The 71,794-nt window shown below is 45.4% G+C and overlaps 2 protein-coding genes across 2 annotated transcripts; one reads left to right on the top strand and one right to left on the bottom strand.

Moving 5' to 3' along the window:
* The first annotated feature begins 33,667 nt into the window (after nucleotides 1-33,667).
* On the top strand, nucleotides 33,668-42,305 carry Cst7 (cystatin F). Its single transcript, XM_048453428.3, has 5 exons — nucleotides 33,668-33,805; nucleotides 34,084-34,332; nucleotides 39,369-39,541; nucleotides 40,989-41,105; nucleotides 41,782-42,305. The coding sequence occupies exons 2-5, from the start codon at nucleotides 34,242-34,244 to the stop codon at nucleotides 41,857-41,859; spliced, it is 459 nt and encodes a 152-aa protein (XP_048309385.3). The 5' UTR covers nucleotides 33,668-33,805; nucleotides 34,084-34,241; the 3' UTR covers nucleotides 41,860-42,305.
* A 3,060-nt stretch (nucleotides 42,306-45,365) lies between these two features.
* Nucleotides 45,366-66,228, bottom strand: Apmap (adipocyte plasma membrane associated protein). The gene is made up of 9 exons (XM_048453412.3): nucleotides 66,069-66,228; nucleotides 60,491-60,607; nucleotides 56,050-56,165; nucleotides 52,172-52,264; nucleotides 50,907-51,023; nucleotides 49,663-49,837; nucleotides 49,038-49,172; nucleotides 48,445-48,637; nucleotides 45,366-46,432 (listed from the first exon to the last, which is right to left on the bottom strand). Exons 1-9 carry the CDS (start codon nucleotides 66,158-66,160, stop codon nucleotides 46,223-46,225), a joined length of 1,248 nt encoding a protein of 415 aa, XP_048309369.2. The 5' UTR covers nucleotides 66,161-66,228; the 3' UTR covers nucleotides 45,366-46,222.
* Between the last annotated feature and the right edge of the window lie 5,566 nt (nucleotides 66,229-71,794).

Raw genomic sequence — 71,794 nt, 5'->3', positions numbered from 1 at the left:
GTTAGTGTTGTGTAGATTGTTCCTCTTCTGGGAACAATCCCAACAGTGGGATCAGGGGCTGTCTCTAACTCTTTTACTGGCTTTTGGAATCTATTTTACTGGATCGCCCTGCCCAGCCTTAATACATGAAGAGGTGCTTAGTCTTACTGCAACTTGATATGCCATGTTCCATTGCTACTCATGGGAGACCTGCCCTTTCCTGAAAAGAAATGGAGAAGGAATGGTTGTGGGGGGCAACGGGGAAGAGGGGAGGGACTGGGTGGAGAAGAGCAAGGGAAATCTACTGCCAGGATGTAAAATAAATTTATTTAATTTTAAAAATAAAAAAAATAAATACATTATATTTAAAATCAGATGTGAGCTGAGCATAAAAGGAGGCAGGAAGTTTGCAGGCAGGTGTGTGGGCAAAGACCAAAGGTCACCTGAGGTGTTTTTCAGAAGCCGTTCACCTTGTTATTGTCCACCCTGTCTTTTGTGGCAGTCTCTCACTGGCACCTGGGGATCACCAACTCAGCTAGACTGGATAGCCAGCTAGCTCCAGAGAAGACTGTCTCCCTCCTCCCAGGGCAAGGACAACCAGCACAAACTACCATACCCAGGCTTTACATAGTTTCTGGGGATCACATTCACAGCTTCATTCTCAAAACCAAGAACATTTTACCAACTACCACAGCTCCTCAGGTCCAAGGTATTCTTCATAAGAAAAGCTATTAAGATGGTGTGTTTTTGTAGGGTAAGTTGCATGCTCCTGAAACTGTGTCAAACTCTAACTCCAGAACCTGCTAATGCAACCTTATTTGGAATTAAGGTTGTATTAGTTATTCAGCATAACTGGGATAAATTCCTGATGAAAGTAACAAGGGAGATGAGTTAATTATTTCAGCTTTCTAAACCAGTGTTTGCACTTACTTGGCCATGTGAACTGAGCGCAGGGCACGGTGGCGGCAGAGAGCAGAGCGTAGCAGACACCGCTGTGCACACACTTTGCAGTGGCCAAGAGCAGAGGCCGTCTATGAGATATGTCCATGGGTTAGAGCCATTAAGAGCCACTGTCCCTTGTCCGGAAGTTTCCAGAATCTCCCAAAAACCAAGGCTGGAGAGAAGAGCAAACAAGAATTCAAAACATTGAATCTATGTGGGACATAGATTCAAACCATAATACAGATTTTTGCAGATGTAACCAAGATGAGTTCATGAGATTAGAGTGGGCTCTAATCTGGTGACTTTCCTATGCAAAGTGAAAAAAGACACACAGCAGGGTTTGATGGGAAGACCGGCAGATGACGTAGCGATGATGGTGAGTCTACAAACCAAGGGACACCTGGGATTGCCAACCAGCATCGGACGCTATGAGGGAGGTGCATACTCTCTAAGAGTTCATTTTACCCAACCATGACAGGACCTTGATTTTAGACTCTTAAAACCCCAGTCTGTGAGACAGTACATTTGTTTTACTCCAAGTTTGTTCCAGCAGCCCTAGAAAACTCAAGTCTCTCCCTTCCTCCCCCGACCCACTCCACCCACTTCCGCCATGGAAATGACTCCTGGGAAAGCGACATGACAGCTAGAGATTAAATTGCCCAATATCCTTCAGTAATAAAGAAGAGAAAAACACGAGTTGACCTGCTTCAGATGTGCACAAATCTAACAGACAGGCAAGGCTGTCAGCTGCTTTACAAAACAAGTAAGTGAAGGAGACAGAACTACACTGTCTCCCACACCTAGCTTAAGAAACTAAGGAGTGACCCTAGGTCCAAATGAGAAGCAGACGGAGGGAGAGCGTGAGCAAGGAAGGCAGGATCGGAGGGAACCTTCATCCGAGGATGGATGGAGATGGAGACGGAGACCCACATTGGAGCACTGGACTGAGCCCCCAAGGTCCAAATGAGGAGCGGAAGGAGGGAGAACATGAAAAAGAAGTCAGGACCGCGAGGGGTGCGTTCACCCACTGATACAAGAGGACTGATCTAATGAGAGCACACCAGGGCCAGCTGGACTGGGACTGAACGTGTGATCGGTCTGGATTCTCTGAATGTGGCAGACACGGGGGCTGACTGGGAGGCCATTGACAATGGCGCTGGGTCTTGTTTCATCTGCATGTGTTGGCTTTCTGGGATCCTGGTCTGTTTGGATGCTCACCTTCCTGGACCTGGAGGGAGGGGGAAGGAACTTGGACTTCCAGCGGGGCAAAAGGCCCTGACTGCTCTTGGGACTGGAGAGGGAGGAGGGGAGGGAGTGGGGGGAGTGGGAGGGTATTGGGAGGAGGGGAGGAAGTGAAAATTTTTTTATAAATAAATGAATAAATTTTTAAAAAAAAGAAACTAAGGAGTGAATACAGGAAGTTCACAAAAAAAGGGGGGGGGTTCCCTGACGTGAATACTTGTGTTAGGTAGAAAACAAAGATTTCAGACATTCACTGCATTACTCCCTTTTCACCTAAAATAACAACGTCGCAGTGCCCACGACCTTGAATTTCACGAAAGTCCTCCACGCCAAGCAGGAGCACTGCCCACCAACTGCTTCATCCAGAGACCTTTGTGCCAAAGCAGCAGCTTCTCAACGGCTTCATCCAGAAGTCTTTGCGCTCGAATGTACGGTCCACCAACGGCTTTACCCAGAGACTGACTGTTGCTGCCTTGTGCAATGCCTGCCCACTTCTTTACCCAGAGGCCTTTGGGGCCCAGTCAGCAGCAGGAACAGAACCATGTAGTGCCTATTTCTCCCAGATGCCATTTCGGCGAAAGACTAACGTAATCACTTCCGCCAGAAATGCACTCCAACTTGAGGAGGCAGCGAGCACAGAGCGAGCCTCAGTTTCCCAGGGGAGCAAGAGGAATTGCAGTGATGGCTTCCTGAAAACCTTCAGTGACTTGGAATAAAGTTCATGCCCCATCAAGAGTTGTGTATTTCAATGTTCTTCAGAATTCCAGATGTGCCAACTGCACAGCTGTTTAGGTTCTAGGAAAGAGAATTCGCTCATTTGTGGTAGAAAATGAAATGTCGGCCATCTAGCACAGAAAATGAAGTCTAAAGTTCCAACAGCGTCGCTGTATAAGTGCTGAGCACAGATAAACAGTTGAACACGTACACTGTGCCCACTCAGCACTTTCTTCAGAAGAAAACCTAGTTTATCGAAAGCAGCGTTCCCAAACTGTTCAGTATAGTCTTTATTCTCAGAAAGGTTTGGAAGATCCAGACACCATTGTTATCAATTATCACCATATATAAATCATGGTTTGGAATACAAACACTTGGAGATAAAGACAGGTATCACAGCATATTCTCCGACATCCGTGGGACCTGAATCCTGGGCTGACATTCTGGGTTGTTCACTAAGCAGCTATATGGGCGCAGACAAGGTAACTGCCCTGTATTGTCTGGTTCTTCTTTATAATGTCTAAATGTAACCTACCTCCAGTGATGTTACCATATGCACAGTGGTTAGAATAATGCCTCACGCCTGTATGGTAGGCCCTGGGAATGCTAATCCACCTTTTTCTTTTTCTTTTTAAATAAATAAAGCTTTATTAAATAGATTTTTTTATTGATTTTTTTTTGAACTCTACATTTTTCTCTGCTCCTCTCACTGCCTCTCCTTCCCCCCTTCAACCCTCCCTCAAGGTCCACATGCTCCCAATTTACTCGGAAGATCTTGTCTTTTTCTACTTCCCATGTAGATTAGATCTATGTAAGTCTCTCTTAGTGTCCTCATTGTTGTCTAAGTTCTCTGAGATTGTGATTTGTAGGCCGGTTTTCTTTGCTTTATGTTTAAAAACCACCTATGAGTGAGTATATGTGAAAATTGTCTTTCTGTGTCTGGGTTACCTCACTCAAAATAACGTTTTCTAGCTCCATCCATTTTTCTGCAAAATTCAAGATGTCCTGATTGGGTGTATCTGGAGCCCTCACTGCTCCTGGCCTTACATAGGTCTGAAGGGCATTGCATGGCACAAGGAAGGGCAACTATGCAGTTTCTGGAAAAGCTATTGTGAAGGAAGAGAGTTAGAGTGGTTGGGAGATACATTCCCTGGTCCACATGGTGAAGGTAGGAGTTGCTTCCTGTATGAGTTCCCTGGGCCCTCTCCTCTTCTGAGTCTCTCCTGCTGGCACAAATTGACTCTGATGGTCAGAAAATCCTTTGTGGCCTTGGAGATGAATCCAGAAAATCTTAGAAGAGGGAAGTTTGTAGAAGAACAAGGCCAGTGGACCAGACATTTTGGGTGATCTGCCCTCATGGCAGTGACTTACACTCCCCCAGCACTATGGGGAGTATGAAGGTGCTGTCATAATTTTTCTGGAGCTTAATCTCTGTCCGTTACTCTGCCCAGCTCTTCCAGGTTAGGTGAGTGGGTCGGAGGACTCCACCTTCTACCTTCTAATCATTGAGTCTTTGTGCTAACTAGCCTTCCCTGAAGCTACCCAGGTGTGTTCAACACACAGCTATAAATTTAGATGTGATCCAAGTGGGATCATTACAGGTAAGAAAACATTCCTATCACTCAGGGGACTCCAAGGGATTAAGGGGACTCTGTAACTGAGACAAGGACAAATACATCATACAAGCAGTTGCCCAGTTCATTGTGGGTAGGGCCACCCCTGGGCTGGTGGTCCTGGGTTCTATAAGAAAGCAGGCTGAACAAGCCATGTGGAGCAAGTTAGTAAGCAGTACTCCTCCATGGCCTCTGTATCAGTTCCTGCCTCCAGGTTCCTGTCCTGTTTGAGTTCCTGTCCTGACTACCTCCGATGATGAAACACAATGTGGGAGTATAAGTCAAATAAACCCTTTCCTCCCCAATTTTCTTTTAAGTCATGGTGTTTCATCACAGCAGTAGAAACCATGACTAAGATAAACAGCATTATATCACTAAAAATCTTTGATCACTTCCATCCCAAAGGACGCCTTAAACATGACAAGTGTTACCCCGTGTGATGTTTCACCATGGTACAGGTAGTTCTCGTCATTCTGAAACAGGCTCCACTGTACAGCTGGAGATGTCATCAAATCTGGACTCCTCTCATCTCAGCATCTGAGGGCTGGGATTGCAGCCATGTGCCGCCATGCCCAGCTCTTATTTCCAATTCTGAAAGGAAATCTGTGTGCCTAAGAACAATATTATTGAATGAAACGACTTAAAGAGTATAATCAACCCATAATTATAAAGATATCTTCTTAAATTTTTAAGCAGCAAGCTTTCTTAGACCCCTTCCAAGTCCCATCTCGCATCACTGATATAATTCTGGCAGGTCAGAGAGCTTAGACACCCTTCTCTGTACCAAACTTTTCCTTTTGGGTCAACCAGCTCCCAAATCATGACACAGAGACCTAGTATGTTTTGAATCCTCAGCCTAGCTTAGACTCATTTCTGGCTAGCTATTTGAACTTAAATTAACCTGTTTCTATTTATCTATCTCTGGTCTCAGGACTTTTTAACTTTTCTTTCCTTCTATATATCTTACTTTCACTGCTTCTTGTGTCTGGCTGGCTGGCAGCTGGCTAATTTCTTGCCCTGGGCATCTCCCTTGCTCTCTTCTTCTCTCTCTCTCTCTCTAGCCTAGATTCCTTCTCCTGTTCATTCTTTCTGCCCACCAGCCCTACTGATCCTTTCTCCTGCATAGCTATTGGCCGTCCAGCTCTTTATTAGACCAATCAGATGCCTTAGGCGAAAGGTGAAATAAATGCACTACGTCGTTACACAATTGAACACATCCTTATTTCATTTAACAAATGTAGCATAAACAACTGTAACCTTTACCCAATTAAAGTAATATTCCACAGCATAAACAAATGTAACACAGCTTTTTTTTTTTTTTTGGTTTTTCGAGACAGGGTTTCTCTGTAGCTTTGGTGCCTGTCCTGGAGCTAGCTCTTGTAGACCAGGCTGGCCTCAAAGTCACAAAGATCCGCCCGTCTCTGCCTCCCGAGTGCTGGGATTAAAGGCGTGCGCCACCACCGCCCGGCTGTAACACATCTTTACATAATTAAAATAATATTCCACAACACTCCTCTGCCTTTGTATATTCTTAATATTTTTTTCATTAGGTCTAGCCACTGTTCTATTGCTGTGGAGAGACACCATGACCAAGAAAACTATTATAATGCATTTAATTGGGGACTTGGCTACAGTTTCAGAGGTTTAGTTCATTATCATGATGTTGGGGATCATGGTAGCATCAGGCAGACACTGGAGCAGTAGCTGAGACCCTTACATCTTGATCTGCAGGCCCGAGAAAGCGACACCGGACCTGGCACTAACCCGGTGACACAATCTTTAAAATAGTAAGTAGTTATTTATTTATTTATTCTTTTCTTCCTTCCTTCTTTCCTTCCTTCCTTCCTTTCTTTCTTTCTTTTTTTTCTAAGCTGTCTATTCAAGTCATTATCCCACTTGTTGATTAGCAGTTTTCTTGTCTTGGTATTTAATTGCTATGTTTTTCATGACACACACACAAGCAAACATATAAATGGGTAGAGTATAACATGTTGAAAGGATAACAAGAAAGGACAAATGTTAGATGGTAAGGAAGATCTGAATGCAGATAACAGACTCTTAAACCATAAAAGATGTTATAAAGCTAACCATGTTTGTTGTTTTAACTGTGCCATGTTTTTTGTGGTAGATGTCTTAGTTTGGGTTTTTATTGCTGGGAAGAGACATCATGACCACAGCAACTCTTATAATGAAAACATTTAATTAAAGGGGTTCTCTTACAGTTTCAGAGGGCAGTCCATTATCATCATGGTGGAGATCATAGAGGCATACAAGGCAGATGTGATGCTGGATCTGAGAACCCTTACATCTTGACTCAGAGGAAACAGAAAGTTCACTGACAGTCACACTGAGGGAAGCTTGAGCAAAAGATACCTCAAAACCCTCTCCCACAGTGACATACCTCCTCCGACAAGGTCTCACCTACTTCAACAAGCCGCTTTCTTATAGAGTCACTGCCTTTGGGGTCCATTTTCTTTCAGACCACCACAGTAGGTAAATGCCTAGAAGTATATTTAATAACAAAAGTATAAAATATAAAGTGAAGCTCCACAGCTTGGGATTGGCTGTTCTCGTGGTATCTCTAGAAGCTTGTTGAGATGAATAGACTTTTAGTATGTAGCTAATTTCCCTATGATATGTTTTTGATTTGCAAGTTCTTTACTGCTGTGGGATAATAGTCTTGTATTGTTTTAATAAAATGTTGATTGGGCACTAGCCAGGCAAGAAGTATAGGCAGGGAGACCAGGCAGGAAGTAGAGGCAGGACCATGAGAACAGGAGAATTCTGGGAAGAGGAAAGATGCAGTCTGCCATTATAACCCAGACACAGAAGAAGCAAGATGAGAATGCCTCGTTGATAAAAGGTACCAAGCCACGTAGTTAACACAGACAAGAATTATGGGTTAAGATGTAAGATTAAGAGTTAATAAGAAGTCTGAGCTAATAGGCCAACCAGTTTATAATTAATGTGGACCTCTGTGTGCTTCTTTGGGACTGACATGGTGAGATAGAAACTTCTGTCAACTATGATAAAATGTAATTAATAGCAGTGCTTGTGAATGAGCACAGCAAAAGATTTTTTTAAAAAAAGAATTATCTCAAAGAAACATGTAACCATAGATTTCAAGGTCAGAGATAGCCAAGAAGAAATGAGACACAGAGAAGTAGATAGAAAAATAATGATCAGAGACGGAAAAAAAAAAGATATGGAAACTCAAAGAACACAAAGGACCTAAGAAACAAAGTGTCCTTTATTACAAATTGCAAAAATGATACATTTTTAGCTAAACTTAAAAAGCATAAACAAGAGACAGAAATAGATTTTTAACAAAAGTTGATGCTGAAATGATATTACAACAGGAGTCACTGAAGTCAAAAGACCCGTTAGGGAGTAGGTTGAAATTTTATATTCCATTAAACTAGAAAAACTCAGAAAAATGAACAAAGTTCTACACATATGTGACCTACTAAAACTGAACTAAGAATGTGGGAAATATAAATGAAATGGGCATCTTTTCCATCAAAGGGTTAAAGGAGACCAAGAAAGTCTCATCTTCAAAGCAATTAGTCAGAATAAATGCATACCCTAACCAACATTTTCATAAGCTAAAAGTGTGAGCTTCAGGGCTGGCGAGATGGCTCACTGGTTAAGAGCACTGCCTGCTCTTCCGAAGGTCCTGAGTTCAATTCCCAGCAACCACATGGTGGCTCACAACCATCTGTAATGAGATCTGGTGCCCTCTTCTGGCCTGCAAGCATACACGGAGACAGAATATTGTATACATGATAGATAAATAAATAAATATTTTTTAAAAAAAAGTGTGAGCTTCAGGTTGCATCCTGCTCTCAAAAGGTGTTCTTGTTTATCATCTGTGCCATTTGAACTAACCTACCATGTAAGAGTGGGAAGCCCACCTCTGACCACAGAACCCCTTTGCATCAGGAATGGTAACTCCATGGGTCCCTTCTGGAAGTGCTTACTTGTTAGACTTAGAGGGGCTCCGTACCCTTCTGCAGAAGTAAAACTTTTTGGCTTGACAAAAACCTTTGGATCCTGGGTTGTTCTCTTACATCTCCAGGCTCATTTCTTGCATCCTGGTGTCCAAGCGGGACTCTCTCGTCACAACTTGGAGTCGTTGGAAATTATTCTCATCCTGGGAGGTGAATCCTTGTTGCCCTGGGTGAGGAGACATTACCTAGATCAGGAACTAAGGGACACCTAAAACCTTGAGTAGGTTAATAAAGCTGAGTGGCCAAATGCTCACCCTACACAGGAAGCAAGGTAAGAATACTAGCATATAAAGAACTTCATTGGCAGCTGGGCACCTGTAGAGGCTGAGAATGTGACTAAGACAGCAAGTATCAGTTACTAAAAAATGTAAAACAAAGGTCCAAGCAGAATACAAGAGGTACCCAGTGCAGGAGTGCTGAGTAACTCCAGGAAAGGGAGACATGAGTAAGGAGCCTCCAGCTAACCTTCTTGGGGTGAATGGATATTCAGGTTCTGGGAAGACTACTCTTGATCCAAGAGATAGAAAAAGTGATTTTAGGTCTTAGTATTACTCTGGTGGTTTGGATATTCCAGAGGTCATGGGAATGTGACTGACAAAGATAATCAAAAGTGACATTAGTGTGACTTCCCAGTCCGCCATTCCAGTGTCCTGTTGGGGACCCAGTTGGAGACATAGGAAGTGAGTGCAAGATAGCTCTTTCTGTGACGTAACGGGGCTGGTCGCCAGGATATGCTCTTATGGCATAAGGTGACAGGGATGGACTCCTGTCCAAGGTTTCTACCAATGCACTAGCATCTAAGAAGGGCCATATTGATGCTTTCTGGGTGTTTAAGCCATGGGAAAGGGAGCTAACATAACAGACGTGGGCTCAGAATGGGAAACACGTCTTCCCTTGGGTAAAGAGATGGCCAGAAAAATCTGAACCAATATGAATAACCCTAGTGGTCTTCTAGCACCTGTGCCCCAGGATTAGGAAGACAATCCCTGAACAAAAGGGGAACAACAGGTAAAACGGGTGTGTCAACTTTTCCTAGAATCTCTTAATGATAAAAGCCCCATGAGTCAGGCAGAAATGGGTTGTGCTTTTTGCTGGAAAAAAATTACCTGTGAGACTCTTTTCTTCTTAAACAACAAAGACAGCAAAGTGACTAAGAAGACAACACCTTCTACATGGGATCCCTTTGGTCACGCCCCCCTGTGTTCTTGTCCCAGGAGCTACAGTGTCTGAATCACCTGCTCCAGCTACAACCTCTGCTCCGTTTCACCCCTCACTCCTCAGATTAGGAAAGAAATAAGTAGCATCAGAAGAGCACCCTAAATCCTCCCTTCTCAATAAGGAACCCCGTCAATTGATGTCCCCACCAAGGGAGTTTCCACTGGGCGGTGGAAGAATGGCATTTCTCAGTGTCTCCCTTCCCAGTTCAGAAGACTGAAATTTCAGTAGGGAACTAAAGTCTCTGGTAGAAGTCCACATGGAGTGAAAGTTCAATTGGATCAGTTCCCCTCCCCCAATTCTATTCCTGGCTTTGGTTGATGTCAATATTGAGTATTTGCTCTCCTGGTATAAAGAAGGGAATGATCAAAAGGGCCAGCATGCCTTTAGTAAGTAAATGCCCATCCAAATAGGGTAGTGATGACAGATGAACAATTCCAAACTAGCAATCTGTGTCGGGCAATGAGGTCCACGGAGGCTGCATGAGGGATCTTCTGCCCTTTGTTAGAAGAAAAATCAGAGCAGCAGCAACCTGGTGACAGGATGTGGAAGAAAAAAATGTGTAGTAGGGGACATTAAAAGAGCCTACAGCATTGCCAGGAAGGCTAAAGCACAGAAGACAAGGTGCCCAGGGTTAGACAGAGCCCCGGAAATAATCCATGCTCCAGCTGCACTTTGTAATAAACCTGGCCAGACATAGTGAGGAAGTTACAAAAGATTGAGGGTTGGTAGGGGAGAAAGGGATGAGAGGGGAGAGGAGAGAGAGATACAGGGAAACTGAATGAACAGATGTAGAGAGAAGAGACATTTCAAGAGGAAGTGCACTATTTTAAAAAGGGAAAGGATGCCCTCCATGACTTCTGAGGAGGATTGAAATACGTTAGTAATTATCTTTTTCACCTGAAACTGCAGTGACAGATTCAGCGTAGAAATTCTCGACTACGGAAGTGCCTTCTCTTGTGCTATGATGTTTGCATAGAGTGTTTCCTCATTCTGACAATGTGCCAGGGGTAGGGAAAACGAACTCCTTTCTTCTCTCAGGGCTGTGAGACCACTGAGGAGAAGATGGGCAGGAACTTGGGAGCTTGAGATGTTCCTCTGTGTGCCGGGAAAGGGGCTTGGCCACCACAGACAATCCACAGTGTTGAGAGCTTGGGTACCTGAACCTCCACATCTACACCCTAAAGGGTACTGATCCCATGCTCCTTCCGGTGCGGTAATAAGGCACTGTGAGTCAAGACCTCTCCATGAGCTGTCTCCACAGCCGATAACTGCTCGCATCTGCACTTACAACCTGGTTGGATGATTTCTCAGAGAAGCGCTTCTCTCACAGATGCTACTTGGAGAGCTTTAGCAGCTGGAGGTTAGAGAAAGTGTGCGCTTTCAGGAAGCCTGATATAGCTACTGCCTTTAATTTTTAGTTTCCTCAGTGTAAGCAACTCAAGTGCCTGAGCTGTCCTCTTTCATGTGTTCCCAAGTGTCGGGACTTTAGAGCAACAAACAGTAAGGTCTCTCCATCTGCTCTGAAATGGTTCCGTTTCGTTTCAAATAGCTAGATAGGATAGCTGAAGGCCAGCTGCCCATGTTTTATGCAGCGGTCCCCGTGGTTTGGAGATAGTTTGAAATTAAAGCTTGCCAAGGTCCGAGGGCTGGAAACCTAGACCCCAGCATGGCAATGCAGAGAGAGATGGAACCCACTGGGGCAGGACGAAGCCAATCAGTGCCACCTTTAGCAAGGATTGATGTAGGTCCCTTGTTACCATGAAGTCTTTACCTGAAAGGCGGCTGTGGCTCTGGCTTTATAAGATGGCATCCTTATGGGCTGTGAGACTAAGTTCTCTGGAAAGGTCACATCTGCTTTGAAGATTCGGCACACAGACTAACTGATTAAATTTGATGATTCTTTTTTTTTGAAAGTAATTTTATTAAATTATAAAAGTTTCCATTTCCGCCCCTCTTCCCAACACCCTCCCACTCCCCCCACTCCCCCCACTCCCTCTCCTCCTCCCTCTTCCTCCCTTAGGGCAATCAGGGTTTCCTGCCCTGTGGGAAGTTCAAGTTCCTCCCCCCTCCCTCCAGGTCCAGGAAGGTGAGTATCCAAACAGACTGGATCCCCAAAATCCAGTATATGCAGAGGAAACAAATCCCAGTGTCATAGTCAATGGCTTTTCAGAAAGACTTCGGGCCAGCCACATTCAGAGAATCCGGCCAGATTCCGAGAATCTGGTTAGATCACGTCCTCGAGGGTTGTTGGAAGGGGAGAGGGTTAGAGAGAAGGGAGTAGGGGAGGAATGGGGAAAGCTTGGTGGACCGGGATGGGGGGGAGGGAGGAAGGATGAATATGGGATCAGGGAAGAATATATTTCAACTAAGGGAGTCATTTTAGGGTTTACAGAAGACTTGATTATATACGGGATCCCAGGTCCAAGGAGAGATTCCCAGATTGTTCTCTGGACAGAGGAGAGGGTGCCTGAACCGGCCTTGGCCCATAACCATACTGATGAATATTTTGCTTATCACCATAGATCCTTCATCTGGCGAAGGATGGCGATACAGACGGAGACCCACATTGGAGCACCGGACTGAGCCCCCCAAGGTCCAAATGAGGAGCAGAAGGACGAAGAAAATGAAAAAGGAAATAAGGACTGTGAGGGATGCTATCACCCACTGATACAAGGGGACGGATCTAATGAGAGTTTACCAAATTTGATGATTCTTGAGAAGTGGAATGTTACGGTTGAAAGCCCAAAGTGCCTTTGGCCATCATCAGTCCTTTTTATGGACATCGATGACCCTCCTCTGTGCATGCTCAGGCATCTTTGCAACAATTAGGCCAAATATTTGCAGTGGACGGAGAAGCCACTAGCTGCCACCAACCCTAAGCTCGACTTGCTGTTAAGATAGCGTGTGAAACCTCTAGCAGTCGTCCCCGCTCTGCTATATGCCATTTGCCTGATGTATCTGATAACTGCATTGACTTTGGGCTCTTTTTTTTCCTGTAATCATAAATGTTATATAGCCACAGGGGAGTCTTGATCACTTGGGGCAACCTGAACCCATATTCCCTAGGATAATCACTCACGTTTGCCTTCAAATAAAAGGCTGTTCCTTGTGGAGTAAGACCCGTGTTTTGCTGTGACAACCACAGCCACTAGATGTCAGAGCTGGCCTGAAAATGGCCACTCAGCTCTTGCAGAGAAGCAGAAGGCCAGACAGAGATCCTCACTGTGCTGTCTTTCTCTTTCCTTCTCTATTCCTCAGGCCCCTCTAGAGGAACAGAATTTAAACAATGAATATATGTGGGATTTATTAGAATGACTTACAAGCTGGATATTATGCCAGGATCCAAAAGAAGTAGATTCTAATGACATGAAGAAATGAACTCGCCAGGAAGAGCAAGCCAGCAAAGAGGGAGCAAGTTTCCTTCTTCCTGTCCTTTAAGTAGGCTGCCAGCAAAAGGTGTGGCCCAGATTAAAGGTTGATCTTCTGAAGCCCGATTAATAAAAGCTCAGAGACTGATACTGAGGTTCAACCTGAAGACCAGAAAAGCAAAACAGTTAGTAGGTGGCTCTCACCCCAACCTCAATCCGAAAATGGTGCTCTTGCCTCCAGGAATCTCAGAATGAGACTGTGTCTGAGAGCTGTCTCCTCCCACTTTAAAATCCTCTCTAGGGCTGGGATTAAAGGCATGCACCACCTGGTTTCTATGGCAACTAGTGTGGCTACTGGGATTAAAGATGTGTGTTACCACTGCCTGGTCTGTAAGGCTGACAAGTGAGGCTGTTTAACTCTCTGATCTTCAGGCAAGCTTTATTTATTAAAATACAAATAAAATGCCACTACAATCTTCCCACGTCCAAAGATCTGGACTAAAAGTAGATCTTTCCACTTCAAATGATTTAATTAAGAAATAAACTCATCACAGGTGCCCACAGTGACTTGGGTTTTAGTCAACTCTAGATATAGTCAGGTTGAGTGCCAAGAATAGCCATCGCCCCTTCTTTTCCCCTCTCCAGCAGCGCCAGCCTTGTTTGAGTTTCTTTGAGGCCACAAATCGCTCTTTTGAATCCCGTGTCATATTTATATGACTCTAAAGGTGAGCATATCAGCCTAGACAAAAACTAAGGAGTTGTAACTAGGGTTTTAACCATGGAGACACTGATTTAAGCATCTTTGAACTGTGTTTTGGGGCTGAAAGAAAATGACAGCTCTCTATAAACTCTAAAACAGGAGTTTGTTCTTGGTATTAGACAAATTAAAGTTAGCATGGGAATCTGATTTTCACCCACCACATGAACCGTTTTCTGAGATTTTATTTATTTTTGTTAATACATGTACATGCATGTACTTGTGTGTGTGAGAGAGTATGTGTGTGTTACGTTTTCTATGTGCTCTACAGAACAGTTAGATAACTAAAAAATTATATTTATTATACCTCATATGGTAAAATAAAACCTTTGTTTCATAAATTCTTCTCATTATGAAACAAACAACCAAATTTTGGACCTGTGAGAAGGCTTAGCTGGTAAAATGATGTTATTGGGCCATGTGACCTGAGTTCGATCCCCAGAACCCATGCTGTAGAAGTAAAGAACAGAATTGCACAGTGTTCTCCAGCTTCTATATGTGTTCATTGGTCTGGTTGCACATATATTAGTAAATACACACACAAAAAAAATGATAAATGTAGGCTGGAGAGATGACTCAGTGATTGGGAGTACACACTGCTCTTGCAAAGGACATGGGCTTAGTTCCCAACACTCACATTAGACAGTTCATACTGACTGTAACTGACAGTCCCCAGGGAAGTGACACCCTTCTCTGGCCTCCAAGGACACCTGCATGGACAGGCACACAAGAATACACACATACATTCAGAGACACATGAAATAAAAAGACATATTTTAAAAACGCACACTTTAGGAAAAACATTGTGGTTTCCTGTAGCCAAAATAGCGCATCTAGCGCATCCCATCTGAAGAACATTGCCGGAGACACCGACGCGTGCCGCACAGACTCAGAGATGAGCAAACTACCACTGCGGAGCTTTGTGGAGAGCAACGGGTGACACAATGGGAGTTCACAGGAAGTTTCTTACATCATCTTGACAACATGCCCCCACCCCCCACAAAGACATGGCTGTTAGCGATCCAGATCACACAAGTTGCAAAAGCAAAGCTGGCAGTCGGGTTATGGGTAAGCACTGGAAGCACCGCCGACTGTGTGCCCACTGAAAGTGCCTTTTCTAATCCTCTCGCCTCAGGTGGAAGGATCCTGGAGGACCCTTCCTGCCTCCCTCAGTTGTCTCTGGCGATCATTCAGACTGGCAGTCTCACAGTTTGCTACGCTTTGGTTATTTTGTTTCACTTGATGTTTAGGTCTCCGAAGCTGAGATTCCATCTGTTTCTTTCACAAGTTCTACGTAAGTAGAGCAGTGGCATTTCTGAGCAAGGCCTCATCTGTGCAGGTTCAGGTTATGACCAGGACGTCTTTCCTACCTGGAAGCTTATAACCAAGGTCACCATGACTGCCATGAGAGTGGTTTCAGAATCTGGGATGTCAGCTAGTGAGCCCCCTGGTGTCCCCAGGGATGGTGCCTGGAACAGGCCACCACGTTCTTCTCAACACACCCCAAAGCAGGAGAGGAGAGAACAAGGTGCGGGGGGGGGGGGGGGGGGGGGGGGCACTCCCAGCGTATTTGACAGCCAAAAGCATGCAATCAGAAGACACCTTGCAGACTGGATGGGTACTTGGGATTTGGACCCTGCTCTGTCTCCCACCAAACTATGGGGCTGAAAGCCAGACTCCCTCCTCCTGAGGGAAGTCACTGCTCAGATAGCTGACCCTCTGAACAGTCTCTCTGAGGTGTGTGGGCCCATTTGACGTCACTAGCTTCATTCTTTGTGAGTTCATGTGCCTGCAATCTGCAGAGTCACTTTGTTATTTGTAGAATGGGTCCCTTTACTTGAGCCAATAGTCAAGAACTGTCCCCACCGATAGGTAACAACGAACCTGGCCTTGGCGTGTGCCCTTTTGGATTTTTTGTTGTTGCTATTGTTTTATTTGTCCTTGTCACACGCTGGAGTCATTTGGGAAGTGAGACTCTCAATTGAGAAAATAACTCCAAAAGACGGGGCTGTAGGCTAACCTATAAGGCACCTTCCTAGTCAGTAAAGGAGGGCCCAGAGCATGTGGCTGGTGACAACCCTAGACTGGTGGTCCTGGGTTCTATAACAAAGTCGGTTGAGCGATCCATAAGGAGCAAGTCAGTACGCAGCCCCCCTCCAAGGCCTGTGACAGGGTCTCTCCCTGCTGAGTTCCTGCCCTGACTTTCTTTAATGATGAACAGCCTGGAGCCCCCTTGTCCTTTTCACACTTCACTTCTCTTTGGGAGAAGAGATAAGTAGCGACAGCAAAGAAAGACAGCAAAGAAAAGAAAGTAGAATCCCCTCTGGGAACGTGGATAGCTAAAACCCTAACATTAAAAAACAGAGGTGTCTGAGAAATAGGATACGCTTCAAGGGCACAGAAAAACAAGAACAAATCGGGTACAAAGAATGAAGGATCCAAGCAGAAAAGAAAGGAAGGGAACGGAAAGGCAAAAAGTTGGGAAAGGAAGATCTTTATGTCAAAGGACAAAACACTGACACAGCTTCCTAAGGAGCCCATCAACAAGGGTGGACTCTAAGTTCAATCAAATCAGAAGAAAGGGTGATGTTCCACCAGACGTCACTCTGACCCAGAGGCTCCTTAAGTGTAGGCCCATATATCTTTATGGTATGGCAGCCAGGCTCTAAGGCCATAGTTCGTATCTGAAGTAGTCACGTAACCTTCCAGACAGGCTGTCGCTACCTAACAAAGGGCCAAGATATTGCTTTGCTCCTTTTTTTGTAGTTTGGAGGATGCCTGAAAAGAGGTGTTAATTCAGCCTACGTGACAGCTGGCATACAGACCAGGAAGACGTGACAGCAAGCACAGGTAGATGAGGACGTGACTAAAAGTCATTCACCTGGTTACCTAGGAAACAAATTGCTACTGATTTTATCCCTCGGTTTATGTTTTGATATATAAGGCTGTTTTGAGAATAAAGCGAAGGAATTCCTCAGCATGTGAACTCAGGATTTCATGAGGGATCACGGAGAATCTCCCTCCTGATAAAGCCATGTGAGTTGTGTCTTCATTCCCGCATCTCCACGTCAGTCCAGAGAGAGATAGTTTATGTTGGAGTCTGGTCCAAATAAAATAGTTTATTTAGGGTCTGGGCTGACACCAGACCCAACACTTAAGCAATGTTTTTATAACTGATAGTCCTCTCAGGTGGAAAATCTTAGTAAACTTCTAGATGCATAGGACCTACAGAACCTGAATCAAGATGATAGAAAACACCTAAGCAGATAAGCCACAACCAACAAACATCAAGCAGTAAAATAAAACCGATATTTCCAGAAAGAAAGCCCAATACGTTGTGTAAGCACCATGAATTCTCCCCAAGGTTTAAAGAACTGTGACCCGTGCTCCCCAGGCTGCTCCTTGAAGTAAAAGGGGAGGGATGGCATCCTCACTCACTCCATGCAGCCATTTTATCCCGACTCCAAACCTGGATAAAGATGCAATAAAAACAAAAAGTGTAAAATATATATATATATATGTGTGTGTGTGTGTGTGTGTGTGTGTGTGTGTGTGTGTGTATGTATATATATATATATATATATGGAAATATATTATATGGGAAAGCCTAATCCTCAACACTAGGCTAGAGAAATGGGTCGGTCACCAAACTGTATTCCAGGGAAGCATGAGGTGCTGAGTTCAGATCCGCCAGCACCTGTATAAGAAGCCATACATAGACATAAAGCAAAGAAAAAACAGCCTACAATTCACAATCCCAGAGAACCTAGATAACAAAAAGGACCCTGAGAGAGACATGCAGGGATCTAATCTACATGGAAAGTAGAAAAGACAAGATCTCCTGAGTAAAATGGGATCTTGGGGATCATGGGAGAGGGTAGAAGGAGAGCGGGGAAGAAGGGAGGGAAGCGGAGAAAAATATATAGCTCAATAAAAACAATTTTCAAAAATGAAGCTGGAGGCTGGAGAGGTGGCTCAGAGGTTAAGAGCACTGGCAGCTCTTCCAGAGGTCCTGAGTTCAATTTCCAGCACCCACATGGTGGCTCACAGCCATCTATAATGAGATCTGGTGCCCTCTTCTGGTGTGTAGGGATGCAGGCAGAACACTGTATAGGCAATAAATAAATCAGAAGAAGAGGAGGAGGAAGAGGAGGAGGAGGAGGAGGAGGAGGAGGAGAAGAAGAAGAAGAAGAAGAAGAAGAAGAAGAAGAAGAAGAAGAAGAAGAAGAAGAAGAAGAAGAAGAAGAAGAAGAAGAAGAAGAAGAAGCAGCCATAGGTGGTGGTGCACAGCTGTGACTAACACTGAGGGGTAGGGCACAGACTGAGAGATGCCCAGGGATCAGCAGCCAATCAGTGTATCCCTTGGCTCAGTAAAAGACCCTGTCTCAAATGGGAATGTGGAGTGTGGGAGAAAAGACAGTGGACATTCACCTTTGAACTCCATACACACTTACATGGTCCCATGCACACCCTCATATCTACACGCACATGCGGAGCGCGTGCTCACACGAGGTAGACTCGTGCTCACCCAGACACCAAAGAGAGTACTTACTGAATAGTTCACTTGCAATCCAACAGATCATAGAAGGCCACAGCTCAGCATCAGGATGAGTTTACCCAGGATTTCATGGAAGGCAACCTAAACAAATTGACACGCAACATATACGCAGGAGCGAGGGCAAGAAGCACACAGCAGTTATGAAAAAGAATGAAAATTTGTCATTTTTCTAGAGGTGACTATAAACTGAGATCACTGTGTTTGATTAATAACAACAAAGACAAATATCATGTTATCCCATATATTAGGAATCTGGGTGGCTTAGGGTGGGTTGAGTTAAAGGATAAGGGCCTTGGAAGATCAGTGAAGAGATGGAACAGACAGGACCAGAGTAGACCAGGCTTACATGATCAAAGCACACTGTGTAAGCATCAGTGTGATTCCTTACTTTGTACAATTAATTTATACCAATGGAAATTTACAATAAAAAAGCGCAGTCTTAAAATGATAAAAATAAAAAACACAATCATAAAAATTAGAAACAGATAATTAACTTGGCAATGTGACATAGCAAGGGACAAACCTGAATTCAAAATCCCCAAATGCACAGTCACAAAGTCAGAAAGCTGACTCCAAGTGCCACCAAAATGGCAGGGGGAAAAACCCAGTACGTCAAAATGTGGCAGATGGTCGATGCCAAAGTTCAAACAATCATCAACGTCCAAATTCAATCCAACCACCAACCTCCAAGTCCAACCACCCACCCACCCACCCACCTCCAAGCCCCACAGATCACTACCAAACAGCTCCCCTCACAGAAGGACAGAAACCAGCTCCAGGCAGTACATTATACGGACAGCTGTCTGTCATTGCTCATAGTGACATGGCTCCTTCCTTCCTTGTGTAATGAGAGCATCAGTGAACCAATCGAAGCTGGCACAACCCACTGTGTCTTCTCCTCATTTCTTGTCCCCATGGGCTGTCTCTATCATTGATTTTCATTTTGCTGGGACCACCAACATGACATTGGCTTATGTTTTGAAAAGGGGGCAGGGAAGGCTTGGTGTGGGGCGGGGGGGGGGGGGAGGCAGCTGGCAGCCAGGCAGGAGTCCATGAGGTGACATACATAGTTGGCACTCAAACCCTCCCCAACAGTCTCCCTGTTCTGATGGCTGGGCCCCTCCTCCGCAGATTTCCACACCTTTCCTACACTGTTCTACCTGGTGGGAAAAAAGCCTGTGCTGGACATTTCACATCACATAAACCATCTCCTTTGTTTTCTATAACAATGAGCTAACACGCTTCACTGGGCTATGGACACTGATATTTACTAGCTAGACAGTGAATCTTTATGATGCTACAATGGCTTTTACAAACTGTACCTAATATTCTTTCATTAATTTTACAAACCCTCCTATCTACACTCAAGGTATTCCTTTTTAATTTTTTTTACTTTTTGATATTATAATTGCATTATTTTCTCCCTTCCCTTTCCTACCTTCACACCCTCTTTCAAACTCAGAATATATACATATTATATATATATATATATAATGTGGTAAAATATATAAATATAAAAATCTCATATTATACACATATGTATATATATATATATATATACTGGTTGCTGGTTAGAGGGCTCCCAAAGAGCAAAGAATAAAAAAGGAACAAGCTAGTCCTAAAGGAAGAGGTATTCAGGTCAGTTCTAGCTTAGGGTTTTCTGGGCCCTAAGTCTAAAGTATATGGTTTCTTCAACAACAAGAATGTACCTTCTATCTCCAGGGGTGGGGCACTAGTCTGTAATATTTTGGAAGTCACTTAAACAACCCTGACCAATAACTCAAAAGGGAGCTTCTCATGCCCAGTGTTGGGATTTTTGTTACATGGTCTATTATTCTTGTGGGGAGCATTGTTAGCCCAAATGGAAATTTTCCATTTAAAGTATGTATGTGTATTTATACAATGACTTGTGTGTATTGCAGAAAATTTTAGGTAGATAGTTAATGGTATATTCCCTATGACTTTTTCAGTCACTGTTTTTTACAGTCTTCTCTCCTTCTGTAGCAATCTCTCTTCGGAGCCTCATCCTCGTTTTTCCCATTTCATTTCTTTTTAAAAAATACAGATTGCTATCAAAAGGATGGCAGCCCTTCACCAGCATTGTGAGGCTGTAACCACACATTTTATTTTCCAAGACAGTTACCAACAGGCACACGACTATTAGAAAGAGAGCGTCACTTCAGCCCTTCGCAAAGGCCTTATTAGCTTTCTCATCAGAAACCTGGGGCATTAGAAATCTGTCAGTCTTGGCCGGGTGGTGGTGCAGGTGGGGTGGTAGTGGTGCACGTCTTTAATCCTAGCACTGGGGAGGCAGATGTAGGCGGATCTCAGTGAGTTCAAGGCTAGCCTGATCTACACAATGAGGTCCAGGACAGACTCCAAAGCCAAGCAGAGAAAACCCTGTCTCGAAAAACCACATACACAAAAAAAGTCTGTGGGTCTTACATTCAAACTGATCCAAAAGAAACAAAAAAAAACAAACAAACAAACAAACAAAACAAAACAAAAAAACCAATCTGTCATCCCAGAATCCTACAGATAGCAAAAGCATCCTTTCCATGAATGTAAGAGATGGAATATTTGAAGATGCCCTAGCCCTTCCTTTTCTGAGGCCCAATGTCTGACTCTGGGATAATGTATCGATGTATAAACAATAGAAATTGTTGTATTGTGCTGGGAAGTCAAGATCCGAGGTACAGGAAAAGCCAAAGTGGAGCGGGGCTGCTTTCTAGACCTATCACGGCACTGGGTTGTGAGCTGCAACATGGAATTGAGAAGAACTGAACCTTGTCTCTCAGGCTGTGACGGGGGCAGGGTAAGATATTTGCCATACCTGATTAAAAGAAAAAAATCATCTGAGTAAATAATAGGCACAACTGCCAGAAAGAAGCTGGCAGATTCTGTGGGAGAATCATACCCGAGAAGGAATGGAGGACTTCCATAGGTGGATAAGATAGAGTGTATGCATATATGACATTTTCAAAGAATAACTTTAAAAAGTGTAAGAGATGCTATCTGACCTTGTCTCTTGTGCCACTTTTGGAGGGTCATGTTTGAGCAGAGCTGAGGAGCCCACCACATCGAAGTAATAATTTCCTACCACCATGATCCTCTCTGTATCTGTTTGGGATGAGACCTCAAGCAGCACTAGGACTTAGGGTCCAACTCTTCATGAAGGCATCACTAGGGTCTGATGGTTATAGAGGGGGAGCTTTGTTCTGTTTCTTTTCTTTGTGACTTTTTTCTCTCTATGAAGGTGAGTACTGGGACGGGAGGACACCCACAGGCCTGCCTGGTCTGCTTGGGCCTGGCAGGTAGAAGACAATCAATCACCAGCCCTTTATTGTGAGTGAATATATGGTGGGGAAATAGGAGAGAGAGAGGCGGAATGGTTCGTCCGCGGTGGAGAATGGGGGGTCTGAAGAGAAGACGGTGCCGCGTGGGCTGATGTGGATGGCCTGCTTGCCTTTCAGGACCATAGTGATGGGCAGGTCCAGTTGCTTCCAAGGTCCACATATGAGTCTGCGGCCCTGCTCCAGCCAGCGTCTGTATTGATGTCCATGGATCCCACTACCACTGAAGGCTGCATGGATGCTCAGGATCTGGGCCACCACCGGTGACCATGTTGGTGTCCAAGGACCGTTGCCAGGGCCTTGCAACTCTGAGTGACCTGTGCCGCCGCTGGAAATCTGGGCGCCAGCTGCTGCCAAGGGCCATGTCTAGGTTCACGGCCCTGCTTCAGCCAGGGTCTGTGTCCATGTCCGTAACTCCTGCTACCACTGAAAGCTGTGTAGATGCCCGGGTCGTGGGTGGTCACCTGGGGCCGTGTTGTAGTCCAGGGACCAAGCTGCCTCCAGGCCCATAAAGATCTGAGTGACCTGTATTGCTACCTAAGGTCATGGCGACATCTGGGCCCAAGCTGCTGCTAGGGCCACATCTGGGTCCATGGTCCTACTGAATCTGAGGGCTCTGTTGATCTCCGTTGCCCACGTTAACAAAGTGGCCCATGCAAACCGTGCTTGTTGAAGTCTGCGGCTCATGCTGAGCCAGTCAGCCTGCCTCCTCACTGACCCTGGGAGGGCTGGCCCCACCCCTCACCACAGGCACGTGAGACTGGCTCCGCCCCTCACCTGATGGGCGGTCCCAACAGCCCAGACTGACCAACTCAGCTGTCACCCAGGCACATATCCAGGACTCTGACTTGGCCCACTCCAACATCTACCCCAACTATGACCTGCTGGAGCACGTGCAGGGACCAGTCCTGCAGAACCATAGCCTCAGGATCTCTGACTTGGGGCCATAGCTGGATATCCGAGAGGAATTTTGGTGAGCGTCCTGTATTGATGGTGGTGTACCAGAGGCCAGAGGCCTTGAACCTAACCAACAACTCATTACACAACGAATGTTTACAAGTAAAGCTGTTTGGACAAAATCATCTACTGCACTGCAGTTCCCAATGTCACTAAGACAAAGGAAGAGGAGATGGAGAGGCGGGAAAGATGGGGGAACAAAGTGTTGTTTGTTTGCTTGCTTTTGTTTTGCTTTTTGTTTTGTTGTTGTTGTTGCTGCTGCTGCTGCATTCTGTTGTTTGTAATGGACATTTTTATCTTATTTCTTTTTAATTTTTCTTTGGGAGTAGGGGGGAGACACAAGGTCAAAATGTAGACACGGAAAGACTGGGAAATGAGTGAAATTAGGATGCATGGTGTGAAATTCCCAAATAATCAATAAAAAATTATGTTAAAAAAAAAGAAAATATACCCAAGATCTTTTATTAGGAAAACTATAAAACTTTGATAAAAGAAATCAAATTGGTAAATAAAAGGAGAAATAGTCCATGTTATAAACCTAGGGAGACTCAATAGTGTCAAGAAGTCAGTTGTTTTGTTTGTTTTATGATCAAACTCAGGAATTAAACATTCCACATAAGCATTCTAAAAACAGTGAGTACTATTGTTTTTCACATGACTTATGACTCTAAGACTCTAAGGTATCCAAAAGTATTAGTCATCCCTAGTTGGATAAGATATATACAACTGCCCAATAACTGTGACTTCAACAGGTTGCAGAGGGACGTTGGAACAAGGCCCTTCCTTTCTTCGTGGTGGTTAATGGAGGGAGAACCATCAGGGGGTTCCCTTATGATGAAAAAAACAAAGGAGAAAGCAGGAATTCTACTGACTTCTGTTGACCACACAGATCTATGGCTCATTTGACCCACACCTTAGGAAACGTCTGATATATTTTTCTGCACTCGAGCCTGGTCTGCATTTATAAAGAGGCTGGAAAGCATGGCAGGAAAAAGCAAGCCTTGTGTTATCCTGCAGTTCACCTCTTTTTACGGAGAAGGACGCTCATTTCTTTCATTCTTTAGGTTGTCTGCATCCATTGGCATGCACATACTAGCTAATTGTGGGTATAGGCTTTCAAACAGTTGGCAACTCCCAAATCCAGCCAAGGAGGATCTCAGGCTGGCACAGGAAAAGGCAGATGCCTTCTGTCAGTTTGATACTCCTAGGTCATGTACTTTCAAGATTCTTTAGCTAGGTCCATTGAGGGGTATCCCAACTGTCATACCCAACTGCTGGTGGCCTTGTCAGAGGAGCAGCAGGGGGCAATTAAACTTCAGATCGGCCCACTAGGAAGAAAAGCACGGGTGGGTGAATCTCAGATAGGCAAGGCTGAAAGGCTTTGGCTCCAGAATGTCTCTTGCTACTGCTGTGACTTTACTACTGCTTTTTCTCTGGTGTCTGGCATGGTGTGAATGGGTGTGGGGGATCCCCATTACCTTTAATGTAGTGTAATTTTCTCATGGAAATATCCCCTTCTACTGGGCATTTTTACCTGTGGGTTATTATGAAGATGATTTCCTCCTAAGTTGTACTATTTAAGTGAAGTAATGATTTTATACATTATAATAGTGCTAGTTTAAATAGAATTTTGATGTTTAAGGGTTTTTAACAAATGCAGTAAGGGATTATGATAGAGGCTAGTTTAGTCAGAAAATTAATATAGGTAAATCCTATATAGGATATATATAGTATTGCCCCCACCCCTAATAAAGCAAGGGCTACAGAGGGTAGACAATAAGAAAACAGAAGTAGAAGTGCCATGAAGCTAGAAATTATGAGTTTCTCTTGAAGAGCCATCTGTGTAGGCAGAGTTTTTGTCAGGACCACCAGCTCCAAAATAAAGACACAGAGACTTAATATTAATTACAAATGTTTGGCCAATAGTCCAGATGCGTTACTAGCTAATTCTTATAACGTAATCTACATTCATCACGTGGAATTACCTCTCTTTTATCTTGTACCTCTTGTTTCCTCTGTGTCTCATTGGTCACTCCTCTGCCTCCTCCCTTCTTCTTCCCAGTGTCCTTAGTCTGGTTCTCCCGACTAATCTTACCCTGTACAGCTACTAACCAGTCAGCTTCTTTAGTAACCCAATCACAGTGACATAAATTCACAGAGTGTGAAGGAATATTCCACAATATAGATTATGGCTTAGGTTAATGGTTAAGGAAAACAATTGAGCCCCAGAATCTAGGCTAGCTCAAGTTCTTTTAATCTTAATGTTGGGAGATGTGTTCATGGGTTTCAGTGTGTATCATAGCTAAAACAACGTTTTAAATATGATTTAAGTTTAGGTTAAGATGTTTTTGTTAATGGATTTGAGATAGAAAACCTTGGGGAATAATTTAAAGTTTAAAAAGATACACTTTCAATAGTTGAGAGAGGGACTTGTTAAGGTCAGGGAACAAAAACAATAGCAGCCTGGCTATTGCTGACTGATACACCTTTCTTGCTAGGATAGGTTGATGATCAAAAATGATGACAAATTCCTTGTACCCATTTCTGCCCTCAGGCTCCTGATATGATTTAATTAAAAAAACATGTTAATAAATGGATACGTGCCCTTGGGACTTCAAATAGAGCTGACTGTTTTTCATATATAAAAGTTAAGATTTGTGACTCTTTTAAGATTTCTTATAAGATTACCTTTTGAGATAAATAATAAAATGATTGTTCCTTTCTTTGTAACTGCAAAATGCAGCCTCCCAGTAAAAGAACTGGCTGAGGAGAATATCTTGCTTGCTTAAACTTTGTTAATCAATAACAAGTTGCTTGGACATGAATGGATGTGGGTTCTTGAGGATAATTTGCTTTTCACCTGTCATACATAAACTATTTAATCGTGTAAGAGATATGGAAAACATGCTGCTTGTTACTTGTATTCATTGTAATCATTCAACTGAAAAATAGAATGGAGCCACATTGTAATTCTTATATTGCTCGAAAGATTCTGCTGGGAGAAAATAAAGCTAGAAGGAAGACATCAGACAATGGTGGAGAAGGAAGACATTGGGAAATAGAAGAAGGGAAGTGTCAGGGTAGAAGAACAGAACAGAAAAAGTGAGTGGATCAAACCCCCCAAAAAATAATCAAATCAATAGCTAAGCTTGGGCCCTCAGAAAAGTCCTCGTGTATCTGTCTGTCTGTCTGTCTGTCTGTCTGTCTGTCTGGTCATCCACCTACTCTGCACCTCCTCTTCAGTTTCTCTGGCCTGCTGAAGACTTGCATTCATCAGCACCCCCAGAGAATTAAGCTTTACTCCCTCAGATAAAAAAGTCAATTGTGTGATTAATCCCCTGACTCCACGGTTCCCCTTCAATTCCTGAGCTGCTGAAGGACGGTCCTCACAGCTACATTCCAATTCTCTGGGATCGGCAAAAAAAAAAAAAGGGGGGGAAACACACACACACACACACACACACACACACACACACACACCCCTCCAACGCTCAAGTCTGTATGGCTCATCAAGAAAAACCTCATAAGTCCCAGCTGCATGATACTTCCTTATTCCTATTTTTTGCCCTCTGCAGCCCTTGCTTTATCAGGGGTGGGAGCAATACTATACCCTACCTTTACTTGTATTAATTTTCTGACTAAATAACCTCTATCATAATCCTTTACTGCATTTGTTAAAAACCCTTACTTATCAACCAGGCAGTGATGGCACACGCACACCTTTAATCCCAGCACTCGGGAGACAGAGGTAGGTGAATCTCTGTGAGTTTGAGGCCAGCCTGGTCTATAAGAGCTAGTTCTACGACAGGCTCCCAGGCTACAGAGAAATCCTGTCTCTAAAAAAGAATTAATTAAAAATAAAAATATTTAAAAACTTTAATCATCAAATTTTTATTTAAACTCTATTACTGTATAAAATCATTACTTCAGTTAAACAGTACATCTTTTTTTTACAACCAATTAGGTCAATTTATTAAAATAGTTTGACTTAGGCATCTGTAATGGTGACTTCAACCTCCACGCCCGGCTCAATAAAAACAGTACATCTTAAGAGGAAATCATCTTCATAATAGCTCACAGGCAAAAATGCCCAGTAGGATGGGATATTTCCGTGAGATAATCACACTAGATTAAAGGCAGTGGGGATCCTCCACACTCATTCACATCTTGCCAGACACCAGAGAAAACTGGCAGCTGCAAGCATGTAAAGTCACAGCGGTAGCAAGAGACATTCTGGGGACGAGGCTCTCAGGGCCTTGCCTATCCGAGATTCACCCATAGGAGCCTTGTTTCCTGGTAGCCCACTCTCACAAAGCTCATTAGCCACCTGCTGCTCCTCTGACATGGCCACCACCACCCAGCAATTGCTTCTAAGCAGGAAACAGTAAGGACAGCCATCATCCAAATTCTTCTTCAGAAGGCTGATCTGAAAGAAGATGAGAACATGACATAGAAACTGGCAAGGCCCTAAAAACAGCAGTTCCAAGAAGGCCTATGAGCTCATTAGCCCTTCTGTTCTTGCCAGTAATGTCAGAAGGAAGTCTGGATTTCCTGCCCCCTCCACTATTCTCAGTGTGACCAGGCATTTTACAGGTGTGTCAGCTATGTGAATTCCCCCTGCCTCATCCCAGTTCCTTCTATTGGTGCTATAAAAAGCAGACACTTGACGGAACTACTTCTTGGAACCTGGTCCTGCATCCAGGAGCTCTGCCTTCTTTCTCCTATGCACCCAGTAACAAACCTACTTCCTTAAACCCACCCTCTTGTCCATGAATTTATTCCTCAGATTCACACAAGAACTTGGAGTTGTCTATGGAAGCTTTATGGGACCATGAGCTTGCAGCACTCCTGAGTTAAAGTCCACCTGAATGGAGAGAGAAAGCCTCTGTCAAACTCAAAGAAACCACCACCACTTCTAACCACTTTAGGACCATGCGACAAGTCAAAACTAAAAGGAAACAACAGTTGAAACCAAGCAATACAACCTGAAAAGCCCAGTGACCCATCCCAGAAGGTCCACAGTGCAGTGGAGGAGAACCTGGGTATCTAGACTACCACAGAGGAACCTGAGTGTGCTGGATGGGGGTCTAGGCTCCTAACCCACCATAGAGACATCTCTCAGATTGCTGGACAGGGTCAGAGTCATACCCATGTGGCATCTCTCTTGCTGTCCTAAATACAGGAACAGTACCAAAGCAGCTTCCTACAATGATACCTCAAGTGTAGGTGGATTTTTCTGTCTTGCCAGCCAGCTCCAAAATAATATCACACAGAGATTTTTTTTATTAATTGTAAAAGCTCAGCCAATAGCTTAGGCTTGTCCCCAACTAGATCTTAAAACTTAAATAAACCTATATTTTTATTACTCTACGTTCTACCACATAGCGTTTACCTCTATCCCATTTTGTGTGTCTGACTCGTTCTGCATCAGTCTGCCTTCTCCGCCCTTCTTCCCAGCATTATGTCTGCCACAAAAATCCTGCCTAGCTATTGGCTGCTTAGCTTTTTATTAAACCAGTCACAGTGATAAATCTTCACAGAGTTTAAAGGAATATTCCAAAACATTCCCCCTTTGTGTCTAAAGAAAAAGGAAAGATTTTAACTCTAACATAATAAAACTATAAACAACAAAAACAATTATCAGGTAAGAATTGCATTTACAATGCCCAGCCCTTTGTATTTGGCATATCTGGAGAAAATACTCCATGATTTATTCTATCTTGATGAGTCCAAAGCTCTGTACCTAATTTACATTTTCTTACAACCAAGCAAAGGCATAACTATATAGTATTTAACTTCATCAAGGACCCCAGAAGTATATAATACTACTTGAGTAAACAGGAAGTAAAGTACAAGTCATTCCAAAACTACAGAAATGACAGAGACATCTAGCTGCCTGGACAGTCACCCAAAGTTCCTCTGTAATTTGGGGCCATCCAATCTTTGGCCTACAGGCCTAGAATATCTGACAGACTTTTCTATAAAGCAGGAATTTTGAAGGACTGTCTTGCATTATCTTGGCAAAGTTTGACAGTCATTTTTCTTTCCGTCTTGCTTGTCCAGTTTGTACAGCAAACTGTCAGCATTCAAGACAGGAGCAATTTCTTGTTCAAATGACAGTTTTGCCTCATTGAAAGTAAACTCCATATGGAGTTTCTTCAGTGCTCATCATTCTTTTATGAAGTAAATCGGTGATGGCAGGAGCAAGCAATCTCATTGCTGTGAAAAGCCCTGTGTTAACAAAACATTTTAAATGTCATATTTTGTAGGTCTTCCAAGTGTTTGACGACCATTGATCTAAAATATATCTTTGTATGGTCGAGAAGATATACCTAACATGACTATAAATTTGACTGTTATAGATGATATTTCTTTATTATCCTGAATATTTTTCAAGGACTAAAACTTTACTTTTTTTTGGTTTTTTGAGACAGGGTTTCTTTGTAGCTTTGGAGCCTCTCCTAGAACTAGCTTTTGTAATGAGGCTGGCCTCAAACTCATAGAAATCCACCTGCCTCTGCCTCCTGAGTGCTGGGATTAAAGGCATGCACCACCACTGCCCGGCTTAATACTTTACATTTTTAAATGAGCTGCATAGGTAGAATATCTTAAACAAAAATAGAAACATATATACAATATAACAAAAAAATCTTAAATTTGTATCAATATATAAAAATTTACAGCGTAAAATATCTGAGATTACAGGTTGTTCAAAAGTAGACTCAACAATCCACCCTTTTATCCCATCATTTTTATACTATATCTCCCCTTTTTCTCTTCATAAAGAGATCCCTGAATCTAATATCTTTTGTTCAGTTATTTTTTCTGACCACGACCAATAACAATTTGTAACCAATCCCCCTAAATGATGACGAACATCTATAACCCATTGAATAACCAAAACCACACATTCTACCTCTTTGGAATGTGGGTATTGTGTTCTCTTCCTGTTGTCTGAGGGTGCTAGGATCTTTAGCAGATCCTGAGAAAATTCAGATAATGGTCAAATCCTGGCTACAATCATCCATGAGGCTAGATCATCTCAACCAGCAGCCTTGAGGCTGTTCTGGAGGTAGAACTCTGAGGAAACTGCATAGAGGCACTCTGAGAGGCTGGATGTTTTTATTGGTGTCTGGTCCCCTTGTTTTGAAAACGCATAAAGTTTAAAAGGCAGCATACATATCTGCAGTAACACAACTATGGAATGTGTAGTGTACACAAGTCAGTTAAAGATGACTCTTGTTTTATGTTTGAGCAGGTAAAATATATGCCACTTGTCTTGTGGTTTTTTAAGTTTATTTCTTTATGTCTGTAGCCAGGGTGTCTCCCTCCATCAAACCTGATCATTTTTATCCTTGAATGAATCCACTTCTCCGATGCAGTATATATTTTGACTTTCACTTTGAAGTTAAGACATTTTTAAGTGTATAGGTTGGCTTAATTTAGCAGTTTCTATAAATACAATGTCTCTCAGCAGCTATTGTTTGCTCAATATTGTTTAGCAATCAAAAATTCAAAGACAACACAATAACATACAGGATCCAGACTCCTGTGTATTTACCATCTCTATGTGGCTTGTTCTTTTTATTACTTTACTCTTTCCTTTAAAACTCTATTATTTTTTATGACTGTCTGTACCTGTTTTCTTTTCTTTTTCTTAAGCCTATGAACATTGTTAAACAAATTGTAACTTGTTTAGAGTTTTTTTTTCCATCCGAACCTGTTTTACTTAGTATCTGTAACCTTTTCTGCATGAGAAAAAACCTATAACCTGCCACATGGCTTAGCTCATAGCACACTGTCAACTTGAGCACACAGGCAGCTCCCAGAAGATATGTCTCTGTACTACGGCTGGCATGAGAGACATGAGACTAAGAAGCCATGTTTGGCTCTGTTTTTGTGTGTTTAGAACCTTTTTAAAAGCTTTCTCAGGCCTTATGTGAATATATGTGGCTGGATGTTGGATGTCATTTATAGGCAAATTTTTCTGTCCTACCAGCCAGCTCCCAAATGACCACATGGAGACATATTAATCTTGAAAGCTCATCCGATAGCTTAGACTTGCACCTTACTGGCTCTTGTAACTTAAATTAACCCGTATTTTTATTAATCTACATTCTACAGCATGACTTTTACCTTTATCTCATTTTATGTGTTCAACTCATTCTGTGTCTGTCTGGCTTCTCCACCCTCTTTCTTCCCAGCATTCTCTGTCCCAAAAATTCTGCTTAGCTATTGGCCATTTAGTGTGACATTTCATCACACAGTGTAAAGAAATATTCCACAACACCCAAGGATCTTCCTAGTACTCAGAGACATCCTCCATAAAGGCCTCCGTATAGGTCCAGTTCTCTGGTGGCTGCCCACATGAGGACCCCTAGGCAGACCCAGTCTAAAGTATATCTGCTTTAACACAATTCCCCAGGGCAAGCCTTTTACCAAAGTGGGTCTGCCATTATGCTCATGAAGTGTCAGTATCCAGGGGGGCATAAGAGGCTGATTCCTAAAATAGAATCAGTGCTCAAGAGGCTTCTCTGCTTACCTGAGAGCAGCTTTCATCCTGGAAACAGTGAGGATTGGTAACAATGCTGTTGACCTCACATGGCTCCTCAGACAGACCCGTACCAAGAGGGTTATCTACATCTGCCCTTAAGGCAAGCCCAGTACCCATGGATTGCTGAATTCAGGGCAGGTATCTTATCCTAGGTGTCACTAGAAACTGAGCCCCACGTTAGACCCAGTATTCAGGGGTCAAGCTGCAAACTGCCCACCAGAGTACTGACTGGTACTTGTGGAGCCAACTGCATGCTTTTCAGTTTAAAGTCAATACCCAGGCACCCATGTGCACATTGCCTCAAACTGAAGGCCCAGGATCCAATCATTACAGGCTGGTCTACTTAAAGCCCAGAACCAAGAGGTACCCTCACACTTTGGCCCTACTCCAGGCCCTGTGCCACAAGACCAGAATCTACAGGGCCACTTGCACTATGCAACCTATGCATGTGTAGATCCAGTAACTAGGGGCTGCCCCACATTGGCCAGTATATGAGCTTAGTACCCAGGAGGCTATCTACATGCTGACCTAAGGACAGGCCCAGTATCTTGGGGACTTCACAGAGGCTGACCTTAATTCAGGCTCAGTACCCAGGGTTGGCCCACTGAGAATATCACCTCTTTCACTGACAAAGAAGACCCATCAGAATTCATGGAGTTGGGGCTGGAGAGATGGCTCAGCGGTTAAGAGCATTGCCTGCTCTTCCAAAGGTCCTGAGTTCAATTCCCAGCAACCACATGGTGGATCACAACCATCTGTAATGAGATCTGGTGCCCTCTTCTGACCTTCAGGCATACACACAGACAGAATATTGTATATATAATAAATAAATAAATAAATATTTTTTTTAAAAAAAAGAATTCATGGACTCACTATCCCTGCTCCACTGGACTCTTCCCATATCCTCCATCCCAACCCACAGGATCTCATTCTTTCACATCAGTGTTCTCATTTCAAACGCTTTCTGCAGGGCTGAAACTTCAATCCAGACAACTGGAGAATGAGATTGTGTATTTAATTTTTTTCAGCAATCTTAGCTTTGCAGCTACAGAAGACAGCTCTCCTCTAGGACTCCACGGAAGCTTTCTGGTCCTTTATGTAGCACATGAGCTGGGAACTCAAATCCCTGAGATTTGTCCTTTTACTACATCACCCTGTTCAGCAATGTGAAGACCAAGCAGCCAGTCTTGCTTGATGTACTGCCAGCTCCCACTTAGACCACTGACACTCTGGTTACTACTGGAAATACAAAAGCCCTCTCCTATCCTTCAGGGCTATGCTCTGATATACAGCCCCTCCGTGGATGTTTGAAACTGAAGTTAGCACTAGCAGTGAATCCCATATACTTGGGAGATCTTGTGTCCCAGACCCTAGCAGCCAAAACTGAGGATCTCAAAGCCATTCAGGGAAGTGGTGTGGAAAGTCCTTTTGTATATGTGTTGCCTTTATTGGTTAATGAATAAAGCTGTTTCGGCCAGTGACTTAGCAGAATAGAGCTAGGTAGGAAAACTAAACTGAATGCTGGGACAAAGAAGGTGGAGTTAGGGAGATGCACTGCAGCCACCAGAGGAGAAAGACATGACTGGTCCATTGGAACCTTGCCAGTAGGCCACAAGCATCATGGTAAAATATAAAATAATAGAAATGGGTTAATTTAAGATGTAAGAGCTAGCTAAAAATATGCTGAAGCTATTGGCCAAACAGTATTGCAAATAATATAGTTTCTGTGTGATTATTTCAGGTCTTAGTGGCCCGGAATGAACAAACAGTATCCAACAACAGGGAAGGGCCACAGGAGCTGCCATTACAGCCACCACTTACTGAACACCACCCACTATGCATAGCACAAAATACCAAACTCCCCAAACAACAAACCTCAATGCACCCAGAAACCTATTGGGACCTCAGACTGTATAGCTTGTCCATGTCCCACAGACCCTGGCTGCTCTGTTTGGAATTCAGTAGAACCCAGCAGGAGTCCCCTGGAGCAGAGCTTCTCCCTGAGCCCCCAGGATTTGATTACATCTGTATGTCAGCTAGTCTGAGAGGCCCATGGGCCTCCTCAGGAGCAAGTAAGAACCAGGCATCCTTCCAAGCTACCTTTCTCGCCTAGCTACCTTTCTCTGAGAGGTGAATGTGCCTCCACACACCAGAGCCAGTTAGAGCTTGCTCTACTCCTGCTGAGCCTTTATACTAAGAAGGCTCCCAATACTCCAGCACAGTTTCCCAGGAGGTAACTGTGGCACACGGGTTGTTCCTAGTCTAGTGACAGCAGGTGTCACGAAGCAAAGCCTGGGTTTAGATCTAGATAGCTGACTACAGGCACCTACACTAAACCACGGGCTGGGCAGGAAGTAGAGTCATGGCCAGAATCAGACCTTTGTCCACACAGTTTCCTCTCCTTGCAGGGCTTTGAGCCTACAGTGGGCCGTGACCCGTAACTCAGCTCACACAGTGCCGGGTTTCTGTCAGAGGTACAGAGGCCACATGCCAACGCTCCTCCTCGGGAACTCCGGGAAGGACGAACAGCTTTCCTGCAGGTAAAGCCGCTCATACCAAGGGCAACAGGGTTTCTTGTTTCTCGAGGAGGGCTACGCAGAACGGCAGGATGCAGGGGGCAGGGGAGGCTGTAAATTTAGAGAAGGAGAGTCAAGTGATTCTGCTTCCAAAAATCCCCTGGGTTCTTCACACCAGCATCTCCCGCGTGTGGTGGGCGGTGGAAAACTCCCTCTCCCCCTGGGCAGCAGGGAGAATGCTTTGCTCACGGGTCTCTCCTCCTCCCCCTGCAAATGCTTGCAACTTGGCAACTTCTCTATAGGAAGTGGTTGTTCTTGTGGCCCCAAGTCCTGGAGGTGAAGTGCTTCTGGTTAAAATGATTCAGCGAGAAACCACGCCCCCATCAAGGATATCCCACCCTGCCTCGGTCCTGGGGCTCCACTTGCCAAGCACGTCTACCCCGTTAGCCTTGGCTACCACATGCTGCCGTTCACCCGGTCAACCATGTGGCTGGCCATTCTGCTTGCCCTCGGCTGCCTGACTTCCGACTCCCACGGGGCACACTCCCCAGGTAAGAGAGAGGTCCTCTGGTCTTGGCCATCTTGTAGTCGTGGAGGCATGGGGGCCCTGGCCTGCATGCAACTTTTCCAGGACACTCTTGGGAGTCCTGGGAAAGACCCTACGCAAGGGGCTGTGGATCCTGCAGTAGCTACTTCCAAGCTGAGTAGATATGAGAGATTAAACACAGCAGCAGCCGCAGGAATTAGGAGAACAATATCTGTTCTGTTCTGGGCTAGGGCCCACCAGAGAGACAGAGGCAGAGGTAAGGGGTCTTGGTCAAACAGCCTGTATCTGAAAGCTTTTCTCTCCTGACTGTGACTTTACTACAGGGACCCCAGTAAGACACTCATCCTTCCCGCAGTCAGCATGATGGTGGCCAGTGAGGGATGGAGGCCGCCTGTGTTGTGAAGCTGAGGCACAGGCAAGTTAGCTGACTTGCTAACCCGGTCATGAATGTCTGTTTGCCCACAGAGAGCTGGATAGTATCTACCCCTGCAAGCAGATTCAGCATATAGATTAAGTTTGGGGGCCCTGCCTCTAATGGACAAGAAAGCTGATAGCTGACCATCTCCCACCAAAGGAGGACAGCACACACATAGGCATAAGACTTCTGTTATTCTTCCTGTCTGAAGTGGGCTAAGTCTAGTCATAGGAGATCAGGCAGAGGGTTCTGGGAACACACAGTGAAAGGGAATACCTAAGAGACACCAGGAATGTGGGCTCCCCCTTCATAGCAAATCAGGTGTCAAGAAGTCAGTGGAGTGTCTGTAGAGCGCACAGCCTCAGAATTCAAGACCCGATGTGTTTGCTGTGAATCAGGCACCGTGGAAATAATACAAGAATGGAGGGGGGGGAGTGCAGCTTCTGCTCTGAGATAGGGACAAGCCATGGCAGCGCAAGGGGTGGTTGGCAAACAGGTAGTTAACAGCACTGGCGGGAGAGACAGATGAAGCATAGGTCAGGCCACAGACCCTGCCTCCCTGTGCCCTGCTCCCTGCAGCCTTCACGCTTGCTAGGAAACCCTTCCTGCCACCCCGTTCCTTTGTCCCAGTTGTCCAGGGAGAGACATAGGCAGAATCTGGGTGTTCACTCTACAAAGCCCTCTTTGCCTCTGAGAGAGGTCTGGGGAGGGCACCGGCACCAGCTGTCTCACCTGGCCCCCAGGGTTTCATTATTCATACTCAGTGTTCGGAAAGTGCTGTGCTTTGCCTCCTCTGGGACCTCACGGAACAGAGCGGCCACATCTGCAGTGTGATCGGTAATACCGGAGGGCAGCCTCTGGGGGAGAGATCCCCATCTCTACCAGTTACTTTCCCACTAGTGTGTGAGGCAGAAAGGAGTCCTCCCCACTCCTCCTGCCCACAGCAGCTTCTCTGGGTCATCCACTTCTGTCTTCTCCGCTCCAGACCCAAATGAACACCACCCTCACACTGGAAGCTGAGACCACCACCACAGGCCCCCTACCTACCAGCTGGGGATTCTTGAATGCCCAGCCTGCCCTTTGAAGTGACCAGTAAACTGGTCCTGACCCGAGGCTTAGAGAAAGTGGCTCAGTGATGACATTCAAAGGTGCTTGGAGGCCTGGGGTACTCCCAGCCGTACCCACCCTTGCTTGCAAGTCTGTGGTCAGGCCTTGGCTCTGCTGTGCTAAAGAACATCACCTTCACCCACGGGTACCACCCTTCCTGACGCTTCCAGTAAGGGCCTCAGCCACAACATGAGGTACGCTCAGGCCCCTCTTAGGACTCAAACAGCTGGGAACCTTGGCTGACAGTCATCACACATACATGCGTGCACGCGCGCGCGCACACACACACACACACACACACACACCACCTTCCCTACTTCCTGTAGAAGTAGATTCTAGAGCCTTCTGTGAGTCCAAGGCAAGGGCAACAGGGAGGCTGATTATGTCTGATCTGAGCACATGGCTTCATTCTGAGCCCAGGAGTTAAACTGCCCATACCCACATGCAGGGCCCAGGGAGGTATCTATCCCCAGTCTTCAGAATTCAGGAAATTGCCACACTCACTGGCTGTTGGTGAGAATGGAGAGCCTTCTTTCTCAATGTGTCACCTCTTCCAAGAAGGTTCCCTGCTGCTGCTCACCCTCTCCCTCTTCCCATGCCCCTCTCCAGCGGGAGGTTTGTTTGCTTAGGCAAGAAACTCAGAGCCATGTAGCCACCTGCTCCACATAGCAAGGGCTATGGGCATAACGAGGTCTGGGTTTGACAGATTCCCCCAGAAGGTTCTAGAAGCTGGTGCAGGCTGGGTCTGGGCCTGAGCAGACTACTGGCCCAGCCTGTTTGCTAGGATTTTCAGTGACTACCTTTGTCCTCAGAGATCCTTGCTGTGACCATATTGTACCTGACATGGTACTGAATAACACTGGCACTATTGCTTCGTACCAACTGCCTCATTCATTCTTACCCTGAGAGGCCAGTGTCATCATCAGCCTTATTGCAGATGGAACGTGGAGGCTCAAAAAGGTTGCTCACACAAGTCAGCACAGCCAATAAGAACAGCCGAGATTCTAACACTGGTTGTGCCCCAGTTGGTAAAGACAAAATTAACCCTATGAAGTACCAGCGTCCAGGCATGAGGAAGCAATACTGCCTCAAAGAAACCCACCCCACCCTCACAACTCAGGGCTTCGAAGCATAAGTATGACCCACAGAACTCATGGCAAAGACATAGACTTGAGGGGGGTTGCTGGGACAGATGGGGGACCCTAAGAGGTACATTACATGGGTGACTCACTTGCAGCTGGGCAGAGCCCTCCCAGTCCTCAGACTTTCTTTGGCCTCTATATGAACATCATAAACAGCCAGAGAGCATGCCGGAACAGTCCAGAGGACACAGTGCAGGATCCAGCTATGGGCAATCTACAGATCTGATCCAGTCGCAAAGCCCTATTGGACGAGCACACTAACACCATGCTACTTTCTTAAGGATAAAGGGCTTTAATGGCCTGTGCCTAGAAAGCCTGGCAGCAGCAACAAGCTGTAATTGCATCTTGTGTCTCTAGCTGGGGAGCCTTTTCCTGGAAACCCTGCCTGCTCACAAAATGGGACACCCCAAAGTCCTGTGTCCCATAGGCCACAACTCTTCTGCTCTCCCACCCTCCCCTCCACCTGTAGTGAGCTGCACAGAGCAGGCTGCAGATGACCATTGCTGTACTGTCCTGGCTCCCCCCATTCAGCTCCTAATAAGCAACGGGAACAGCCATCTCTAGTGCTTCACTCGAGGTTCTCTGACAGATCGCTGACATCTGAAGGACCTCCCTGCTGACATGAGCTACCTCCACCTCTCACATTCGGTGTGACTGGGGAAGGACCAACAGGCCTGACCCTCACCCCCCGCCCTACCCTGGGCATCAAGATTCTAGGGGCCACATGGACAGCCTGCTTTAAAGACCATGTTTAATATAAAGCCCAGCTCCTTCCCTGGCCTCAGATCCTGAAATCTTCCCCCCAAAGCTCTACAGAAGGCTTCCAATGAGACCCAGACCCTCCTGTTTTCTGATCCTGGGCTGTCATCTACCTATAGTACTAATTCCTAACCTCCCCGGCCAAGGTAAAAGGCATTTCTCCCTCCACTTCCACTAGGCCTCAACAACCACCTACTCAATCACTGGGATGGAGGAGCATCTTGTCCTCAAAGGGAACTTGGGATCTACAGTTGCTATAACAACAGCCACAACAGCCAGCACCTTCATCTTGGTGTGTCCAGCTGCAGTCACCCACATACTAATATCTCAGCAAAGTCTTAAAAAGATAAGTTTACCAGTGAAAGCCCTCTATCCCATCCCCCGCTAGCCTTGGGCTTTTTGCTTGTATCGCATTTAATTGTATTCACGTATTTATTTTCGTGTGGGCACATGTGGACGACCACTGAGGTTGGAGAACAACCCGAGTGTCGGTTCTCTCCTTCCAGGATCAAACGTAGCTCAGCAGGCTCCGCAGCAAGTGCCTTGACCCACTGAGCCATCTCAGCAGCCCTTTTTGATTTTCATGGGCAACTCACCCCTGACCACCGAAGAAAAAGTTGAAAATAAAAGAGAAACCCAAATTCAAGACATTAAGAACCACAAGCCACTTTTTGTTGTAGGGAGCCAACTGGTTGACTGATTCTTTTTCTGATGATAAACTCTAGACTCTGAAGCTAAGTGGGTGAATGCAAACACCTGGCCAAGCCCTGCCCCCCTCCCCCGTGACTTGGGTCACCCTGGCAGCTGGGATTCTGGGAACTGATCCTATGAATGAGCTAGGCAAGGGACTGAGTCAGGGTCTCCAGTGAGGTGGGTCTCCAGGATCTGTTAGCTCCATGCCTCTGGGAGCAGAAAATCCCAAGAGGGAAGTTGGGATTCCAGTTCTACCTGGCCATAAGAGAGACGTCCCTTATGCCATTTTCCAATTTTTTTATACACAAATATGGACCCCTTGGTGCCAGAAAACAGGTCTAGGGAGAAATCAACTGACCACTCCTCACACCCACAGCAAACCAGATTCTAGACCCAAAACTCAAGGGATAAGGTTTCCTCAACAGAAGGGAGATCTGTATACCAGTTCCCTGGGAGCCAGTGCACAAGAGGTGATGGGGTCACAGGTGTGTCTAAGCAGACATGGACGCAGGCCACTCTGAGAAGGTGGAAAAGTACAAAGGGGCACTAGGGGAAGTACAGCTGCCCTCAAAACCCAGTCTGGGCAAATCAACACATTTCCTGTCTGGAGTTCTACTGCCTGGGGCCCCACGTCGAAAATAAACCTGGGTTCTGGAAAAAGCCATGTTAGCAGGGACCAGAGGACAGGAACTACGCTTTTGTACAGTCCATGGCCTCTGTCCTCAGCATCAGGTAAAGAACATAATGAGGATACACAATATTCTGGTGGCCGAGTAAACAGGAGGCAGACACACAGGTGACGGTGGAGGAGGAGCAAGGGCTGCAACGCTGAGAGGAGTGGGTACCACCAGGGATGAGACATGACCCATGGATCCAGTGTTTCGTAGCATCAATGTTTTTTTCTGGTTCATTTGTTTCTTTCAGATTTTTGTTGCAAAGATTTGAACATCAGTGTGAAGCCAGGATTTCCCAAAACAATAAAAACCAATGACTCAGAAGTGCTTAAGGCCGCCAGGCACAGTGTGGAAAAGTTCAACAACTCCACAAATGACATCTTCTTGTTCAAGGAGTCCCGGGTCAGCAAGGCCCTGGTACAGGTGCGGAGGACCAAGAGCTGCCACCTCAGGACGGATCTGGCAAACTGGGTCACATTACCTACAACATCGGGGCAGAGTTGTGCTGCAGCTGAGACCAGTGTCCCTCAGAGCTGACCATGACAGCTGGGGATCTTTTCTTTGTAAAACCACCAAGCCTCTGGCCAGAGTCCATCAATAGCAACAAGAAATGGCAGCAGAGTAACAAGGGTCCTAGAAGGGTACACAGAGGCCGACAGCCCAGCAGGAAGGGCACAGCAGGACTAATAGGAGCTGCCCTACCAGGGTCCAGGGTCTGGGCCAACTCCTGTCTTCATCCCTCATTCATAGTCTGCAAAGCCATTGCACTATTTTCTCACTGGATCCATTCATTTTCCTCCTAGAGCTGGGCCAACTCCCTTCTCAGACCCACAAACTCACTCTTCCCCCAGCCTGCTCAAGACTCACCATTCAAAGTCAGCCTTCTTAGTAACTGATTATATCCACTCTGAACTTTCCTTCCCTGAGTACCCCAGAGGGGACAGCCTGCCTTGCTAATCCTTGTGCCCCAAAACCAAGTGTTAACATCAGGAGAGAGACGCCTGGCAACCTCTCATTGGCTGTACATAAAGAACCCGTGCAGACCCTGCTGATATGTCAAGCTGTGTGCTGGGGCCTGCAGGGAAAAGGCTACAGAAAGACCCTGCTCTGAGGAGGAGGATGGCTTTACAGCATTCGTGTTTGATCTGGGTTACAGCATCAGGGTGGCTTCTATACTCTTCTTTTGGCAACTATAAACTTTTTAAGAGTGTAGTGTTCTATTAGAAAGGGATTATCAGCACTCAAGGACCAGCCTCAGACAATGAGATCTCTGGGCCCAAGAGCCCAAGGTCCCCCACAAGGGACATGAGCATTCTCCTTCGTATTCTCGTGATGCTGGGGGCTATATCACAAACTACTTGCTTAAGACTGGGACCAAAAGTTCAGGAACTTTCCTCCAACCATACAGAAACCACAAACAACAAAAGCGCTAAGTCATGGCTGTGTCCAAGAGGAGAAGGTCAAAATAATTAGTTCCCACAAGAGTGGAGAGGTCAGCAGGCTTGATACCCATTTAAACACCACGGCAGGTTACTGGGGGCTGTTACATAGGCTGAGAAAACAGAAAAGAGGGAGAGGGCAGGTCTTTCCCTGTGGCTGTGGCAACCCCACCCTCATGTTTCTCCAGAATGCAGAGTTCCAGGCAGAAAGCAGCTACCTAAGAGGGGGCTCTAAGGCACTGCCAGCAGGCAAGGAACGGGGGTGGCTGAAGTCTGGATCTCTGGCAAGTCCTGAGGTGCCTCCCCCGTGCCCAGCTCTACAGCACTCTCCTTACCTCACTCCTCAGCAGCTGGAGAGGCAGTGACCCCCCACCCCCACCCCTTGCATCCTAAGCCAACTAATCTAGTTCTTGGGTCTTTGGTTTCTTCAGGTGGTGAAAGGCCTGAAATACATGCTGAACATGGAAATTGGTAGAACTACATGCAGGAAGACGGCGCACCCCCATCTGGACAACTGTGACTTCCAAACCAATCCTGCCTTAAAGCGGGTAAGACAGAAGAGTCTGTGTACTGAGTCCTGGTCCCCATCACCCAACTCACCTTTCAGGACTGTGGTCCCTTCACTAGCAGCGTACCTCCATACCTCATTCCCAAAGAGATGCTCCCTCCCAGTCATGAAGACATGATAGCAGGGGCAGGCACTCTCTCAAGGGGCACAGGGCTGACAGGCAGTATCCTCCTGCCCCTCACATGACCTAATCCACCTGGCTTTCACTTCCTGAGGCCTCTGCAAAGAAATACTCTGAGTAGGGATAGGGAGATTACAGCAGGTAAAGTTTTCAAATAATTCAGAAATCATACATAATACCTACATACATAGAACATTAGATGTATACATACATATTCATCATATATACATACAATTCATGTGCTATATTACTACATATGATCTCTACAGAGAAAAAGCAAGCGTTGCGTGGGAAACTTCAACACAGATATATATATCATAACTATAGGTGAGACACATACGCTCTTGAAGATTTTTAAGATAAAAACTGAAGGTGGGGATGGGGGAAGCTGCCTGAGCACAGAGTATGTGTGCACACACAGTCACACAGTTCCCAGTTGTCTGGCACGCACAAGGGGTACCAAAGGAGCTGCCTGGGTGGGCGGAGTCTCTGGCAGCTGGGGTCCTCAGATAAGCCCTTTGCTTGCTTGTTTCAGGTTCTACACTGCTACTCAGAAGTCTGGGTCATCCCCTGGCTCCACAGTTTCGAGGTACCTGTTCTCCGCTGCCACTGACTTCTGCCTCTTCAGCAAGACCAGGGCTGTGATAAACTTACACACACGTGCCCCCTACTCCTCACTTTCCACCCCAGCCTGGCCATCCTAAATCCGCAGGGCCTTCTTCCCAGTGAGCAGATGGAAGAGCCAGCTGGTCATCAGGTGACCAGGATGGGAGAATACAGTGCCCTCCTGGCCAGATTAACTGTATTCATATTTTCTTCTAAAATCAAGTCTTGTGGTGCTGCACACCGAGAGTCAGGATGTGGGCAGAGACAGGCTCCTTCGATGGCATTACTGGAACATGGGCAGAGCACAGGAGGCCGTCAACAAGGCAGAAGTGTGGGGGCTCCCTGATACCTGACTGAACAAATTCTGTATCCATCTCGTGTCTACCATTCACATCAGACCACTGCTGAGGAGAATGGTTTATCATAAATAAAAAGCTGATCATCTCAAAGCAATACTGTGTATGTCGCCGTTTATAGATGCCCAGGAATGTGGGCAGCCTGTGAATTTAGCCCCGGGAGGCTTCACGTAGTGATAAGCAGTAAGCACAAGTGTGCTGAAGACCTAAGCACCTGGCCCAGACCTGGTCACCAATAGGGTAACAGCACCCAGAGAACAGAGAGGAAGCATTTGTGAAGAAACAGAGCCTCCACCCACATTCTCTGCTGCCATGAAGGCTAATAGTTTGGGAGTGTTCAACACATGGGGGGGCAGGCTCAACACAGAGTAGGGTACATGATGGGACCTCTCAAAGCCATGCACTGGAGACAGATGGAGCCTAGATGAGGGGGCTCTGGGTGGGGATAGACAGGCTGTGTGGGGCCCTGGAAGAAGGAAAAGGGAACCAAGAGCTGCTGGAAGGTGCACAGGGACAGAGCAGAGGGTAGACCCAGAATGGGCTGACAGCCGGGTCTCAGAGCCTTCATTCCCAAGGAACCCTGACTGAGTACTAAGGAGCTCCAGGGTAGACAGAGGGGCCACACACTGGACTTCTTCTCTGAACTCTCCTCAAACTGTAAATGTAAAGCAGCAAGGTGTGGGTACCTGAAGCAATGCAGACTTGAGAGCAACTGGGAAAGCAAATCTGCACCCAATGCGCACGGCAAAGTAACCACCGCAGCCCTAAGACAGGACAGCGGTCATCTGTCCTGTGTCCTTCAAATTCCACCTCCAGGCTATTTTATCTCAGGACAGTGACGACAGCAATGCCACAAGGCAGTGACTTCACTTGGCATTTGTGGAGTCACTAAAGCCAGTTCTTGAGAAAGGCCCTTAACCCCACATATGAGAGTCACAGGAGAGTCACAGGGCGCACAGCCAGAGCCCTAGGGACACAGCTGTGTGATGTCCGTGGTAAAGCAATAGGGGAAGGGTCTCATGTCCTGGTTTTCCCAAGTATCAAGGACAGCACACCAAGGTCTGGAGAGTCCTGACAGAGTTCAACTCTGATTTTCCAGAGCTTTCTCCAGCCTTACCATTGCCACACGTTCCTCACCAGATCCACTGTGCCAGCTCCTTGACTGCATGCTTCAAATATCTGCTTCTGCCCAGCTTAGCATCCCTTGCAGGTGGCAGAGAGAGCTGACCTACAATTATGCTCCATAAAACATCACTCTCACCCCTGCCCATGGGAACTCCTTGTACCACTGCTGTTCAGGCCACCATATGTTATATGATATTTTGCTTGTGTTCTGATAAATAAATAAATAAAGGGTGGAGCTAGCCACAGAAGCCAGATGGTGGTGGCACACACCTTTAATCCCAGCACTTGGGAGGTGGAGACAGGAAGTGAAAAGGAGGGGTGCAGACAGGATCTCAGCCCTTTTGGACTCAGAAAGGAGACAGGTAGGAAGCAAGTGGCATCTGCTCCCAGTTCTCTGATCTTTCAGGTTCTTCCCCCCAATATTTGACATTCGACTTTTTAATTGATTAAAATTAATTAGATTAATGCCTCAACCACATACACTCTAAGGCATCTTAAAGGACTCTGCCATCCTACCAACGTCCTGGCTCACGCCTAAAAACTACAGCAGCCACTGCCTCAACAGCCTTGGGAAGGCCACCTGCCTCCTGTCCAGCCTTACAGAACACTATTCAAACTCCAGTTTAGTCATGTCCTGGCTATGACCCTGGGCGGTCACCAACCCTTGAGCCTCAGTTCTCATCCATACATGGCCACCCATCCCTGCGTCACTGATTCAACATGTACAAACTGGGTACGTGGTACACACGGTTTTAGCTACATAGGAGCTGAGGGGGAAGAACGGCTCTAGCCCACGAACCCAAGACCAGCCTGCACAACATAGCAAGACCACGTCTCGAAAAAACTGGTAAGACAGTATATGTGGAAAACTCTTAAAATTATACACAATACTCTGTAAGGATGGATATGTTGGCCATAAAAATCTCAAAAGGCATTTCATTACAACGTCAGGCAAAAAACTGACTCTTGACAGAGTTTTGAAACAGTATTGAGGCAAATTATTAATTACCTGGTTAATCTTCTGAGAATATTAATAACTCTATGAGAAGATGCCCTTTATGTTCATAAGAAAAGCATGCCACACATCTAAACCTAAGACAACCCTCTTTAGCACCTCATCATGTCAAATAACCAGATGAACACAGGAAATGACACTTGGGAGCTGAGAGAAACAGTTGAGTAAAAATCAAAAGTCCTTTGCTAAAAGTACAAGAAAAAAAAATTATACCTTCACCAGGGAAAACTTATTCCTGAAGGTAAAATTCTCTTCTCAAACCAACTGAGTCAACTTACAGGCGCAGGACATGCAGAGTTTTTACAGACTCGGCTATTCATGCACACCTGATGGAGGGGACACACCACTGCTATTCAAAGTATTCATATACTGTTCAACTTTCTTCCCTATAACGTTCTGTGAACAGTACTGACAGTTTAGCTGGTGAGACACAGGTTGCAGTCACGGTCTGAAGTCCATCTTACCACAAACCTACTGTTGCTTACTTCTAAAAGCCAGTCCCAGAGAGGTGACGTAAGATTAGGAAAGACAACTCATCAAACCCCAGCCACTTCTCCAACTGAACATGAGCAGTGTGGGGAGGGAAGGGATCAGCCAACGGTTTTCATTTACCGCACCTACCGATTCTTTTTCAATTTTTCTATCATTAACTATTCAAACTACCTTCCTATCAAATGATTTCCAACACTGCAGAGAGCCAGTCTCTTCAGCGTTCTCACACCAGGAGAAAAGAAACAGGTGCCGACGCAGAGGAGACCAACAGGAGAGACGGGCAACACCAACTTACCTGGGATGAATCAAAATGGGGAGGGGCCACCTGCGGACCCTGGGAGCCCTGAGGGGTCCCCAAGCTTCAAGTCTAAGCAAATCAGATGTCTGTTTGGCCCCAAAACAATCCCCTTACCTAAACAGTTTTCATACTGACACTGTTAAACAATTAAAGCAGAAAAATAGAATAATTAAAGTAGAGAAGAAACTCCCAGGCCACTTCATCAAAAGGAATAACCAGCAGCAAAGTGAGATTTATATTATTTATTCTTATCAAAATTAAGACCAGTGTATAAACATACTTGCCAAGAAATAAGCAACTCTGAGCTTATTACATTAGCACAAACATCACATCAACAGGCCGCTCCTCACATTTGTAGGTCTAAAGGTAAGAATCGAACCATAAAAAGGCCATTTTTCGTAAGCACCCTGTGCAGGGACAGGCTCGCTGGGTCACCCAGTTCCAGTGGAGGAGGTAGTCACAGAAAGAAGCCCAGTGAAATCCTCTCGGCCACTGAAAACGCTCTGGCATGAAAAGAGGCTGAGTCACAGCCTGCAGAGGTTGGGAGGAAACCCCTTTACTGTGGAGGAAGATCCAAGTATTCTCACACATCTCACGTGGCCCTGAGAACAAAGTTTCTGCTTGTGTGACCCCAGCCAGCAACCTCAACACACCTGCACTGGCACTTCCATGCACCCCCAAAAGCGTGACCCACTTTAGAATGAAGACACTGAACGTGGCAGACAGAGCCGATCGCAGCAGAAAGGTCCCTGCATAGCTAATCCCCTACTCTTATCACCAAACCCTGAGCCCTGGGACAAGTGTCTGAAATCTTCCAAGTCCTAGAGAATTTGTGTACTTAGCATAATTTTTGTAGAGGATGGCTTTCCATGAATAGTCTTCTCCACAGCAGATACACTGTTTCCCTCAAAAAGTGACATCAAGTCCAGGTGAGAGGCACTCTTGGAGACCCACACCTTCTCCAGGTTGCAGCAGCTACTCCCACACTTCCAAGGACAAAGCTATGTCCACGGCTCCCTCCAGACCGATGGTGGCTGAGTGTGATGATCCCTGGCATGCACAGTGGGAGCAGCTGCTGGGCTGGCTAAATGGACTGGAGGCTGAGTCTGCAGATGAAGGGGGATCCGAAGGAACCCAAGTACAGGTGTCCGTCATGTTCATGGGCCTCACTCACATAGGTGACCACCAGTCCATCAGGATCATGTAGGCTTCTCCGGAAGGCACCGCTGTCACTGACTTCTAAGACCAGGCTATACCGTGGCACAAACTTCATCACCGTCTCCTGACTGAAGAGCTGGAAAAGAAATATCAGGGAGAAGAGTGTATCTTCTGACTGCAAGCAACTTACCACACAACTTCTCATCACCTAAGAGTAGCCCAGCATCTGGGGATAGGGAGATCACATAGGGCAGGGGCAAAATCATGTCCCCCACTCCCATGCAGATCTGACTAAGAGGTCAAAGCTGCAGAGGGACAGTAAAGGCTTAGCTAACCACCGAGAAATGCAAGATCACATTTTAAGAAAGCACACTGAAGTCAAGCTGAGAACCATCTTTGCTCACCAGAACACTGGGTCAAAATCAGTACAGCTTAACCCCAAATCCTCTAGTTGGGTTTAAAATACTCAAAGAGTATAAGAAGCATGAGATGGGAGTTTTTTGTTTTTTGTTTTTTGTTTTTTTTTTCGAGACGTTTCTTTGTAGCTTTGGTGCCTGTCCTGGAACTAGCTCTTGTAGTCCAGGCTGGCCTCGAACTCACAGAGATCTGCCTGCCTCTGACTCCTGAGTGCTGGGATTAAAGGTGTGTGCCACCACCACCCAGCTGAGATGGGAGTTTTAAAAGTCTTTCACAGTCACAAAAAGGCCGGGAGGTTTAAGTAAGCAAGTCCCTCCTATGATATCACCCCTGGGCAAGCCCACTTTTGTCCTCTTCCTTGAAGCCTGGTCTGCAGCCCCTGTGGGCATGTCCCTGCACAGTGGTGAGCTGAGCACCTCTGAGCACAGCTACAACAGATGCAGCCTTGTGGAGCTCAGAAAAAGCTTCAGCAGAGAAATCCCTTGGAGAAACATGATTTCTGGCAATAGAGAAAGGTACTGGAAAGGAGCAACCTGTGTAGAGTTAGGACCAGGCCTGAGTCTCCTCAGGGAAGGCAACAGCTATAGCATGGCTGTACTGTGGGGAACTGGTTAAACAGTAAACACGTCTATGCATGGCAGCAAGCACCTGTAACCCCAGCACTTAAGAGACACAGGCTGGTAAAAAATGAGTTCTAGTCGAATCTAGGCAGTTATGTAGTAAATCCTGTCTCAAAAACAAAGAAAAGACATGCGAGATAAGGGGACCCAGGCATCTCACTGTAAGACGAGGGAGGTGCAAAGATGGGGAAACTAAGAAAACTAGAATAAAGCCCAAAGGTTTCGGTTATACTACAAGTAATCTGCATCAACTATGGCTTCAAAATTTAACCTAGTAGGAGAAAGAAATGTAGGTGCAAACATCTGCTTGTTTCCTAGCTTTGCCCCGAGGAACCTATAAACAGTGCTGACCGAAAGGATAAACACTTGGCACCCAGGAGCCCAGAGAAATGGCCAATTTCAGGACAGGGAAAAATGCAGTATGAGTGTGTTCATTCCTCAGAATTGAAACATTCCCTTCTGGAGAGGAGAGAGGGGCTCCTAAGATCTGGGAAGCCAAGGAAAGTCATGAGGCTCACAGGGTGGGAAGAGGGCAGAAGCAGGCTGAAATAGTCCCTATAGACAGACAGCAGCAGGACTAACAGATAGCGGGTGGCTCCGAAGTCAGGAAAGTGAAGAGACAAAACACTCAGAAGCAAGGAAAACAGAAGGAAGAGAGGACGGAGACTCAAATGTTTCAACTTGTTCCCTAGGCTAAAGAATACAGCCTGTTTATAGTACCAGGTGAGTCCCTTTGTCAGTAAAGTGCTTACCACTCAAGCACCAAGTAAAAAGCCAGAAGTGGCAGCACACGCCCAATGCTGGGGACATGGAAACAGGCAGAGCCCTGAAGCTCAAAGGCTGGACAGCCCTGCCTACCCGATGAACCCCAAATGAGAGACCCTGATTCACAAAATACAGTAGACGGTTCCAAAGGACTGACCCGTATGGTTGATATCTAGCCTTCACACACATGCACACACCTAAGTGAACACATACATATACTTAAAAGTAGGTATGACAGGTACCAAATATTCTATCTAGAACTGTAAGTTTGAGCACTGTTCAGGCCAATGGAAACAGACCATTAGACACATCCATCTTGCTTTCTGGAATCAGTTTTCATAATTACCTTAAAAATCATTCTCTTAATAAAAGGCTTCTCGGCTAAGAAATCCAACATGGAAAACCCAGGGTTAGCACGAATTGTCGCAGCAGCAACCCAGTACCCGCCAGAGCTGCTAGGCCGGATATTGTCAGGAAATCCAGGCATGTTCTCCACAAACATATCTGCCCCTCCTTTCATCAGGCCAGACACATAGACTCTGAAAAACATGCCCAAGTAGGCAATATAAAGGAGAAAAAAATTTAAGGAAAAAATTTTAGGCAAGCACAAGACTGGTCTTAGTTCAAATTTATGTACGGAAAATACTACCCATGCGTCTGTCGTGAATGCAAGCAGAGCGGCTGACACACGTCTTGAGGACCTCACAGGCAGGAAGAACCAAGCCCACCGGATAGGGAAATGCACTGCAGGCTACACAGATGGCATGGCCTCAAGACCCAGTCTGGACTGTGACCCTCGCACAGGCTGGGGCATGAGGAGGGAAGCCCACCCGAGAAGGGACCCGAAGAACTCCAGACATTCCTTCAACTCGCTCCTATCCTGCCACAGCCATGACAAGCTCTGGAGAAGCGACAGCTCTGTTCATGCCACACACACACCTTCGTATCCTGGCCATGGTTGTCTCTGCAACCAGAACGAAGTCTTCCTCAGGAGACAGCTGAACGCCATTAGGGAACCGCAGCTGGTCCAACAAAACCTTGACTTCTTTCGTCTCGGTGTCATACTCCAGCAGGCTGGGGAGGCCCGACACCGCAGTCACAGGGGGGAAGACCTGAGACCTCCCGTGGGTTTGGGGAAGGGAAAGTGACTCAGCCTCCCACTGGGGTGATAAAACCCAAGTCAGGGGTCTGTATGGACCTGGTCCCAAGCTGGCTAGTAAGGGCCCTTCCTGTCCACACCAGATCCTGTATCACCTTACTGACCAGAGAATTAGGTCAACACAGTGAGGGTTAGCACACCAACCTTTAGGGGCGTGACTTGAAGCTTAGGCCTGCTGGGGGGCCTCAGCCACTCTGTCTGGAACCCCTGTGGACAGACTTCACTGTACTTGCTCTGAAGAAGGGAGATCACACTGAGCCATGACCTGACTCCAGAGCCACTACGGTCTTGTTCCTAGACACTGACACTGTGCTGAGACCCTACTGTGGCTTCCAGCAGAAACAGGGTCTGTTGCCTGTCGCTGTGGCTAATCTACTAGAGGGAAGGCCTGAAAGAAAGACTTGCCGCCCATCATCAGTGCCCTCCATCACCAGGAACAGGTAGTCCCGCCTCTGCCACTTGCTGCTGGAGTCCGTGAAATAGATCTTCCTCCCATCCCGAGTGATGGTGAGATCATTCACAAAGGACATTTTCTTTCCCTCAATGGGAGTCTCAGAGGACAGCAGCAGTTTCACCGCACCTGAAGTTACAAAAAAAAAAAGAAAATCAAAGATGTGCTGTTATTTTAGGAACTTGTTCCTTGATAATGTCACAATGTTAATCAACCCAACCAACGTCAAGAGAAAAAAGTAAAATGAGCTTTTCTAGTCCCCAGTGAAAGCAGTTATCAGTTATTACATGGAAATCTTATTTTTTAAGATGAAACTTTACCAAAGGCAGAATTATAAAGATGAAGAACATGTTTTTTATTTGATAACAACAAACTTTTTTAAAATCTAGTACTATGTCAGTTGGACAGAAAAAAAGTCAAAATATTCTATTCATCTGCTTTTACATTAAGCAGCAACAAAAGTGAGTTTTTCAAACTAGCTAGGAATGAGGGACACAGTGCAGTCCTAGGCGGAAGAGGTAGAGATTGGAGGAGGGCTTAAACTCAGTAACTGAAGGCCAGCTTGGGCAATACAATGAGACCTCTCAGTTAAAAACTCAAATAGCAGAAGGGACATATATTGAGTGCCAAGCTTCCTATCTACACTATTAGTTAACCCTGTGTAAGAATCCACAGGCAAGGTCCACTATTAATCTTCCCTATGATGTGGAAAAACAGGAACAGAGAGGCTATATAACCTCCCCAGTCTTAACCACCAGAAAGTTGAGACCAGGCTGCAAAGCCCATGGGCAAGCCCCAAGCGTAGATCCTCCATGCTGTCCTCCATAGAGAGAGTACACAGCACATATTATAATACCAGTTCTGGTAATATCATGTCCAGTCATGAGAGAGAAAGGAGAAGGAACTGTCTAAGGGGGGGAAAAGATTTTCAAACAGGAGGCTGAGGAGTAAACTCAATCCTTCTGAAAGGCAGTGGCTGAAACAGATGTCGAGAAAAACTGGTCAGGGATCGAGGCAGGCTCAGAAAGGGAGCTCTCTGCTGGTCAACACAAGTGTCTGTAGGCAATACTTGTGCTGTTATTTAGTAAGAAAACACGGTAGTTGTCTGTAGACTATATTTAACAACCTTATTAAATGTGCTTTATGTGTATACTGTTTGAAAGAGCCAAAAATATGGAAGAAACAAGTCGTCACATACGTTTCCGAGGATCTACTTCAAATAATCCTTTGTATGCATCAGCCACAAAAAGAGTCCCATTGGGCCCTGCCCGGATGCCCAGGGGTCTTCCACAGGTAGGTTCATCATCTCGGGTTTCTAGGAAGATAAACAATAGGAATCGGCGGCCTCTCCAAGATTCTACCTGTGCCCTCTTCAGTGTCCAGGTATCCTTTCCACACCTCCCTAAACAGACACCATGCTGTACAGAGCAAAAAGACCACGGCGTTAGAAATGGACCCGCCCATGCAGAGGCTCACTGCAAGAAAATCGGCATGGGTGCTTACTTTAAGCGCTACCACAGCGTGCACTTACAAAATGAGCACACTATAAGGTGCTTACTGCAAAAGCTACCGCACCACAAGGGGTGCTCACTGTCCAGTGCTCGAGGGAGGCGCTGAGTGCAGGTGTTATGTATGCAGTGGAAAGGGAAGACTGAAGAGACAAATACAGAGTGTGAGCATGGGTGTCCACGGACACAATGCTTCCTGAAAAGGTCCCCGTTGAAATGGTAGACAGTCACTTCTCAGAGAACCCTAAGTGACTTTTATTTTGATTTTGTATGTTTATGCTTCTTTTATTTTGAAACGAAAATGCATCATTTTTATAAAACATCCCAGCTATCAAAAATAGTAACTAGGCTATAAACTGTAGTGATAGAACACTTGCCTGGCAAACAGGAAGTCCACCAGGATACCCCAAAAAATAAATAAGAAATAAAAATTTACAGTAAGTTAACTTAAAAAAAAAAAACAATGGTAAGAAACCTGTGGACCAGCTTTTAAACAGTGTGATTGTCTGCTCATCCTTTCCAAGTGTAAATGATTTAATGGTTCTCAGATTTGACTAACACAACTGAAATCCCTGAGGAGCTACTAAAGAGTCACATGTAGGCCCCGGACAGTCACAAATTTATTTTGTGACTTTATTGAAAGCAGCACCCACACCCACAGCAATGAACAGCTGAAGTTCCCACAGGGCAACCAGAGACTGAATGGGAAGAGGAGGGGATACAGCACCAGGAAATACACAGCAGGTACGTGACCAAAGCCCAATGGGAAAGCTAGGACACGAGAGTGACTGCCATGGACTCCACTGGGCACTCTGAGGACAAAGGACCACCTGGCAATAAAAAAATGGAGTGACACCAGTGTGTCCTGTCTGACAAATGGTCAGCAGTTTTCCAATTATGAAAGTGACATCCAGGAGATAGGGACAGCCTTCTGAATGATGTGTCACCAACTTACTGCAAGGGCCAGAACCAAACCGAGCGATGGTCTCTACTTCCCCATTTTCAAGTTTTACAACTCTGCCATCTGCTGTGCCAGTAAACATTACATCTGTTTAAGAAAACAGAAAGGGGAAAGATCATTAAAGGGCTGGCAAAAGAGTTATGACCACACTGTCTCTTCTATACAGCAAGCAATTTGGCTGTATTTCAACAGCCAGAAAGGAAACAGCAATTGTAAAGATGAAGGAGAAATGATGTATGGAAAAATTTTAAATCCTTAAAATTTAAAATAACAAGCCAGCAGTAGTGGTGCACGCTTTTAATCCCAGCACTCAAGAGGCAGTGGCAGGCAGATCTCTGTGAGTTCAAGACTACCCTGATTTACAGAGTGAGTTCCAGGACAGCCCAGCTAGGGATACATAGAGAAACCCTGTCTTGAAAAACAAAACAAACAAACAAACAAATAAATAAAGTAACAAAACTATGGAGGCTCCCTCAAAGGATACAACTGTCCAAAGTCTGTACAAAGGCAGTACAGCAGACCTATGTGTGTTATAGAAACTGAATAATTAAAATCATGCAAGACAGAAAGTATCAGTCCCCAATCAGCTGACTCAGTGATGAATTCTCCCTTAAGAAATTACAGCCAAATCTCTAAAATCTGCTTCAGAAGACCAAAGTTGAAATAATATATCTTAACTCATTTTATGAATTGCAACTTCTGCACTGCCCTAACGACATTAAGAGAAACTACAGAATAATATCTCACAAACAGATGCAAGCGGTTTAAAGAGACTGTATGTTTCTAATGCTACAACATTCTGAAAGGGTGAACAACGCAGAAATTCAAGTCACTAGTAGATGAGAGTTAAAGAGGGAGGGAGAACACAGGTGAATTTTAGGATGGTGAAAATATCCTCTACAATGGCATTATACAAGTGTCCAAATCCACAGAGCTAACAATTCTAAGAGTGAACCCTAATTAAAAAAGACAGTGGGAATAATCACCCAACTATAGTGGGAGATAGCAACAGTAGAAAGACTAAACCTGTGTGCTGAACCTAACACCCATTCTGATAAAATCTCCACTTTTTGTTCCGTTACTGTAAGTCTAAAACAGATCTTAAAAATAGTTTGCTCTGGTCCAAAGCCCAAGGCTGGGGAACTATTCATAGGTCCTAGAGGAAACCTACTGTTGTTTTGCTAAATAGAAATTGTGTCAAACTGCCTTCTAAATACATATGTTTATACACACAGATTAGCGCTGCCCTCAGCCTTGATCAGACCCTTCCTTTGCAGTGGATGATGGCTAATGCCTCACTGGTATTAGGATTCTTAACTGGTCAGACTGCTGGGGACAAATGACCGCTGAGTGCTCAGCCCTCATCCATACCACCCCCTCCAACATTCAGGAAACATCCCAGAAGAGGGGACAGAGAGAATGTAAAGCCACAGGATGGAGGAGAATGCTGTGAAATGCTTTCTTCTGCATGTGGCATGGCTGCTGCATTCATGAATTATGGTTACCTACACAAAACGGGGCTTGTCAACATTTCATCACAGACAAGGGAGGGACTCAGGAGGAACTCCTTGAGGAGATACTGCAATAGTGGCTGCTGACGGAAGCGAGCAGTTTTCTTCAGTGATACAGCTATGCTGTCCACACTCTCTCTAGTAAATAACCCCCATCAAACTCTTTCAGTAAGACACCCTAGTTAAGCTCAGTGGATCATTTAAAAAATAAATAATAAAAACACAAGCAAAAATATGTGAAAACGTCTTCCCAACTCACTGGGAAGAGCAAGGCATTCAGAGGGAGCGAAAACAGGATAAAGAGGGTAAAAGCGTATATGGCATATATACATATGTGTGTGTGTGTTCGCAATTATTAAAGAATAATAACAATAAATACACAAAACTGGAACCATTTTGAGCATCTTTGACAAAGAGTAAACAAAGTAAGTTTTATAAATATTGGGAGTCATGCAGCCTAGCGTTAGATCAGTATATGAATGCCTATGCAATGGCTTTCCTTGAGGCAAGACCCATGGAGATGGTTTCTCACTTGGCAAGGACCAGCTGACCTGGGGCAGCACAGGACACTGCTGGACTTGCCTGGATTGAAGGCTCTTTTCTCTTTCATTATGTTGTTGATTCTTTTGGCAGATTTTAGTCTCACTTCGTCACATGAAAACGAATGTGACAGCTGTGATTTTCCCTGGAAATGCTGTCCTTTCTTGAATGTTTTCCCCTAAGACTTAGCAAGGGTTAATGCTTCTCAAATTTCTTATCTGGAATTACTAACTGCAATTCCTAAGTCAGAGAACTTTTCTAACTTGATAGAGGCAGTTAGGATGATTGGGTCATAACACCACCTAGTGGAGAAAGGGACTCAGAACAGTACTGGCAGGAAACAATGGTACAGATGAGGAAACAGCACCTGAAACATTAGCCCTGTCTCACAGTTCTGGGAAGATTAAGGCGATGCATGCACAGATAAGGGCAAAGGCCTCCCTCAGGGACACACACAGTGCCAACTGTTGAGGTTGGGGCCCTGGTTACCAAGCATATGGAATCAATGGTGGGATCTGGTATGCGGCAAGAGGAAAAGTTGCAGTGCAAACTGTGGGATGGGCGGATCTACCGTTACCATACACAGGAGCTCACACTGGTGGAAGAACGGGATGGTGGAATGGGAAAAAATGCCTTGTCAAAGTCTGCCCTTTGTAACTTATGCCAACTGGCGTAAGTGCTGCAAGAACAGGATGTGCCTGGCTTGATATTTAGTTAAGCTTGAAAAAATGTTAAACTCTATATCTGGAATGAGGCTATGTAGGAGGTGAGAAAATGTGTTTAATAAATAAACTTTGAGGTTAAACAAACTCTCAAGGTTCATCTTGGACTCCTACTTACAAGCAATTCAAAATTCACTGTCTAGAAAGAATTTCTGCACTATTTCTGCTACAGAATCTATATCAAAGAAATAACAACTGCTGAAAAACATTTTTAAAAATGGATCACTTAAAAACAGATAAAACAAGGCACACTGATTGGTGGCTGTTCTCCTCTAGTGCCTTCCTGAGGCAGTCAGCACCTGCCAGTCTCCCCCAGGATACTCCCAAACAAAGCTGCACCAACAGCAGCAGCAGGTGTTCTGGATGCCAACTTATAGTTCATAACCACAAGAATAGAAGCAGAGAGGTCCCCTTGGGTTCACACCAAAAACGACACCCAGTACACCCAGCTCCTCAATATGGAGAAAGGCGAGTGCAGAACAGGTGCACTCACTAATGCAGCAAACAACGACCACCAAGCAATACTTCCTAAAACAGATGGGTTCCGTTCAGTGAAAACAGTGAGAATCACTCCTCTTCACTTCGAAATAAAACCTATGCAAAACAAAGACAAAGTAAGCAAAGAACTAGGGTGCTGTCAAGTACCACCTATCTAACTAAATAAATGAACTCAATGGCAGTGTCCGCATTGGCCTTTTGCCTCCTCACAATACGGAGCACAAGAAAATGTTCTGTGAAAACTAACTCAAAATCACCCCCACATAGCCCAGCATGGTAGTATGCACCTTTAATCCTAGCACTCAGGAGGCAGAAGCAGACAGATCTCTGAGTTTGAGGTCTGGTCTACAGATAGAGTTCCAAGAGTCAGAGCTACTCAGAGATACTGTGTCTTAAAAAACAAAACAAACAAATAAAACATACAAAAATGGAATGCAAACCAGACAGGGAATTGCTCCCCTGTGCGATGTTCACAGCTGAAACACAGCCCAGAGCTCCCCTACCAGGGAGCTGTGTGCCGCTGCAGCTGATCCCACTCACCCTGAGTAACAGCAGCCTGGAAACCAGCCAAGTGCATTCCACAGGTTCCCTGTTTACTTACCCCCAATATTTACCATGGACTCTGGCCCATTAAGTTGGTTCTCAAATAGCCTTTCTGCTTGTCGCAACTTTGTATTTGGTTGCAGAACACCAAACATTAAAGGGGGTTCTTTGAAGCTGTAAAACAATACAATTGCAAGGATTTGTGTGTTAAAATATTCATGAAAGAAAACATTTCCTGAAGACCCATGGCATGTCTATCTCCCTGTTCTGCTGTGGGAGCTCCTTCTGCTCCATAACACCCTTGAATACCAGAAAAATAAAGGTTAAGGGGGAAAATTCAAGGATATCAAAAAAGATTATAGTAGGAAATAATGTGAAAATACAAATATTGCATGCCCCCATACCTCAGACACTCTGAGGATCTCATCCCCATCCAGGGCCTCAGGACAGTTAGACCTCCTCACAGCCTGTGATACAGAGAGCCCTCTAGCGAGTACCTCTAGCGAGTACTGTCTGCCTGACACCGGGAGCGCTCTGCCGACCTCCCACAGCTGACCACCGTCTTGCTTCATGTGTAAGGAAAGGGAGGGAACAAGCCACAGAACAACATCCAGAGCTCACGACCTCACACAGGTACATTCTGCTGAGCCCTGGACCATCCTCCCCTCCCACAGAGTAACTCCAGCAACTTTCCTCCAAACCCATCCCCATCCACAGGCAAAAGTGCCATAGTTCCCAGCTACTGCTCAGGCCACTTTTAAAGAGACTGCACCGTCTTCCCAGGTCCTCTGCTGCCTCTGCCCTGGCCAGTGTCTTCTCCCCTCCGCTTTCTATCTCTACAGTCTATTCTCAGTCAAGCCGTTCACATCACAGCACAGCACCTGCTTGCTGATCCCTGCAAAGGTCCCATCTCACTGACAACCAGAGTCCTTGGAGTGGCTTCTTATGCTGCCCAGGCTAGCCCTGTCACCTCTGCTACCTTGTTGTTTCTTCTGATCCCCATGCCAGCCCCCTTTGTAGGATCTTGAGCACCAGGTATCTTTAGTACTTAACTCTCCCATAAACTCCTCTTTCTTCCTTGGTGAAGCCTACTCTTAGCACCCAACTTAAAGTTTGCCCTCCCTGGCCCTGGCCCCATTCTTGCCCTAATCTTCCCATCACACTTATCCCCTTCTGTGTGGACCAGGGATTCCTCCTGCTTCCCTCTGCTACATCTCAAGAACCTGGCAGACAGGGCGTTCCCAATGCACACTGCTAAGGAGGAGGAAGAGCAGTATTCCCATCCTCCCCACAGCCTTGCCATTCAGCAAGGAGAGGCAAGGGGACTAGGGCAGCTGCGAATGTGGGGGATAAAGCTCTCTACTCTGCCTGCCTCTCAGATCTCAACAATGTACTTTACTCTCTGTTGCCACTTCTGAGTCACCCCCACCCCCAGATTAAACTCTCCTCTTCTCCCTTTGCTCAGGCTCTCAACCATAGCTTTCTACCAGCAATAAAGGCAAACCCCTTCAGCTGTTTAACTAGGAAGTTTCAGTGCCTGCCTCCTTTGGCCAAGGAGTTCAGTTCGGACCCTGACAGGCCCAACCACCAAGCTGAGCTCGCAAGGCAAACCACATTTGAGCACAAAGTCAAGAACAGAGGTGCTCAACCTTCCCCACCTTGGCTTAAGTCCTTCCACTCAGGAAGTTTTCAAGAAGCATCTGCATGTTTAGCCCTGTCCACAGGCAGCCTGAGGGCAGGCCCAGTAGGGAAATAAGAAGAAAATTTAAAGCCAGGCATAGTGAGTGCCTCATGCCTATCATCCGGCACTCAGGAGGCCAATGCTGGAAGATTGCCACAAGCTCGAGGCCAACCTGGGCTACAAAGGGAGACTTTGTCTCAAGGCTTGAGGGCAACAAAGACAGGGACAGGTAGACACGGATACAAAAAGGCAAAAAGCAATCAAGTAAGGTCCCCATAGCAGTAGTTGGCAGCAGGGGACAACCACCAGGAAGCCCAAATCAGCCAATGTCTTGGGGCCTCCCCTGGCTAGCCAGGACACAGGCATCAGTTAAAGCTAAAGCCAGTGACACTAGGTCGCCCTTGCTAAGTCTGCCTGCGGCTGTACTGTTCATGTCGTTGTTTATCTTTTTGTTGTTGGTGTAGTTTCTCACCAGAACCGTGTGTGCTCTTTCCTCTGGGATCAAGCTCACTAAACCCCTTCGCGGCTCTGTCAACTCAAATGTCCACATGCAGGACAGTCCTGAGGCATGCCATCTTAGAACTTTGCTCCAAAGCCTCCACTGCAATTTACATCTCAGGGCCTGGGAAAGCAGTTGGGTTTCTGCTCAGAAAGGAAGGAAGGGAATGATTTCCATAAAGCATATGGGTGGCTCTAGGTATCGAAAAGATAAACTTGTCTACATCTTAACCCTTCTTGCCTCACCAGGCTCCCCTACAGAACAACCAGTGCTCACCTTGAACAACTACAAATCCTCACCGAGCTGTTTCTCTGACTGCCACGGCCACACATCCCTTCTCAGCTAAGCTTCATCATCATTCTTCCTACATGCAAACTGGCCTTCCCTGAGAGCAAAGGATTTCAGTCACCTGCTGTGTGCCTCTCCCCTTGTCAAGGCTGGCTCTAACCCAACTTCTGATCACCATTGCGTGCACTACTCCCTCCCCTGTCTTAGTCAAGGAGGCCTAGGTCAGTTCTGCTGGGAGAAGACTGACTCAGTTTTCTCCATGTCAGGGCCTCTGGCCAGGCGGTGGCAGCGCATGCCTTTAATCCCAGCACTCTGGAAGTAGAGGCAGTCAGATATCTGTGAGTTTGAGGCGTGCCTGTTCTACAGAGCTAGCTCCAGGACAGCTAGGGCTATTACACAATGAAACCCTGTATCGAAAAAAATAAAATTAAAACAAAGGGCCTCTGACCTCTGAGAAGACTACCATAAGTCCTCGAGCCTGAGGCTCAGACAGGAGTATGAAAGAGTACCACTGGTAACACATAATTAGAACCAACCCCGCACGCTGACTAGGCCAGCACTCCCTCTGGATCGTAAGATGCAAGCTAATCCTATGGCCACAGCACTATGCACCTTTGTTTGTGGTCAGTGAGTATTTGGGTTTTGGTTTTACAGTGTTCAGGATCAGACTGAAGGTCTTTGCACTCGCTAGGCAGGTGCTCTATCCACATCTCCCAGACCCCTCAGTTCCTAAAGCTTAGAAATTCTAAATCCAGCAAACAGGTGACTCTTCCCCATGTCCACCTCAGAACTGAGTCCTCCCTTAGATGCTGAATATGTTCTAAGTAAGTTGATTCCAACATAAAAATCTTAATAAAACCCAACACATTATTCAGTAGTGTTTATTGTCTTCGCTCCATAGTTAGACAAAGTCCTGTATGAAGTCCTGAACGCTTTACATGGAGTACTAACTCATCTAAACTAAACCTGAGAAGACTGTACTGCCACGAGTATCTCCAAGGGGAACCAGGAGTCTTCAAAGGCTTTTGACATGCTGACTTGGAGTTTCACTATTGCAGAATCTATGTGAATTCCCTAGATGAGTTTGTCAAACTTACTCAACCAAATGGAAGAGCTAGGGTTTCCTTTGATTTCTAAAGGTGGGAGATACACAATGATTAAGAAATTAGAGGTTAAAGAATTGAGAGAGCTCCTTCACAAAAATCTCAACCTACCTCGTTCCCTTACTCTCCAGGCCAAACCACACAGCCCTTCTACAAGCAGTCCAAGTTCAGTGTCAGCAAACACCAATACAAGCCTGACTGCCCCGCTGTGATCACAAACATGACTACATGGTAAGGGGTTTTCACCTCACAGACCTCCATTGGTGAATTATAACTTAGCAAAAACAGAATACTAATTACACATCTTAAAAATTAATTATTTATAAAAGTTACATAAGGTGATTTAAATCACTGAAGTGTGCTTCTGCTACTTCAAATGAACTAAAGTCAGTTACTTCTAACGCTTAAGCTTCTTTAATTCTGATTTTTGTAGCCAGTTTCTGTTACAATGGCAAGGACGATTTCACACATATTGAGTTTGTTATTATTCAGGTATCTGTACTGGCCTGCCCTTGGGGTCCTGACAGGCTATGTCTTCAGCTGCAGCAACTAACAGCACCTCCTGTGAACATTCACTATGTTCCTTTTTAAAAGGTGGGCCTTGCCCACCTCCCATGTCCTTCCCTCTCTTCCCCGCTCACCCATTACTCTTGTCCCCAGGGACCGGTCTCTGCCCCCCAACCCACCCCTTCTCTGCCCCCCTACCCGCCCCTTCTCTGCCCCTTCATTCTCCTCTTCCAATAAACTTTCTGTTGCACGGTGTGACTCTTTCCCACTATTTCTTTTTTTAAATTATAACAGAGTTACATCTAATTCAACATGAAAACTCAAATGCTCTCCTATACATAACCAAGTTCCAAACCACACTGATTCTATTGCACACTTCCACTTGACGGGGGACCCTTTCCCAACACTGCTGAGCACTTACCTGAGAATCTGAGGATCTATGGGGGACTCCAACAGCATCATGGCTCCAAGCAGGGGAATGACAAGGGAAACAGCCAGCATCAAGAACGTCATTCGGAAAACTCTGCCACTAAAGGAGCTGCCAGAAACCAAGCAGAATGAAATTCAGCACAGCCACACAGTGACAAACCTGTCTGCTCTGGAGGTCTGCTCTGAAGCACAACCGCTCACCCAGTTTCCCCACTGCAAGGTCACTGGCTTTATGAGTCACGGCTTAACTTTAGCGGTTTGTCAATCTTGGCAGACAGGACTATTTCTTTGTGTACAATCTTGCGCTGTGTGCAATACTCTGGTCAGTTATACTTTAGATATTCTTTCTTTTAACAAAATTTCAAAAGAAAAACTCAAAAAATTGATGAATACAAAATGCAATGGGAAAGCCAGGCACAGCTCACACTTTGTAACACTAGGACTTAGAAGCCTGACGAGGGAGGATTGAAGTGCAAGGCCAGCCAGGACTACATCCCAAGATTCTGACTCAGGAAAGACAGGACAGACTTGCAATGATGCAATGAACACAGTCACATACTCACCTATAGAGAAGATGAGCAAGGGGGTGTGTGTGAAATTTTCCTAAGGAAACAGGAGTCCTGCCAACTGAGCCCCTAATTTCTCAAACATTTTATACCTGCCCATTTTAGGAATAAAAGGAAATCCTTGCACTTCTTTGGTGGAGCTCAGCATATGTTCCTAGGGAATTTACATAGATTCTGCAGCTAAAATTCCAAAAAGCTTTATCAGTCTAAGAGGTACCTTTGGAATCTGGGTAGCTTCCAGACAAATGACAGGAATGACCAGAACTCCTCACACACATTATCAATCTTATCTGGATTCTAAAAAGTGACAATCTTTAGCTTCTTGCTACATAAACCTCATAGAATCATTATCTGCTTATACAAATTAAATTGTAAGTTTACTAACCACTTGGTATCCAGATTAACTGAAGAGGGAGGGCAACAGAGGATAAAGGCTCTTGCTGCCAAGGCTGATAACCTGAATTCAATCCCCAGAACCCACATGGCAGAAAGAGAGAACTACATACACACTGTGGCACGGATGCCTAACACCTACACATTCACACATTTACACACATACACACACACACACACACACACAGAGAGAGAGAGAGAGAGAGAGAGAGAGAGAGAGAGAGAGAGACTTTTTAAAAAACAGATTAACTTGAACAACAACCAAAAAAAAAAAACCTAAAACTAAAACCATAAACTTCCAAGAAAGTTTCTGTCTGTAAAATTTAAATGTAGACTTAAAGAAAAAATGAGTTCTATCTGACAGAACAGATTAGAGGAAAGGATTTTAGTTTTGATATGCAATGCCCACAAACAAACAAAAAAACCTGTAAAAGGCCATGGTGCTGTCTCAGGACTCACGTTAATGCAACCACCATACACGTGACTTTGAGCACCTAGCCTCCCTCTCTAACCTGCAACAAGGCAACTTTAACCCAGAATCATTCATTCTGTTTCTTGCTAGCAGCTGCCACTTGTCCAACAATTCTGTACAGATGTCTTGGCTCCTGGGGTGTCAGCTTGCAGCCCCCATGTTAGTCCTTTCCCACCACTGTCAGTCCCTCCAGCGCTTAGAGGACAAGACAGGTCACACTCTTGAAGCCTCTACTGATGTGGCTGGGCCTGATGCGCTTACGTCCTCCTTAGCTCTCGGTCATAGAGCCAACTCTAACCCCAGCCCAGAGTTACAGGTGCTGCACTGTGCAAGCAGCTTGTGTGAAAGATTCTCAGAGCAGGATGTCTATGCTCAGCCAGACTGCTGTGTTCACTCACTCGGGGACTTCCAGGTTCCCAGACCTTTTGAGGACAGTTACCAGTGATCTGATGACCTCTTGTACAGTAACACCAGGCATCACGGAGCCTCTGTGCTGTCCACCAAGGGAAAGAGAGAACTTCTATGACGTGGCATAAGATCTTTCAGGTTCGTTCATGTATTCATGATATACAATATCAGTATTACTCCTTTTACTGGTTTTTACTGATAGAAGACAATCCCTCCGCATCACGTGTGTGTGTGTGTGTGTGTGTGTGTGTGTGTGTGTGTGTGTGTACACCAAATATGTGTGTGTGTGTGTGTGTGTGTGTGTGCCACTTAAGGACATCTGTGTGTGAATGGGGAAATGGTTTCTCCCACATGCTGTAACTATGATTACTTTTTGGATAAAAGGTATCTTAATAGAATGAAGAAAGTAACTGACCAACATTACACTTATTCTGCACACATTTATTCTGGCCTAAGATTAACATTTTGACCAGCCCTCCTCACTATTGATCCTGGGAATTCAGAGTCCACGTCAAGCCCTCCATGTTTTCTCCATGTGTCTCTCCTCAGAGACTGTGCACCTGCATAAGTTCAGCTGAAAGAAAGAAGAACACCTCCAACCCTGCTCTCACTCAGAGAACACCACACACTCCCAGCCTAAACTCACATAGTCAGGAAACTTATTTTCCAGGTGCAGCTTGAGCAACCTACTTGTTTGTCCAAATTTCTTAAGAGCCTAGAGCAATACTTGCTCCCTTGAGGACCTGGGCATCCTGAATTGCCCGCAGTCCCTATGGAAAGGTCACAGTCACAGTGATGCAACCTGTTTTGACAACTTACAAAATCCTCTGCCATTTCCCCAGCCAAATCTGAAGGGTATTCTCCAGCTCTCCCTGTATTTGCACACCAGACCACAGGGCCTTGAATCAGAGAAAAAGACATCAAGAATCCAAGAAGGAACTGTGAACTCGGTAGGAAAAAAAAATCTATAGGCTCCAAATCCATGGGGTACAAGCAACCTTGGGTGTCAAGAAGCACAAAAGCCCAAGAGCAAGTCCCATGGTTTAAAGGAGGAAACCATAAATGTGTTCCTTTTCACACTCCTTCCTCCTAGGATCACTTTTCCTTCTTAAAAAAAAAAAAGAAGAAGAAGAAGAAGAAGAAGAAGAAGAAGAAGAAGAAGAAGAAGAAGAAGAAGAAGAAGAAGAAGAAGAAGAAGAAGAAGAAGAAGAAATTAATGTCTTAATGGAGCAATTAAAGAAAAATAAGTTAAAAGACCCATTTGAAAACACACTCAGGCAGTCCTGAGATGAAAACATCGTAATCCCAAGTCTCTTCTTCTCCATCTTAAATTGAAAAATGGGACTTGGACCTGACAAATACTTCTCTAAAAGCCCTCCACAGCTTACTGAAAACACTGTTGTCGAATTCTCGATGTATCCTTCACTCCTAAGTAGCTGTGTGTATTAAAAAGCAAAGCCTTCTCTTCCTAGACAGAGGGGTTTTCAAAAGATAACTTCATCATGTAAGGATTACTCTTTCTATAAAGGTCCTGAAGCATTGGGAAACCAATGCCAAGCAGTAGGTCTAAAGGGCAGTGGCATGGTAAGCAACTCACTCATCTGTGTCCCGCACTGAACAATCAAATCTGCCATGTCGCTCACTCAGACATCCCGGAGCCTGAACACCAAAACTCGCTGCCAAAGCACAAATCTGGAAGATGCCCCTCAACCACTGTCCAACTGCCAGTCCCATCCTTCGTTTACTTGCATCTCATCTTTACACTCTGTAAAGTCACTTCATTCAAAGCATCTCACTCACAGCGACCTCAATAACCTCTCCAGTCAAACAGAGTGAATGCTGCTTTTCCTGCAAGTCGGGAAACTTCTCAAAGGACTGCTAAGGGCCCTTTTCACTATTAAGATCTTTCTTCTGTTCTGATAACCTAATAATCAATGTTTTCACCACTCCATTCTGAAGCAAGTCTAGCATAGTGACATTGCAACAAAATGCACACTCAACTGTGTAATCAAACTTAAAAAAAAAAAAGGAAAAAACCTCATACTGTTTTAAGTCAGCTCATGATCTTGTGCTGGGCTTGCATGTTTTAGCAAGTCTACAGTTTAACTTTTTGTTTGTTTATACTTTCTTCAGATTCCTTGCTTTATTTTCTGCACTGGATCTGAGGTGTACCAGGTACGTGTCCTACCTCTGAGCTCCCAACTTTCAGATATCTTTACTTCCCAAAACTTTCCTGATTCACCTTGAACCCTAGACTCTTATGGTAAACAAGAAGATAACTGGACAAACTACTAGAAATTACCACAAAAAAAAAAAACCCAGAGCTGATGAAAAAGACAAATAGGAATGTTATAATAGCAAGTGAGGAAAGGAAGGTGGGTGACGAGAACTCACTTTAGAAGCAACCATTACAGATCACTAAAGAAAGATAAAAGACAATAAACAGATTTACAAACAGCAAATTCAAAACAGTGTAAGCACAAGAGTAAGACACTGGAAAAGATCAAGTAGAAAGAGACAATTTTGGATTAATTTGTAGTCATTAAGGAAGAAATCCCCATAGAAAACTTTTTTAAAAAATTCACTATGTCCCTTTGCCTGGGTCAGAAGTGTCACAGCCCATCTACCAAGGCCCCCAAGTACAGGGTGCCCGAGGCTTCACTGCACCTGAGCAGGGCACTCAACTGCTCTGTCCCTTTTCCTGGTTCTCCTGGTTTCTCAGCCAGGCTTGGTCCCTCCTTGCTTGGTTACATCCTTAAGACTCGCCAGCCATTAGTAATTAATTCGCAATATCTACAACCAGCAGGGTGAGCAATCTGTCCCCAAATCTACCCACATTTAGCAAGGCGAATCCTAGAAAACGGGACCTCAAAGCAACCTAAAAGGCTGGTCTCCCTAGTCAGGACCCACGCTAGCACTTCCCTGTTCTTTCACAAATGTCTTTCCAAAGCTAAAGCATGGTCTGTATTTATCTTATCATCATTAGTCAATAGAATCGACCATCAGAAGCAAAAACTGTCTCTCACCCAGTACGTACAACACTCCTCATCACACTGCTAGTGACCAAGTAAATACTTCCAACATTTCTATCACATAAGCTAACTGCACAACTTCGAGGCTGATCTAGAAATTCACAACATGAAATTCACGTCACAAAACTGGAAAGTGATTTTTAAACGTCTTATATTAGGGTTTAAGGAGCATGCTTCAGCTTTTAGCTAATAGAACATTCTTTAAAAAACTGAAAGCTGGGGCAAAAAGGAAATTTAATAATCATCAGTAACTACTGTCCCTATCAGAAAATCTGCCAACAATGTCGGTTCTCTACTTCGCAGCGTGGAATACACACTGAGCGGCGGCAGTAGGTGCAGAAGAAGATCTCCGCAGGAGGGAGACCCCCGTATCTTTTCTGACTTCCCTTCAAGGAAAGTGAAAAACGGGAACGCAAAAGCGGCGGGCAGGACAGTGGCCAGGTGGCTGTCCCGGGAGTATCAGAGGATCCAGCAAGGGCAAGACGGGAAGATGCCAAAAGGCGATGGCTCCAGCAGCTGGGGTGCGTGGAGGGACAGGGAAAGGCCGCAACAGCGAGAGGGCGGACAGCCCGGGTGCGCGCGAGATCTCGCCCCGCAGACGCGTCCCGCAGGTCAGAGCCCGGGTCCTCGGTCAAAGTGGGGTTAATGCAGGGGGTTCTCTTCCACAGAGAGGATGGTCCCAGTCCAGCTCCGGCCTACCTGCCCTCCTTGACCTCCGGGGCCTGGCCATCATCCGTGACGACCTGCGGCCGCGGGGGCCGGCGGTGCCGCAGCCCATCTGCCTCGCTCATTCTGTAGCTGCACCACCAACTCCACCGCCTGCGCCGGCAATGAACGGCGCGGTGGCCAGGACTGCCTCCACCGGGCGCGCGGAAATGACGTAGAACCTAGCGACGGAGAGGCATGCCGGCCCCGCCCCTTTCGGGAGATTGGCACAGCCTCGGCGAATGGCGAAGGGGGACTTCTTAATCCCACCAAGTCTGGGTGCCAGGCCGCAGCCGGGGTCTTCCGCACCTCTGAGTGTTGGCCTTAATGTCCGCAGTAACACGCGTGCAAAGAGAGGGTGCCACTGATTCTTAACGAACTGTGTGAAAAATTACGCGTTCGACCTCTTGGAGTGCAATGGTCCCCGCCTAAAATCGTTCTTTTTTGAAATGATTTCCGGAAAGATTCAAAATGTTTCCTTTTGGTTAAGATCAAATACTGACTACTAGATCTTCAAGTGTTTATACAACAGAAATTTGATAAAAATTTCTAAAAGGAGTTATCTTTAGGTAAAGACAGGCCCAAGTAGAGAAGACCGCTAATAGCAAAATTTGGGAAATCATGAAGCCAGCAGCCGGTGGTGCTTCCACAGTATTACAACGAGTCAAACATACTCCAGGAGTTGGGGTGAGCAGACCACAGGTAAAGCCCCCTACCCCTTTTTTGAAATTAATGGGAGTCTTACTTCAATCAATATACATTTTAATACAGTGATGACTTTAAAGGAAGAAACTTGACCTTGTGGACGGGGATATGGTGGTAAGATTGGGAGGAAGAGGCAAGAAGGAGAAACGTCTTCCAGGCAGCAGAAACCAAGTCCTGTTTCTTAGGGCACTGGGAACGATCTCTAGGATACACGTGTTCAAAGTGCAGCCACTGAAGTTTCCTTGTTGCACTTGAAGGTTTTGCAGTAGCCGACATGGCGTTATCTTTTTAGCACTAGATGGCGCTAGAATGCCATCTTAATCTTTTCCTTTTAGCTTGAGGGACGTGAAGATTTCTTACACTTACTCAGTAGGGTTCCCGGGTTATATAATTCAGGCCTAGGCACCATCATTGAAGGCACACAGTATAAAAATCGTATCATGGGTAATTTTAACAAATACTGTGTGGTCTGGAACCTTCCTGCTTGCCTGGATGGCTTACCATTTCTGATTTCATATCTCTTACCTTGTCATATTCTTTTTCCTTACGGTACATTTTCCTTTCACCTCCACCTAAGCCACTTGTTCCTCGAATTCTAATTGATCTTAATAATAAAAACCAGGAGTCAGATAATGGGGTGGGGGACAACTGAAAGACCAGAGAACAGAGCAGCCAACCACTAGTTCTTACCTCTACAAAATCCTCAGACAGAATCGGGTATCCTGTCTCCATGAATCCTCAGACTGAATGCCTCTCTACGAAACCTCAGACCGAATCCTGAGCTCCTGTCTCCTCTGGCCTTATATTCCTCTCTCCACCCAGCCATATCATTTCCCATCTCCACCTCTCTAGTGCAGGGATTAAAAGTGTGAGCCACCACCTCTTGGGTCCTTTTCTTTTTTCGACCGGTTCAAGCTCACATTGCCCAGGGTGGTCTTGAACTCACAGAGATCCATCTGCCTCTGTCTCCAGAGTGCTGGGATTAGAGGTATGTGCCACCACTGCCTGGGTTCTATGGCTAATTCATGTGGCTAGTTTTGCACTGTGACCTTCAGGCAAGCTTTATTTGTTAAAGCACAAACAAAACATCACCACAGCCATTTTTATCATCCAGAATTCCCTTCAAGTATTGTTGCTGAAAATCTCTTCTTCAGTCCCCGGAGGATCTTCCTCTCTGGAGGCTCTTTGAATGTTCCTAAACTGTCACCAGAAGCCTATTGCATCCTTGATGTGTATCCCCTGCCCAGAGTGAAATAAAAGCACATGGACCAAAGCAGCCAGGCCTGTGCACACTAGAAATAATAAAAGAGTTGAACACGCGGAACTTGCTACATAACAGAATTCACCAGAGGGCCCGTGAGAGCCCTTCCGAAAAGGGCAGCTATGGAAGGTCGCTCATGAAATTTGGGGCTAAAGTTAGAGATGGTTTTGAAAGGGATTGGTTAGAATATATAAACCAGAAGGGCACTTGGAAGAGCAGCTGTCTGCGTAGGCCTTCGTTTCAGTGGACGTAGGCTTCATCTTAAGTCCCAGGTTAGGAAGTGGTCTCACCGAGCGGTTCTCAACCAAGGGCTATTTTGTCCCTTAGAGAACATTTGGCAAGGTTTAAAGATGTGTTTAAAAAAAAAAAAAGAAAAAGAAAGAAAGAAAAATCACGTGTTTGTAAGTTCTTATTAGAGTTCTAGGTTGTAAGAGCCAGAAGCTCTTGTTTGTAAGAGTTTGTGGCCATATCTCTGAAACACAAGAGTCACAGAGCGTTACTGGGGGACACACTCCCAGCCTTATCTTGGAGCACACGAGCTGACTGAGCCAGGGTTAGAATAGGCTGAGCTTCGATCATTTGTGTTATGCAACACAGCTTAGGAGGTTTTGTGTTTGTGAGTCACGGGAAAGTCTTTTTCACTGTGTCTTGTTTTCATGCTCTGTTGTCCCATATCACCCCCCAGCCCTGCAGCAAATCAGCTTCTCTGTCTCATTTTGTAACAGTTATCTGCAGAAAGAGGAATGGAACCGCCATGCCGGCTTGGGTCGGCTTTCTCAACATTTTGGACTGGATAATCCTCTGTTTTAGAGGTGACATGGGGATTTCCTACACAGTATAGGATGCTTAGCACCACCCCAGCCTTTCCCATTTCGATGCCAGTAGCGCCCCACCTAGTTTTGTGCTAGACTTAACCTGGGATTCCAAAGGCCCATGTTGTCAAGTTTGGCCCTCAGCATGGGTGATCCTGGGAGGTAATCACTGTACTGAGGTTGGAAGGCCTTAGAATCACTGGACACATGCCCGTGATGAGACGTATGGGACCTTTCCCTCTTCTCTTTCACTTTTTCATGTCTCCACACTGGAGTAGCAATTGCTCAACCGCAAACCACATAATGTACCACCACAGATCCAAAGCAATTGTGGCCAACTGATGATCGGCTGGAACCTCTAAACCCCGAGCCAAAGTAAACCCTTTCTCTGTATAAATTGTTTGTCTCAGTGTATGTTATAGTGACAAGAGCTTATGATATGTAATCATCTTTTTTGACATCTTTCAATCTTGCCAAATGTAGCCCTTGGCTGAGAAACACTGGGTGAGAGCATTCTCCATCCTGGGACTTAAGATGCAGCTTGCTTCCACAGAAACACTGGCTTACATAGCATTTACCACAACAAAAGGGATTTATCCCAGCGTGGAAGAAGCCCACAGTATGGAGCAGCCATCACCCAGTGTGCGAAACTAGGAAAAAAAAAAAGCTAAGATAAACAAACCTGAATTCTAGTCCTAGGCTTTACCCCCTAATCCCTTACTATTTCAGTTCCTTATACAGATACTTCCCAAGCCTGCCAGGTCCCAAGTGCTGTTACAAAACAAAGGGTCTAAGAGAAGCCAACACTCATTGATGTGAACAGGGAGGAAAGAGAGAAAGCATGATAACTATTGTAAAGGATTGTAAATATTATAAGGGCTGCCACCTTCAGGGAGAAGCTGTGCTGACAGACAGGAATAACCAGAGGCGCTTGTATACCAAGTCTGCATAAGTGAGATTCCAGTTGGTGAACTGGGAAGATAGAGAAGGCAGGAGACAAAACTGGAGGACTTGTGGAGCCCAGGAATTAGTGACCAAGGGAATGATGGCTGAGGGTAGGCTTCAGGGTACTCACTGACCAAAGGAAAATGGTCTGAAAGGTACAAATGATTATAAAGTGGAAAGAGAGGCCAGAGAGATGACTCAATGGTTAAGCACACTTGCTGCTCTTGCAGAGGACCCAGTCTCAGTTCCCAACAGCCGCATGGCAGCCCACATCTGTCTGTAACTCCATTTCCAGAAGATCCAAAGCACTTTTCTCGTCTCTGTGAGCACTAGGCACACATATGCATACATACATATATGAAGACAAAATATTTACATTAAATATATAAATAAAAGGGGTTTTTGGTTTTTTGTTTGTTTGTTTGTTTGTTTTGGGGGGGGTTTCAAAACAGGGTTTCCTGGCTATTCTGGAACTCCCTTTGTAGACCAGGCTGGCTTTGAACTCACAGAGATACACCTGCCTCTGCCTCTGCCTCCCAAGTGTTTGGATCAAGGCATGTGCCCCCATAGTCCATCTTAAATAAGTATTTTTTAAGTGGGAATAGCAGTGGCCTACTGAGAAAGAGCTTCCAGGAAAGTTGCCATGTCATAATAGGAAGCTCTGGTTTCAGTGCAGGTAGGGCAGAAGAGAGTATGAGGCTAAAGAACATAGAAGTTGTGCCCAGTTGACAGAAACAAACAGCCACACGAAGCAGCTTAAGATGAAGTTAGGCTAGGCCTGATGATGCACTAATGTATTCCCAACTAATCAGGAGACTGAAGCAGGAGAGTCACTGAAGTCTTAGGTTCGAGTCCAGCTTGAGCAACACATCAAAGTCCATGTCAAACATAAATAGAAAAGGACAACTAGTAAGGTTTTATTAGCAGGACAAGGGGAGATGTTATAGAACCTGGGCATAGAAAGAATAGCCAGGTCTCTTGGAAATGGAAGAGGATATGAAGGAAAGAAGGATGAGGAAGAGGAGAGGGAAGGAGAAGAAGGAGGAGAAAGGGAAGGAGGAGGAGGAGGAGAAAGACTCCAAAGAGCCAAGTTCCTCTTAAGGACTCAACCACCAAGCCCCAACAGGTCTTCCCCACGCTTCCTGCTTCCTTGGCAAAGCCTGCAGCTTGGCTCCTCTCCTTCCATTGTGATGCAGTAAAATCCCAAATGCTGCCATTCTAGCTTGTGACAGTAAGGTGGTCACAGGTATGCATCTTGCCTTAAAGTAAATACAGAGGTGTGGGAGTCCTTTTGAAAAGCAATGTTTTTACTTTGTTGATTTAAAAAAAAAAAGGCAAATAGGACCAATATATCATTGAGAACAGAAAGACCCATGGAATACCAACCCAGTGCCTGCATCACTCTAGGTTCCTTGCTAGCTGAGGAAAACAGTTCCTGATGTCTAAGAGAAATTCATGCTGCCCCTGAGAACATACCATCTGATACACCCTTTATGTGGCTTCAATTCTAGCTTTCCATGGCTCTCCATTTCATGTGTCCCACAAGTCTCTGCACTAGCCCATATTACAGGGCAGAACATCTTGTTTTGCAGCATCCACAGAATTCTGTGACCCAAGAAACATGCAGTGAAAAGCCCATAGAGCCGACAAGATGCTGCCAGTGCAGGCAGGGCTAGACTGGCAGGCCAAGTGATGAGTGATCCCCCAAGCAACAGGGAGGGGACAAGATGACAATGAAAATGGACTGCCAAGGAAAGTTGCTGCAATTTCCCATCTATTCTTTCAGTCCGTCCAGCCTCCGCAGCCAGATACTTAGCTCATTCAGCAGGCGATGTCTCTCAGTGGAGATGATATTTCTGTTTGTTACCGTGTGGAGAAGTGAACTTTACCAGCCCCGTTCTTCTCTTAGCACTGACATTTTTCTGAATGGCACCACTTCCTCATTTCTTGGGTTTAATTACACCAAGAAACCATTTTGGTTTTGTGTTTTATGGTTT

The sequence above is a fragment of the Myodes glareolus genome, chromosome 10 (genome assembly GCF_982192425.1).
Source record: "Myodes glareolus chromosome 10, mMyoGla1.1, whole genome shotgun sequence".
In the NCBI taxonomy this organism is placed as follows: Eukaryota; Metazoa; Chordata; class Mammalia; order Rodentia; family Cricetidae; genus Myodes; species Myodes glareolus.
This window is presented reverse-complemented; position numbering and strand designations above follow the sequence as displayed.

Bases quoted from the DNA above. Each gene is read 5' to 3' on its own strand.
- Cst7 (XM_048453428.3), top strand. From the start codon at position 34,242: ATGCTGCCGTTCACCCGGTCAACCATGTGGCTGGCCATTCTGCTTGCC. The intron at 34,333-39,368 runs GTAAGAGAGAGG...TGTTTCTTTCAG, and splicing joins CCACGGGGCACACTCCCCAG to ATTTTTGTTGCAAAGATTTG. The intron at 39,542-40,988 runs GTGCGGAGGACC...TGGTTTCTTCAG, and splicing joins TCAGCAAGGCCCTGGTACAG to GTGGTGAAAGGCCTGAAATA.
- Apmap (XM_048453412.3), bottom strand. From the start codon at position 66,160: ATGAGCGAGGCAGATGGGCTGCGGCACCGCCGGCCCCCGCGGCCGCAG. The intron at 52,265-56,049 runs GTAAGTAAACAG...TTTCTTAAACAG, and splicing joins GTCCATGGTAAATATTGGGG to ATGTAATGTTTACTGGCACA. The intron at 49,838-50,906 runs GTATGTGACGAC...TTGTAACTTCAG, and splicing joins TGAAGTAGATCCTCGGAAAC to GTGCGGTGAAACTGCTGCTG.